This window comes from Eleginops maclovinus, chromosome 14 (genome assembly GCF_036324505.1).
Source record: "Eleginops maclovinus isolate JMC-PN-2008 ecotype Puerto Natales chromosome 14, JC_Emac_rtc_rv5, whole genome shotgun sequence".
Classification (NCBI taxonomy): domain Eukaryota; kingdom Metazoa; phylum Chordata; class Actinopteri; order Perciformes; family Eleginopidae; genus Eleginops; species Eleginops maclovinus.
Window position 1 is genome coordinate 14,059,151 of NC_086362.1, and position 72,089 is coordinate 14,131,239.

The 72,089-nt window shown below is 42.5% G+C and overlaps 2 protein-coding genes across 2 annotated transcripts; one reads left to right on the forward strand and one right to left on the reverse strand.

Annotated features, from left to right (window-relative positions):
• Positions 1-1,303: 1,303 nt before the first annotated feature.
• Positions 1,304-4,183, forward strand: LOC134875678 (protein FAM200A-like). Its single transcript, XM_063900274.1, has 2 exons — positions 1,304-3,612; positions 3,751-4,183. Exon 1 carries the CDS (start codon positions 1,528-1,530, stop codon positions 3,607-3,609), a length of 2,082 nt encoding a protein of 693 aa, XP_063756344.1. The 5' UTR covers positions 1,304-1,527; the 3' UTR covers positions 3,610-3,612; positions 3,751-4,183.
• A 10,791-nt stretch (positions 4,184-14,974) lies between these two features.
• On the reverse strand, positions 14,975-31,524 carry arsj (arylsulfatase family, member J). Its single transcript, XM_063900276.1, has 2 exons — positions 30,686-31,524; positions 14,975-17,232 (listed from the first exon to the last, which is right to left on the reverse strand). Exons 1-2 carry the CDS (start codon positions 30,994-30,996, stop codon positions 15,834-15,836), a joined length of 1,710 nt encoding a protein of 569 aa, XP_063756346.1. The 5' UTR covers positions 30,997-31,524; the 3' UTR covers positions 14,975-15,833.
• Positions 31,525-72,089: the final 40,565 nt, after the last annotated feature.

The window sequence follows — 72,089 nt, forward strand, 5'->3', positions numbered from 1 at the left end:
GAATGCAAAATGTTAACTAGTTGAAGCCAATTTATGTCTTACTAGTTAACTAGTGAGACTCAAAGTGCGCAATAGTTAACTAGTAAGGTCCAAAATGTCCACTAGATACACTAGTGCAATTGTTCATGCCTTACTAATTAACTAGTGACACACACTTTATCTCACTGATCAAATATTGAAGCCTTAGAGGAGTCACTAGTAAACTAGTGACACAGATGTTTTTCTTACCAGTTAACTAGCGGAGGGCATTTTTTCTCACTAGTCGGGTTCTTTAAAGAACATGTTAGACTTTGACTGTACATGTTACACATTCTTTTTACATGTAAGGCCTTTCCTTCAGCTAGTCTGGCTTTTCGTTGCACTAGTGAGCATCTGTATGCAACGTGTTGGATATTGATTCAACATGTATGGCTTCTTCTTAAACTAGTTGATATTTTCAGTCGACCAGTTGTTTGATCTAGACTTACTATTTGACATATACGCGCAATTAGTTTACTAGTGAATTGTCAAAAATTCACTAGTCAACATGTCTGACTGTTGAAGCAATTCACTAGTAAACTAGTAGACATTTTGAACATCACTAGTTAACTAATAAGGTCAAAAGAGCCATCAACTAGTTAACTAGTGAACCTTTTGCCTTTACTAGTTAACTAGTTAGTGATTTAGGGTGTGACTAGTTAACTAGTTCAGAAAAATGTAGGCCACTAGTTAACTAGTTTGATACATTTTTGCTTCTTTTTCGTAACTAGTTAACATGTCAGAGCTTTTGCAGCAATCAAGTTAACTAGTAAGACTTTTAGCATCACTAGTAGCGGCCACTAGTTCGTCAAAAAGCGTACACGTTGGGACTTTAGTGCTACTAGTGCAGCTCCTGGTGTCACTTCTTGTAAGGGTTGTGTCGGAACTAGTTGGACAAAAGTGCCACTAGTTGCTGAAAAATATTGACTGGTAAAATGTTTTATTCAACTAGTAAAACAGCCAAAGTGCCAAACTGTTGTGACCAAATATCTAACAAGTGCTGCCAAAGAGCTAACTAGTGTAGGCAACTGCTGCTGATATCAAGGATATTGAATAAATACTGAAACAGCTTGCCATACATAACTGGACAATCCAACGATTACATGCATATCACACTTAATCACAACACACTCACAACACTAGTTTATAACCCTTATACTGGGACTATTGTGTTATTGAAAGACTTAATACCCACCTGTATAAGGATAACACATGAGGCAGAAACGTTAGCTTCTGATAGCTCCTCTGCAGGATTGAAGCTGCAGTTTCTGCCTCTAGCAGGGGTTTTCAACCGGTGGTCCGCGGACCCCTGGTGGTCCGCGGCGGCATTGCATGTGGTCCGTGACAAGAGCCTATGTTGATCAGTTCACCATTGTTTTTTTTTAATATAAATTCGCTTTGATATTTCAACACATTTCCAGAATACCGTTACATATCGTGAAAAATATGTTTAAAATAATATAAAGGAAATTCAAGCTGACAGAATGTAGCCTTGCGCCTATCCAGTCTATGGTAGCCTGTGATTCGCTAATGGTAATGAGTTGCGTCGCTAACCTCACTTATTATTCATTACGTACAGTCTTGCGAGCAAAGTTGACACACATTTATAAGCATAGCCGACGAGAGTATTTTAAGATAGGTTGTAGTACAGCAAACATTTGTTACATATGTACTAGTCTAGCTATATATCTAGCACCAATGGATCGTTTTGTAGTGAGGAAAGTGCCAGAGGGACAGGCTGCCATGACAGAGGGTCAGGCTGCCACGACAGAGGGACAGGCCGCCACGATAGGGCAAGGACAGGCTTCCGAAGCGTCAACTTCGCAAAAAAGACGAAAAAGAAAATACAATGAGGAATATGTTAAATATGGATTCACAGTGACGACAGACAGAGCAGGAGAGGAGGTACCACTGTGTTTCGTATGTTCAACAATTCTCTGTAATGAAGCTATGAAGCCGTCGAAACTTACGCGGCATATGGAGACGCATCACGTCCACTTGAAGGCCAAACCCGTTGAGTACATGCAACAGATGTTGCGTGATTTCAAAGGACAGCAGGCTACCATGAGGAAGAGTGCAAAAATAAATGAAAACGCACTGAAAGCATCGTATCTGGTCGCTCTCAGGGTTGCAAAAAGTAAGAAGCCCCATACCATTGCAGAGCAGCTTATATTGCCAGCAGCCATAGATATGTGCAGAGCTATGGTAAGCGAAGAATGTGCCAACAAATTAAAAACTATTCCGTTGTCAGACAACACAATCGGAAGACGAATTGGGGAAATGGCAAATGATGTCAAAGACCAGCTGATGGCAAAACTTCAGACAGTTCTGTTTTCCCTTCAAATCGACGAGACGACAGATGTTACTAATGATGCGCAACTGTTAACATTTGTGCGATACGAGGACAGTGGCACTATGTGCGAGGAATTTCTTTTTTGCAAACCACTGCCCGGGCGAACTACCGGTGTAGAAATATTTAAAGCACTGGACGATTTTTTCACGGAGCACAATATCTCGTGGCAGAGGTGCGTTGCATTATGCAGCGATGGGGCCCGAGCCATGAGTGGCAGCAAGACTGGACTGTTTGCGCATGTAAGGAGGGTGGCTCCGGGGGTAATTTGGACACACTGCCTGATTCATAGAGAGGCTCTCGCCTCCAAAGATCTCAGTGTTGAGCTCAGTGGTGTGTTTGATGTCGTTGTCAAGACGGTCAACTTCATAAAACGAAACGCATTGAATACACGCCTGTTTTCATCCCTATGCCATGACTTGGGAAGTGAACACAGCTCTCTCCTTTATCATTCAGAGGTGCGTTGGCTGTCTCGCGGCGCTGTGCTCGCCCGTGTGTTTGAACTACGCGGAGCTATCTACGAGTTCTTGTGCGAGAAGCATTCTGATCTGGCTTCCAATTTCAACGATAGTTACTGGTTAACTAAGCTGGCGTACCTCACAGATGTTTTTGCAGAGCTGAACAAGTTGAACAGCTCCATGCAAGGGAGAGATGCAAACGTCATGCAGCTCTACGAGAAGCTCGACGCATTTGTGAAAAAAATGTCAAAGTGGATCGAACGAGTGGAGAGCAATAACTTGGCGATGTTTCCTTCAGTTGAGGAATACCCTGACAGCACTGACATCAACGACACTATATGTGAGCATTTGAGGAAGCTTGTGCGTCAATTCGCAAAGTACTTCACTGATTCGGAAGAGTGGCGCCGTGACAGCAAGTGGATCCTGCTCCCATTCAGTGACGATGCATCAGTAGGGTCAAGTCTGACGGCTGTGGAAGAGGATAAGCTGATTGAGATGTCCACAGACTCTGTCAGGAGGCATATGTACGACACACAGCCCCTTGTTAAATTCTGGATAAGTTGCCAGACAGAATTTCCACAGCTTGCTGCAAAAGCAATGAGGTGTCTTTTGCCCTTTCCAACCACATACCTGTGTGAGAGTGGTTTTTCTACACTGGCGTACTTAAAGAATAAGTACAGGGCTAGGCTTGATCCAGAGAATGACATGAGACTGTCTCTGTCTACCATTTCGCCACGAATAGACAGGCTGTGTGGACTTCACCACGCCCAGATATCACACTGACAGGTAGGCCTAATTCTCCCATGTTTTCACTGTTACGACCCTGGCGGGTTTAGGCCCCGCCCTGTGTTAATGGTAAGCCTGTTCTCTCTCCCTGCTTTTCTCAATCTCTCTCTGCTTTTCTCAATCTCTCTGTCTCTACAGCAGGTGATTGGTGACAGGTCTGTCCTGGCTGGGTTATAAAAGCCCTGACCAGCCAGCAGTTGAGGCTGCCTTGGTCTTCATTTGTTGGATTTTGGTTCTCCGGTGTTGTTGGATTTTTGTTCTCCGTTGTTGTTTTGTCACACACCTAGACTGACTTTGCATGACATTTTTAGTTACTTTTCCCAATACTGAATTGCACAACACTTTATTATTCTTTATTCTTTCTTTAAAATAATCTTTAATTTAATTTAATTTAATAAATCTACTTTTATTATTATAAAATCTGCGTGGCCTCTCTTTCATGTTTCATGCATTGAGCTATGCATGTAACACCAAATACACACGCGCACGCGCAGGCACATCAGTGGGCCGCGGATTGCTTTCTAGTCCGAATGGTGGTCCCTGGGACAAAACCAGTTGAAAACCCCTGCTCTACAGGGTTTCAGATCCTCCCGAGTGGGGTCGCCCTCTAGTGGTCAGTTTGCCACACAGTTACAATTAAATGACTTAATGATATAGACACATCAAAATGAAAAATAAGTGGGCGACACACTTTTTAACTTAACTTATTTTTAACACTGAACTGGTTTAACCCTTTACATAGTCATCAGCCAATGCGGCAACATCCGCAGAATTCTTCACCTCACGCTCACTGATGCAAACCGCAATGTGGCTGGGTGCAGAATTTTATAATTGTTCCAACAAATCATATCACTTAAAGCAGCGTAAGTGTTCACATTGAGGGCGTTGCACCACCTACTAAAAAAAGTGACCCGATCTGTGGCAAACTCTACATGGGTCTGTTTGCTAGACTCCCAGGACCGGACCCTCTGGCGATATGCCTCAGGGACTCACTTGTAGGCCTTCAACACAGCAGAATAAACAGTTAAGTTGACTTGCTCTCTGCCACCGTCAGAGCAGAGTAAGCTACGTTAATACACACTGTAACATTGAGGTCCTATCAGCATCAGACCAATCTCTGCTCTCACATGCTTGAACTGTGAAAAATCTGGGTATCTGGGTCTCGTTCACTGCACTGAGGCCCTATCTGCAGATTACTGGCAATGTCAAATTAAGTTTTAGATCTACCAGAGAAGTCATAGCGCCTCCAGCAGATAAACTCAACCTCTGCTCCTCAAGTCTTTTAATTTCAAGTCTGCATCAGCAACAGCTTCTTTCTCTGCTCAAAGGTCCGACCTGCATCCCAGCAGCTGTGTCCACGTCTGTCACACAACTGGCCTCGGTGATCAGACCTGTGTATCTGTCCCATGTTAGCCCCGTTTTGCTCTTGTAATGTTACCAAGGGATTCATTTTTGTGAATGAAAGTCGCTCTTTCGCAATACAGTAGGCCATTCTGAATGATGCTTCTGTTTCGTGAAAATTGCGCATCAACTATAATGTTTGGGAGTACGTCTGTTTTTCTCTTTTCTGTTATTTCTTCAGCTTGCCTTTGCGCAACACTGTCTCTGTGTCTGTAGATTTTAACAGGCATCAGTTTCGCAAGGTCAGAACTTACAGTCGCATTAATCCACTCAGTAGACAGATGCACTCCCTTCTCAGCTCCAAGCAGGTGCTTTGCCTCCTTACAAACAGAACAGCCAACATGCCCTTCTCGACAATAAATCCAAGGATATCACTCCTGCCACTCTTTGAATTGGTTGGCTGTCCATACTTTAGGAATGTCTTGGGTTGGTTCCGCATTCTGCACTTCACCACAGCAGGGCTTACAGATAGGATTTTGATCATGTTGAATCACGCTAGCCTGTGCCTCGGCTAACTCTGCTCGGACTTCTGGTGGGCTTTTACGCTGTCTTTCAGCGGTGAAACCAAACATGATCAAATCTATGTCTTTTAGTTGACATTTTAATATAGGCTATTAATGAACTTCTGTAACCAATTAATAAATAAATTCTACATTCCTTTCTACTTTCTACTACAGAGAAGGGTAATCACAAGACAAGATACAGCTGGGGAGGGGAGGAGAAACACAGGGGCAACAGGTGAACACAGTCAGACAATCAGACAGGAGGGAAACTAAGGACAGGAAGTAAAACTAGGGAAGACACAAAGTAAAACTGCTAAATAAACAGATCATACCACTTAAGTACATCCCAATCGTACTTAATTACTTTGACTTAATTACATTTTGAATACAAATACAATACTTTTACTTGAGTATTTTTACAGTGGTATTATACATAATATATTATAAATGATAACCACTGCTCCAGAAGGTGTGTGTTAGAGCTTTTACCCTGGGTTTTGCCTTTCAGGTTACATACAGGCAGCCTTACTTGCAACTTCAGTTGTTTGGACTTGCAGTAAATCTAAATATCCTTGACTGTTTGAAAGCTTATGCGTTATAAAAAAAAGAGCATACATTTAGAAATGTTACAGTGACTTTATCACCACTGTATTTTGTATAGTTCCATGTAGTCTAGGCAGACATGTTATTTAGTTATTAGTAATATTATGGATCATTCAATGAGGGACAGGGAGGAGAGAGATGCAATTTTAAGAATTTTTAAGTAGTTGAATTTTTTGTAAAAACATAAAGTGGTTTTGTTTCTTCAAACATGTCTAGAGGATCTTTGGTCTTCTGTTGTAATATTTTTTCCAGAGCTTTTTTCTAAAATCAATCCGGCGTGCTCTATAAGTCACTTTATAAACTCAGATTTGAGATAAACACTGGATAAATAAACCTGATTATAGCTGCCACTGAACTGAATGTCTGAGTTTACTGTATATTGTTCTTTTCCTGAACACATATCCTATGTGAGGGATTCCATTTATAGCTACAGTTCACGCATCCATCAATCTGGCTCCGGTGACCTGACCCTCGGTGGAAAGCAGCTGGAGAAGAGGTGAAGGTCCAGCTGTGAAACCTCAAGTCCAACTGGATCTGACATGCAGGCCTCAACCAGTCCTAACAGCTTGAAGGAAAAGTTCAATACAGCAGAGACCCTTTTCCCCCAGAGTAAGACCAAAAGTTCATGGGGATATAGAGCCAGGATACAGTAAGCCAAGCTTAGCATAAATACTAGGAACAGGTGGAAGGAGCTAGAAGTACCCAGTTACCAACACCTGGAAAGCACACTGAACCATGTTCTCTGTGCACAAAACTGAAATATAAGATTATGTATATTCAAGGAAAATGCTAGGACGTCTTCCTAACTTATAACAGATTAATCCGCCCAGTATTTCTGTGAAGTGCCTCCAGACGTAATGTGGCATCCGCTGAGCGAACACATGTTTTCTTTGGCAGGCATGACGCTATCAAAGCTAACACATGTCACTGCGCCCGGCTGGGCACTACAAGCTCCTCCCTCTGGTCTCTGCCTCTTGCCCCATCAGACTCTTGTTGGTATAAAAAGGAATTATCAAAACATACTATCTCAAAATAATGGGATAGTAATTCATAATTATGAGTGTAATTCATAATAATTGTGTAGTAAGCTGTATTAATGAGATAAATAAGTCATGATCTTATTAATAATAATATAATAATAATAATAATAATAATAATAATAATAATAATAATAATAATAATAATAATAATAATAATAATAATAATTAGAATTTATAAAGCACCTTTCTAGGTACCCAAGGCCGCTTTCCATTTTGTGAGGACAGACAGAAAACAAATAAACAAACAAAAAACTAAGGCAAATAGATCATGATCATGATTTACAGGATACATTTGGTCTTTTCTGTGGCAAAAATTGGCTTCCATAACATGGAAAAATGGAAGCAAACAAACTAACAAATATTTTTAAAGATAATATATTCAATCTTAAGGAAGACAAGGTGTAGGCCAAACAAATGAAACTGCTTGACACAAAACTGACAGAATTAGACCTACTTAAGTAAAGTAATAGTCTTATTAAGTCTAATAGGTTAATAACTTGTTTAAGGATGATGAAGAACAATGAATAAGGAAAGAGCTTAAAGATTGATTTTACAAAATGTAAGGCAAGGCCAGTTTATTCACATAGCACCTTTCAACATAAGGCAATTCAAAGTGCTTTATAAAAATGAAACACATTGAGAGCATTAAGAAATAGTGAAGCGGGAAACACAGCTTATCATTAATGCTGTCATTGGTGCCCATCACCTCCTTTAAATGACGTCATTGATTAATATGTTTGGAAATTCAATACAACGTAATCCACTCCGCAGGTAGTGTGTGACCTCACGTTTCCACTCTAATGCTTCTTGTATAAGCATTTATCAAACCAGCCTGTGATTGTGTGTGTTTTAATTGAAAGGATGAGATGGCCTGAACATTACATCAGCAGTAGATGTGGCCTTCGTCCTCAGACAGCACACTACTCAAGTGCTGAGTATTGGTGTAAGGTGGTCAAAAATGTGTTGTTTACCATGTAAAATACATGGCATCAAAACATCAAATAACACTAACCTCCTACTACCCTGCGTCCGCATAAGAGGACATTACATTTGGGCTTTGCTACACCTTCTACTTTAATTCTGCTTGACTTTGACCTGTCTTCATTCCCTAACACTCAATGTGCCATCTCATGGCAGCAAAAGCACAACACACAAATCAAGGAAAACACCAGATGGCAGCCATCTCAGCAAAGGAGTTAATAATAAATACACTTTATTTCAAAGTCCACTTTATTGTCAAAGTTTCCACATGTGTTATACATACAGGAAATTGAAATACCGTTTCTGGCAGTCCCACAGTGCAAATATAAAAGAACATATAACATACAAAGATAAGAGCGCCTTTCTCGGCACTCAAGGACACCGTACATGATACACACACAAAGACAATAAAAGGAATCAATAATGCAAGTAAAAAATAAAAACAATAGACGGTGACAGAGGAATTGATATCAAGTGGAATAAGCAGTTTTGAACAGATGTGTTTTGAGCTGTGTTTTGAAATGGTGATGTGCTGAGCAGTTTTCACCACCCTCTGTAGAGTCTTACGGTTGAGGGCGGTGCAACTGCCATACCAGGCGGTGATGCAGCCAGTCAGGATACTCTCGATGGTGCACCTGTAGAAGTTGCAGAGTACCCTGGAGTCCATGTTGGACCTCCTGCAGCCAGCGGAGGAAGAAGAGCTGCTGTCGAGCCGTCTTGGATATGACCCTGGTGTGATGTGTCCATGTCAGGTCCTCACTGATGTTTACACCGAGGAACCTGAAGTTGCTGACTCTCTCCACAGGAGTCCCGTTGATGGTGATGGGTGTGTGTGCCTCTCTCTGCCTCTTCCTGTAGTCCACAATCAGCTCCTTTGTTTTGCTGACGTTGAGATGGAGGTTGTTGTCCTGGCACCAAGATGTCAGGGCTCTGACCTCCTCTCTGTACGCCGTCTCGTCGCCGTCTGTGATCAGGCCGATGACGGTCGTGTCGTCAGCAAACTTGATGATGGTGTTGGAGCTGTGTGTGGCCACGCAGTCGTGCGTGAACAGGGAGTAGAGGAGAGGGCTGAGCACACAACCCTGAGGGGCTCCGGTGTTGAGGGTCAAGGTGGAGGATGTGATGTTCCCCATCTGCACTGCATGGGATCTGCCCGTTAGGAAGCTCATGTTTCTGAGTTGGGGTGGTAATGAGTTCCAGAGACAGGGAGCAAAGTGGCTGAATGCTCTGCTCCCCATGGTGATGAGACGGGCGGAGGGGACAGACAGGTGTATGGAGGAAGAAGATCTGAGGGAGCGGGAGGGAGTGGGAACATGGAGGAGGTCCGACAGATATGGGGGGGCGAGGTTGTGGATGGCCTTGAATGTTAACAGGAGGACTTTGAATTGAATACGGAACTGAACCGGGAGCCAGTGGAGCTGTTGGAGGACAGGAGTGATGTGGTGGGGTCCGAGCTATGATGCGGGCAGCTGAATTCTGGACTAATTGAAGTTTATGGAGGGTTTTTTGAGGGAGGCCGAAGAAGAGAGAGTTGCAGTAATCCAGACGGGAGGTGACGAGGCTGTGGACAAGGATGGCGGCAGTGTGGGGGGTAAGGGAGGGGCGGAGACGATTGATGTTTCGTAGGTGGAAGTAGGCAGACCAGGTGATGTTCTTGATGTGGGATTGAAAGGATAGTGTGCTGTCAAGGATGACATACATACATACAATCCCGACATAATATTGGACAAGGTACAAAACCTCATCAAATGTTATGGTTGAAACTGCAATAGTGACGGCAGTGGCTTAGTCTTTAAGGGCTTGGGCTTGGAACCAAAGGTCGCCAGGTTCACATCCAGATTGGACCAAAAACAAAAAAATTCGGAGTGAGCCGGTAGCTGGAGAGGTGCCAGTTCTCCTCCTGGGCCACTGCCGAGGCACCGAACCCCAAAACTAATCCCTGGCGCCGGGTAACTGGCTGCATGTGTGGTTGTGTTTGTGCATGTACATCTTCCTTGTGTGTGTAATATGTGTTAACACAACAGAGTGGGGAAAGACATTTCCCTGTAAGGCAGGGGTGTCCAAACTTTTTTCACAGAGGGCCAAATACTGAAAAATGTAGGGGGAGCTGGGCCACTTATAGAGGTGAATATTGTCTCAAAAGTTAAGTTTACAAAACAAATCAAATGTAGGTGAATAATCCGCGATACTTGAAAACGCTTTCAGAAAAGAACAGCCTACATCCCATCTGTCTTAAGGGTTTCATTTATTTGGTTGGTAGCTCATTCCTTAAAACAGAAGCCTCAGATAATAACAGTAAATATGAAGGTTACATTTCAAGCTTGTTATAGAAATAAGTTATTGGTCTTTTTTTTTAATCAACTAAGATGTGTTAGAATTTTTTTTATTTGTTTTAAATGACTACCTTTATTTGAAAATTGGGCTCATTCATATATTTGAACATATATATTTGAGAAGTAAAATATAAGACAAGCAAAAGTTGTATTATACTTTTAGAATTTGCAGAGGGCCGATTCAAAATGGCCTGCGGGACGCATTTGGCCCCCAGGCTGTAGTTTGGACACCCCTGCTGTAAGGGATTAATAAAGTATATCTTCTTCTAGTAACAAGCTAGGACACTGCTAATCAGGAAGTACTTGTTTGAGGACATTGGAACTTTATTATCATCCATGCGTAGTGAAGGTGCGTTATGATCCACATTAGTTTTCCCTGTTTTATTTTTTGCCATTTCAAGATCTCTCTTAGTTTTCCCATTTCATTTGAAAAGTGTTCACCCCCGTGTTTTGTCTGCTGTTGCTTCCTGTCTGTATTCCCTCCTGTTTGATTACCTGATTGTGTTCACCTGCTGCCCCTGAGTTTCTCTTCCCTCCCCACCTGTGTCTTGTTCTTGTGATTAGTCTTGTGGGCATTGACAATGTGGATTGTACGTTCTTGTGCTGAGAGAGTTCATGTCTTCGCTTGTTTCCCTTGTTTTGCCTGGCCCAGCTCTGACAATAAAGGGTTCTGAATTCCAAAAACCGGTCTTCTGCATTTGGGTCCTAACTGCTCTGCTCTCAAACCCTGACAAGTTGTCAAACTAAATTCAAATGTATACCAAACAAAAGCTTACGTCTTAGGAGGTCAATCCTTTTGATTATTCGTCAAAAACGTTTGAAACAAAGCAATAGCAGCGGTTGACAAAAACAATTCTAATTCTAACATTTTGAAAAAGGATAAAAAGACTAGGTGTAATATGAGAGAGGCCGTTCATTGTGATGACCCAGCATAAAGCAGAATTGAGCCTTTCTAAGCTAATCGCTTAGGTTTTGTTTATACAGTCTAATGAGATGTTTGCAGCAAAACAAATCTCTGAATACCTCAGAGGACACTGCTCAGCATCAAATGGCAGGCAGACACAGTCAGGCTGGTAAAAAGGCTAACCTACTTTTATAACATGATGATAGCCTGGCAGAACTTCCTGTTTTTGCTTTTACACAAGAAATTATACAAACTATGTTTCAATTAGATTAACCAAGACAGATTTTTCATGTTGGACCAAGGTCTGGCGGTTTCAGAACTGTAATGTTGGGATGGATCAAGCTGAAAAGTCACAAAGTCAAGAACAAATGAGGCAGAAAAGGCCTTAAGAGCAGGATAAAAAGAGACCAAATAGAGAATGTTAGAATTAATATTACTTTACCATAATCCAGAAACATGACCCCAGAGGAATGTTAATGATACTCCATGATAGCTGGATGTGTAACATGGTTCATTGATTGCTAACAACATGGCATTGTTGTGCAGGTTCCGCTGACCTAAAATGCCAGCAAATCAATTAAGTGCTAATTAAAAAGTGTTGATGAAATACTTTTAAACTTTACTTCCAGAGGGTATTCTTTCTAAGATAGCTGCCCGGTATGACAATCTGTAATTCTGCTTCGATCAGTTTGGCAGGTGCTAGGTAAACTGATTTTAATATCTACAAATTTAGTTGTGATCAAAAGTCTTAATGTCAAAAGCTTCAGTGGCTGCACATGAGCAACCTGCACAATTATTGTTTTCCATTAGCACCTTCAATCTGTTAGCATTAGCTTTACAGGTCTCTGTCCCCTAAGTTCACAAAAAAACTAAAAACAATGCTATGCCACATGCCTGCATTAAAAAAGCCTTAGATCCTGACAGGGAGTAATAATGGACCATACATAATGGACATATACCTCATATCCATTCCTCATAGGCTGGATATATGTTTTATTTACCTGCAATCTACAGATTGCTTAGATATACAGTTACTGTTGTAAATGAAAGCATAATGCTGTAAGACTTATATTGCTGAATTTGATGACTGACCTCAAATTATTTATTCAATAACGTCTATATTTATTCTGTGGGGAGTGTCTGTATTGTGATTTATAGTGTTTTCCAATTTCTATATTGTGGTTAAATAATGTTTATCCCTCCTCACAATGTTCATACTGTAAATGTATTCAGTTTGTTTATATCCGTCAGACGTATATATATATATATATATATATATATATATATATATTTATATTATACTTGAACAACTCTGCACTTTCTGTTGTTTTACTCTTCTGGTTAGATGCTAAGTACATTTCGTTGTCTTAAGTACTTGTGCTCTGAGCAATGACAATACAGATGAATGTAGTCTAATCCGTATTACAGCAAAGATTATCCTCTGCAGCTGATTAACTCTGAGCAAAGGAAAAGGAAAATTGTCGGGTCTTGTCTTTGCAGAGAAATCAGGAGGACGTGTGTTTAGAGCTGGCCTGGGGCTCACTACTGCTGAGAGAGGGAGGCATTGTGTTTGTGTTTGGGATCCAACACATCAATCCACAGGCCAGGACATGAGCTAAACCTTTGGAGGACTTCCGCTGAGCTAAGCAGGGAGCAAAGGAAGAAAGACGGCGGATCAGAGGACATGAAAAGTGTATCACAAGATTAATGACAGAGAGAAAAAGAAAAAGGAAGCGGTCTAAATGGCTGATACAAAAAGATAAATATGGGCAATTATCTAACAAGATTAATGAAAGGGAAGAAGAAATTAAGATATTAAGGGAGGAAGCACAACACTTGGCCATAAGGTATAAAGTTGGAGGGCTGGAACTTTGTTAAAGGGGGAAATTGCTCATTACAGGAAATCCCGTCTGGAGAGAGACAGCAGCCAGGAGACTGTCTATCACGCTAACTCACTTTTGTCACACACTTAATCTTCATATGGGTTGCAATACATGTCCGAGTGGCTCAAACTTATGTACCTTGTAATTACAAAAGTACAGTATGCTCAGTCTTTGTCCAGCAGGTACACTATGTAATGTACATGTGAACTCCAACATGCTTCCTGCAGGAAAAAAGAATATCAACTTTATCATTTTGCAGACTTTTCACTTCCCAGGCAGGATTTCCTATGATGTCAGTCAAACTTGAGAGCATCATCTAATGCTCGTACAACCACATGAAAAAACTCAACGACGTCTGATGATCGGAATGTCCCACTTTTGCCAAGTAGCTGGAAAGCGAAGCCCCGCCATGTGTCACGCTCTGACTGTAGGCTCTGCAGGCGTTACATTTGTTTTGGCTTTTGGTGGGGGGGTGTTCACAAGATGTTTCATGGATTCTGAATTAAATCTGATTCGTTTGGGCAACAGCTGATTTGTCTTGTTTTTCATCGCTTGTCTTTGGGAAAGATACTTTAGAGCCACAGCCTAGCTGAGTCATGGTGTTTCACATGTAGCTCTTGGAAGGGAGGCGGTCCTCTCTTTCCAGTTGGCTACACATAATTCGGCTTATTTGCACCTTGATCATGCAAGGACTTAAACGATATGTTTCACACGGAGCCATAGCTGAGGAAAAAAAAGGAAAATCCAGAAAAATGTGCACTGCTGCACTTCACTTTGATCAAAGCTTACATGCAATATGTCAGGCTTATTTTCCATATCATTCCCAATGAGCACAAATGGGCATTTTTAATGTGAGGGGGCAGGATGGAAGCAGGGGGGGTGGTTGATGTATTGCCTTACAGCATGGTTAAAGGAAAAAATACCCTTGTTTTTCCCACAAGAAGAAAGATGGTAATGCCCTTAAGTGAAAGCAAATGTGAATTCCCAGAGAATCCAGGGTTTAACTGTTCCTAAGGCCCATGGGAAAGGAGGCTCAGCACAATGAAACAAGAATCTGATCTTCAATATTCTCAGCTGTGGGTCATGATACTGAGTGCATCCCTAGTGTTATACGGTCAGGAGTGAAGACCAGCTCAGTCAGGTTAATTCTTGTTCCTACAGTCTTGCCTGTAGAAACTTATCAATGTAAAGGAGCTTTTGAAAAACTACTATACCTCACCTTCTTTGGATTTGAAAGGCCAATCTTCATATCAGCATAAACTGTTATCACAAGGGCTGTTGGAAAGTGAAGTCGGAGCCCGAACGGGCTGAGGTCATCACTTAGCTCTGAGGCTGGGGTTAGACTGAATGGGAGGGATGTGCAGGAAAAGCCCCTCTCTCTGGAGCTCCTGTTGATTCATGTGTTCCAAATCATTTCAAGATCTCAGATTGTAACAGGGCCAAAGCCTTGTATTGTTTTTGAAAGACAAATAGAAGCTAACAACAACAGCACAGAACATGAACTATAAATCTTTTCTGGTACAGTACATTTAGTAGTCATTCAGTGTCATTAAAATGGCTAATTGGCCTGTAACGTACACCAAAGCCTTGCACAACTCATGTAGAGCTCAGGACAGACATCAACATTTTGAGCTTTGTGTATTTTACATGGGTGCCAAGCAGCAGATTCCTATGAGAAATATATTTATACAGATTGTTAATTTCACTCCACGTGAATAGTTCCATTTATTTTTTATTTAGAACACAACTCTTTGTACAGCACATCATGCCAGGGACTGCAATACAGCATTTAGGTGTTTATCTCCTCTCATATGACAATTGTGTGTATTTCCCATGAATACATGTACTAAGTGGAAGTGTGTCAGCTTCATAAAAGGAAAGATTCCAGTTACCACATTACTCATTGTCATCAGAATAAAGTAAATCTTTCTGTCATGAAATGCAAACCAGACAGCTTGAAAGATTGCTGGAAACAAAGAGCTTTGTTTCCGGGGCTTTTATTTTGTTAGCTTGTCTTACATTCGGGCTGGCCTTATGCCAGAACAGACATCATCTCCAAAAGGGAACAAAATGTATTATTCTAAAGTTTTAGACAAACTGTGCTTATAAAACCAACATACATAAATTCAAACCCACATAAATCTGTTTTCACGGAACTGTATCATTCCTATCAACAACATAATAGAACTATGTCGACTCGATTTTTCTGTCACCAAAATTTATGGCAACTGTCTAAGAACATTTAATGGGACATAAATCTACAGAACAATCAAAAGGTGACAACAGTTCAAACATGCAAATCAATCCAGAAGAAGGGAACATTCTTTAGATGCTCCTGACATCAACATGAGGTCGAAGTTGTGTCTGGACATGACACCAGTGTTTCAATGAGAGGATCTTTTTCTTAATCTCTCGACACATTTCAAAAGGTCCATTCGCATTGTTTTTCATACATTATATAGTGGAATCAAGTGTTAACTAGCTAGAGTAAGATCATCCGAAGAGGACAATCCTGAGACAGGAGGTGTCAATCCCTGAGAAAGGCAACTGAAGTTTTGTTTCACAACCGTAGGCTACTCTTCTACCTTCCTTTTCAACTTTCTGTTTTTGGATTTCTTTTTCCACCTTCTTTTTCCAAGGTGGTTGGTGAGCAAGTTATTGTATCTCTCATCTTCCTCTGGATCCTCCCTCTCCTCTTTGTACCAGGGGCCCCACACCCCCCCATTGTACTGAGGATTAGAGCGCAGGTCTTTAGCCGGGTAGCGTACCGGCACTGCAGTCTTGTTGTACTGCGCTAGCCGTAGCAGCATCTTCTTCACTAAGTGGGGGTAGCGCTGGGACAGGTCCACTCTCTCGTAAGGGTCGGCTGTGATGTTGAACAGCCAGATGGACTTACCCCGGTCCCAACGGACGCGCTCATTGTGCCAGCGGTTTGTTAGCCGCTGGTTGGAGAAGGTCTGCGGGGGCACCCAGTCGCTGTAACCGGGGACCCCCGTCAGTAGCTTCCAGTGGCCCACCCGCAGCGCTGCTCGGATGGCAGTGTTCCATAAACCATACCCGGCCTTCCAGGAACCATTTTTAGCTTTTACGTAGATTGGGTCAATGTTGTGAAGAATGTCATGGCGAGGAGATGGACGGCCTTCACTGATGGCCTCCCAGACATCGTACCCGTCCAGATTTAGATCTTCGTCTAAAGTCCCTTCTCCCAGAGTCACCAGTGTAGGGAACCAGTCAGTGATGTGGACCAAAGACCGACATTTTGTCCCTTTGTTTACCAACAGTGGACTATGAACGAAGCCCACTGCCCGGATCCCCCCTTCCCAGTAGGTGGCTTTACTTCCCCTCAAGGGCCAATTGCTTCCACCTGCTAAAGGCTGGCCTCCATTATCTGAGGAGTAAACTATAACTGTGTTGTCATAATAACCGTAGCGTTTTAGCGCTAGCGTGAGGTTGTGGATGGATTCGTCCAGGCACGACACCATGGCGGCATATTTACGACGGTGCAAGTTTGGAATACCCTTGTAGCGCTCGAGGTATTGGGCCGGAACCTGCAGCGGCGAATGAACCGCCTGATAGGCTAAATAGAGAAACAAGGGTTGTCTGCGAGGATCGTGATTGGCTAAGATGTTGATAGCCTTTCGGGTAAACATCACAGTTGAATACAATCCTCGGTCCTGTTCCCAAGCTGCCTCTTCCCCTTCATACAAATCATAGCCACACATTCCAGGTCCTTCACATTTATAGTGACTGTAGTAGTCCCCACTTCCAAGAAGGGAACCGAAGAAAGTATCGAAGCCACGCTGTGTGGGCAGACAGCCACGCTTGTAGAAGCCCAGGTGCCACTTACCCACCATGTGGGTGGAGTAGCCTGCTTGCTTTAGCTTCTGGGGCAGGGTGACATTTTCCAGGGGCAGGCAGTTTGGTTGTGTAGCTCGGATGATGGAGTGCTGAAGGCCTGTGTGGATCTGATACCTACAAAATAAAAACAGATATCTGCCGTCAACAACAGTTTGAAAGCAAAATGCAACTTCCATAAAAGCTTGGCGTGTAGTAGAAGAAAATACAAGTATCTACTATTTTATTTGTCGGTTAAAAAAAAAACGGAAAACCCGTCACTCAAGAACAGAATGGAAACAGAGTTGTGACCTGGAGATGAAGAAGCAGCCATATTGGCAGCAAGCCAACACCCTGGATTGAGAACCGTTAAAAACAAGTATTGACTAATTTCTCTGCCAATGTTAACTCTCAAGTGCTTTTGGCACAAATGTCAGACCAACATTTGGGGTTTATTGACTTTATTACGACACAAAGCGACTACATTACAGTTGATCTACCATTGTAGAACAGAATTGTTGATTCATTTCATCTCAGAACAAACCCTCTCCAACCATTGGAATTTCAAGACTCTCCCATTCCCACACCACCACATCATCAATAACTCAGCAGCTGCTTCAGATACAACGCTCTAGAATGACTTAAAGCTCCCTTGATAAGCCTGACAAAAGCCACTGCTGCACAAAATGTGTAGGGTTGAGTATTGAACATCAATGCTTAAAGCTTATATATCAGATTTAAAAACAAAATTACATTAATAAACATTGCCTTTCTGGTTCAAGTACGACATTCATATATTTTGGATCCAATAATGGACCCATGAAGGCCTCTCATAAGCCCTGAAATGAGGCAAAGGGACCACCTGCATCAACTTTAAACTACTACTACTTTTTCTAATTGTTGAATAAAAAATCTAAACACTGCACAGTCACTGTAAACATTATAAATCTGAAGGTTTATTTCTATTCTGGTCCCATTGTGAAACACCACAAGAGGAAGCAACACAACAACACGACAGCAAGTGCAGACAATACAATCATCTTATAATAGCAGGCATCATGGTAGCTATAGCAACATGCTCCTGTTGTCAGCATGTTTTTAAGCCACTTTAAATTTGCTCTGTGAAATACTCTGATTAGATTTTAGCTTTTGCACAATAGGCTTTAGAATTGAAAAGATATGAAGAATGTCAAACTCCCTCTTGTACAGTAGCTATGATTGTCCCTTAGAAATAACTCTGTAACTACTGTATGTGTTTAGGTTGATATTTCATGCACAATGGAATATAATATCCATAAATGAGTATTTGTTATAATCCCCTGAAACTAAATTGTGTTTTCTTACCCTATCGAGCTCCTGTAGCATACAGTTCAGTGTGTTAACCATCATCTTCTCCAGTAGTTCAAAACGGTCAAACCGCACAGCGGCTCCATACGGTGCCTTAAACGTATTTACGTTACCTAAAGGCTTCTAAATTTATCCAACACATAAAACTGTCAGCTGCTGCCTGAATTTGTTGCTCCTAAAGCAGTGTCATGGTAAGGATGACCTCTGAAGTTACCACAGTCTTGCAAAGGAAGTGGTGTTTAGCTTACAATGCTAAATGCCGCCAATCATACACACAGTAAATACACAGTATGTACTCAATCAGAACTATGAGTTGTAGGATTAGTGGTATGACTTAAGATATGGCTAGTCATCTTTGTCATCATTGGGTAGATCTCACTCCTCTTAAGTTGCATCCCTGCGTCCCTCACTTGCATGTTTTCCTTGTGCAAGGAAACCACACGAAGAGAGATGAAGAAAGGAAATGAGTTTTAAGAGCAATGGGACGTCCTTTCCTCGGAGCGCCACGTGAAGCGACGTCCGTTTGTGATGACGCCGGTACAGCGGGATCGTCTGACAGCAGCCAGCTCTGTCCCCATTTTATTCACACACAAACTACCCCCCCATCCATCCCCCACCTCTGTTAGTACACATGTGTATCAATTGGTGTAGACCCAAATACATAATGCAATAAGAATTTTAATAAATAATAGTCTTTTAATAAAAATGAATTGGAGTTTGTGAAAAATGTTTCCAATTTTTTCCACTTTGTTGTTCAGATATGATACATTAATTGAAAACACTCTATAAACTGAGGAGTGATTCCCTTGAGTTTAATGTCTTCACTCCACTGTAAAACTGCTCTCGGCTAAGAAGCATCAGATCAATGACGCGCTGCAGCGTCCAATCAGTGACGGAGACACAGTAAGGGGGCAGGGCGAGTGGCTGAGGATTTCACCGGAGGATGGCCTGGTGGTTCCTCGGTTATCGATCCTCGATCCTCCGGCACAAATAAGCACCACGGAACTTAAGATGGCGCACAGAAATCAACTTCCGGTGAGAGCGAGGAGCGAGTTCTGACTTCCTTTCTCTCTGCTGTGAGTGAAAGCAATACGACCCAGACCCAAGGAACTGAAAAAGCTGGATGGCTTTTCTCCTTCTTTTAACCCTCTAATGCTATTCCTTGAGGTTAGTGGTGTGCAGTCAAGCTGTAACCAGGGAGAGGGAGTGAAATAAAGTGTCTAGTTTTGGTTTCCAGAGAGGAAGATTCAGTCTGAGGAGAAGCTAGAATGTGGTCAGGCCCAGAAAGCCTCCATTGCCCCTTGAGAATGAAAAGTCACTATCCAGTGTTATGTGCAACATTCCAAACATCCCAATAATAGGAGTGATTTTTAATTCAAATCCTACTCCAACAAAAACAATACAGTAAAACATATCCACATAACAGCAGACTGTAACTGCAACACATACACAAGTTAGCTCGACCATCAACTCGTGCTTTACTTTGGTGAAGTGTCTTTTTCCTAGACATAATGTACAGAGATCTTTGACTGAATAATGTTTACATCAACTTTGAAATCCTCTGCCAAAGAGATTTTGTTATTCACACTTTTTCAATCCAGAAAGAACTAGTGTCTGCTTCCTGGTACAACATTTAAAAATAAATGTTTAATGAATAATAAGGAACACTGCACACTTAATACGTTTGGCCGTACAGTCATTTGCCTTTAGCCTGTCAGGAGGATCAGTTATGCACATGTGGGAGTTGTAATTACGTACAACCATATTAAGTAACAGGTTATGATGTCAGGCTGGCACTGCTTCTGGTACAGCACGTTTTTAAACGGTCAATATGCACAAACAGCCAACTGAACAGATGTCAGCTGTAGCCTTGTAGCTTTGCACTTGGTTTTGTGTCTGTGTATGCAATTATGTCACAACTCTGCTCTGACCACCACCACAGACCAGTTTCTGTTGGGAAACCCTGACCACTGACCCTACTCATCACCACTGGGTTTCAGACTTTCTGCAGGACCCTGGGAGCAGAGCTGTTAGTTCTCTAAAGAGGAGTGATCCTGTCAGTACTCTGTTCTCAATGACAACTATTCCATTATTTGTTTCATTAATCAAGTAGTAAATCTGATTTTAAAAAAAGCACTTATCCTACTGTAAAGTGTCTTTTAAATTAAATAAATCGGGTATGCCATGCAACGAGAAAAAAACATGTTACAAATCTATACGTTTTACCAATTCTCTTCTTTTTATTATTCTTGGGGTTTCTGCTTAAGCTCTGTTTTTGCTCCTTCCACTCAAATCGCACACCAACCGCTTAGTAAATGGCTTCTTTCCACAAGGTTGCTAAACAGTGGATACAAACAGACCTGTATTTTGGGGCAATTGAGCACAAGCATTTCAATGTATTTAAATGCACCTGACAGTAGACTTGATGGCCTATTATAATTGAGAATATACAGTACTGTCTTTTTAGTGATATTGCTAAGTTTTCTGCTCGATTGAAATTCAGAAAGTCTCTGTCCAATGATATGAAATATTCAAACAAAGCCATGGCATTATGTTGTAAATTCAAAATATCTTTAACAGGGGTCTATTTATATCCTTTATTTAACCAGGTAAGTCTCCAAGAGAGACCTGGCCAAGAAAAGCAGCAACAACAGTGTTACAAACAATACAGGCAGACGAATACAACACAAAAAACTGAAGAAATGGTAAAAACCAGTCAGTATGAAAATATAAGATACTGTTAAAAGTATAAAAACTGGCACAATTTTAAGACAACTTCATTGAAGGGATAAAAGAGCAATCACAACCAAAAAGAGTATTTTGTTCCTTTTCCTTTAAAATGGACTTGAAACCCCCATGGTTATAATATCTGACAATTTCAGCTCCTTCTGTATATTATTCCAAGCAGAACGGGCTGCAAATTTAAAAGCTTTTTTCCATAATTCAGTTCTTACTTTTGGAACTAACATCTGTATGAAGTCATCAGAGCGTAGGCCATATATATTATATTTTTTACACATATGTGCAAAGAAAAAAGGGACCAGCCCAAGAAGCGATTTATATATGAAACCCAACCAATGGGTAAGTCTGCGTGCATACAGCGATGGACATTTAGCAGCAATGAACAAAGTACAATGGTGTACACGATATCCACAGCCAGTGATAAATCGTAGTGTGTATCGTAGTACACAGTATCCAAAGTCCTTGGGCACTGGTCTGTGGCGTGCATGTAATCACCAGTCACCATAGTAAAAACGTAGCAGAGATCAAACGTTTCCTAACCTGAAGGGAGAAGCAGGATTCGTTTCTGTAAAAGAAACCTCATTTTATTTTTAGCTTGAAAACTACTTTTTCAATGTGTGATTTAAAAGAGGTTCTGATCAATAATAATATCTAGATATGTATACGTGGTGACCATTTCAATGTCCGTCCCTTGAGTTGCCGAGATCTTGGGGAGAGTAGAGGTTAACCTTTTTTCCATTTGAGAAAATCATGAATTTTGATTCCTCAGCATTTAATACCAACTTTAGTTAAATGGGATTGAACAACATCAAAGGCAGATTGGAGGAAGTTAAGAATGTGTACTATGCAAGGGGATGAACAATAAGTAACAGTGTAATCTGCATAGAAATGGTAAGCAGCATTTGATAAGTTATTACAGAGATTATTGACATATATGGTGAACAGCAGAGGGCCTAAAATGGAACCCTGGGGCACACCCTTTGATATAGGAAGGAAGGAGGAAGATGAACCAGCAAACTGGAGGCATTGGGTTCTTTTTAGCCTATAAATATTAACAGATGAGGGATCCCCTGCTTTCAGCAAAGGAAGAACATATGCAGATTTCCATATGTTAGGGATCTCATTGTTGGAAATAGTCGGATTAAAAAGATTACTTAGCGGTTCTGCTATAAAGTCTGCAGCTAACTTAAGAAAATAAGGATCAATCTTGTCAGGACCTGCTGATTTGTGTGTATCCAGATTCTGTAAGGCATGGACCTCTAAAACCAATAAACGTGACATTAAATGGATGAACCATGGAATGGGATGGGGGTGGTGAGGATTCAACCTTCTGTTTTGGGTCTTGGTGTAAGGACTCAAACAAAAGACCCGGAAGAAATGAAATGTCCATTAAAACAGTTTAGAATGGCCGATTTGTCAGTGATAGAACGTGAATCATTAACAATGCAGGCTGGTAATTCATTTTTAGTTTCGGTTCCAAATGAATGTTTTATTACCTTCCAGAAATGTTTTGGATCATTTAAGTTGCTAGTAATTTTAGAGATGTAGAACTCAGATTTAGCCTTTGTGACGAGAAGGGTAAAACGATTTCGGAGCTGCCTAAAAACAACCCAATATGGCTGGGATTTGGATTTTTTCTGGACCTAGCCCAGGCAATTTCCTTTTCCGTTAGAAGGCTGGTCAGTTGAGGGGTAAACCAAAGATTTGTTTGGCCTTCCACCCTATATTTGCAGAAAGGAGCATGTTAATTTATAATTTTAATAAAAGCCTCATGAAAGTAGTTCCATGCCAGTTCAACATCAACAATGAGAGAGCTTTTTTCCCACTCAAAATTCCAGAGATCATGAAAAAAAGCTTGTTCGCAGAAGTGTTTAAGATCACGTTTAAAAACAATTTGTGATCTTGCTTTTGGAAGCTTAGCTTTCCTGATTGTAGGTATAGCACAATGGTCACTCATATCATTTGCAAAAATACCAATATCCAAAAATGTATGAGGCGCATTTGTTAAAAATAAGTCAATGAGAGAGGATTTATCTGCGTGTTTAAGATTAGGGCGAGTTGGACTATTGATTAGTTGCATTTAGTCACATTTAGATTTAAAACTGTCCGAGACAGAGGACAACCAGTCCCAGTTAAAATCTCCGGCAAGTAAAATCTCATTGAAATCCAAGCAAGATTACTCAGTGATGGTAAAGCCTCACTATTTGCTAAATTGATCTATCACAAATGGAAAGAAAAGACGGAAGGTATTTTGGTCCATTAAGTTCTTTAATAAACTGTAACCGTGCAATTAAGATAAGATCAGAAGATAAGAAGTACTTTATTAATCCCAAACTGGGAAAAAATGTTGTAAGAGCAGCATAAAACCAAACAAGGTATTGCACATAATTAGAAATTAAAAAGTTCAAATCAAAAATTGCGTACGACTTGATCTCTGCTGTTTTGCTTTCATTTCCGAATTTTCCACTTTTCAATTGAAGAGACACAAGCAACAAATGCCATTTTCTCTAATAATTGGTTGTCTTTCTGCTCATACCTAACATAGCCTGAGTGCAGGCTGTGTATCCAAAACAGTGGGGACATTTGTTTTAAATTGATAAGTTGTAACAGTCCTAGTCTGTTTTGCTCAATGCTTTGCTTAAACAAAATCGCATCTGGGTTAGACACCTCCAAACATTTTTGAGATCAAGTTAGGAAACAATAATTTGGTAACAATAATTCCCACAGATTTCAACTGAACTCCTCAGCATAATAACAAAGCACAATTCCGAATTTGATACCTCTATTCATCGTAAACTTTTGAGGTCAGGTCGATGGATCCATATGAGACCACACTGGGCACAGAGGGAGCCAAAAGGGAGTATGGTTACATATGGCGATGAGAAGGATGTCTTGGTGGTCTAGGCAGGGAGTTTTGAAACCCAACTACAGACATGTACACTGGGGGATCGGGAGGCTTTGTTGATGTGTCATTAGGCGATGAGAAATGAACGCAATGCAATAAGAACGGGATGGGAATGAAGGGAAGAAATGAATGCAACATGTGTTTGTGGGTAAGACATAAACGTAAACAACAAGTCAATCAAGCTTGGCATGGGAAAGTGTTTCTTTCTAAAAGAATAGACGCAACACAAGCTGTTGGAAACAAAAACTGCATTATTTATAGTTAACTAGATGAACAGTGGTTACTTGTAAAATCTTTTTCTTCGTAATCTTTCCAGACTATTCACAAGCATAGGGCATTGTAAACCTAATCTTGCTACTTGCCCATAAATGTCTATAAAACCACTTTTGGATGTAACATACTGCATTATCTTCAATCCCTTTTGTATTCCTTCCATGTAGAAGTATTTTTCCATGTCTGCCTTTCACTTCATTTATTTTTAAAAGAGCTTTTACATCAGTGCCAGAGCAATGGAACTGAGAAAGAACGGCCTTGTAAAATCTGAAGTGAATATAATGGATGGTAAGACCCAAGAAGGGAAGAGAATGGAAAAAACATACATGTGAAAATGTATTAAGACGTGTATGTTAGAGTGTGTGTCTGTGTGTGTGTGTTAAAGTTTGACCCCTTAAGTGCCCCCACCCCCAGCTCCTGCAGGTTTGGTGGTGTTCACATACCGAAAGGTTACAGCCGTGTAATGAGAATGTCATGCTAAGTGCAGCCTGTGATTCCTCCTAACATCAGTCATCAGCCCCAGGTCTCCACACAGCGCTTTCAGGTGAAGCGCAAAGACTTTCAAAGTGTACCTGTGTAGTTTCTCTCTGACATACAAGGGGATTCTCAAAGGAACTGGGTCTTGACATTGCAAGGCTTGGGGCACCTGAAGGACAGTTCTAGATCTTTAGTATTTACGAGGCCTTAAAATAATGACTGCAGTAAGTGCTGCCCTCTGGGGGTCCCTTCCTGCCCAGCAGTCCTTCCACATGTCCACTGCAACTGATTAATGGCTTCTTTAAAAATAAAACAGGTTATCAAGAGCTGGGAGAAGTACTCAGATCTTGTACTTGAGTAAAAGTAGAAGTACTCAGACCTACACTTGAGTAAAAGTAGAAGTATTCAGACCTTATACTTGAGTAAAAGTAGAAGTACTCAGGTCTTGTACTTGAGTAAAAGTAGAAGTACTCAGATCTTGTACTTGAGTAAAGTGGAAGTACCAGAGTGTAGGAATACTCTGTCACAGTAAAAGTATTCTAAATGTTCCTCCAGTAAAAGTAGAAAGTACTCTCATCTAAATGTACTTAAAGTAGTGACAGTAAAAGTAGGCATTGTTTGATTGGTCCATTTCAGAATAATATCTCTGATATGTTTTATAATGATTGATCATTAAAGTGTTCTCAGAGCTGGTAAAGGTGCAGCTAGTTTGAATGGCTTTGTATACTGCAGGGTAGCTGCTGGATTTACTCCAGGTGAACTAAAGTCTGATTTAAGGGCTGATTATATTTACCATCATTAATCCAGATCTGTAAAGTAACTAAAGGGATTAAATACATGTAGTGGAGTAAAAGTACGAAGTAGCATAAAATGGAAATACTCAAGGAAAGTACAAGTATCTAAAAATTGTACTAAAGTACAGTACTTGAGTACTAGGTTACTGGATCCTTTATCTACCCTGGATTAAAGCCGTATACGGGCAGGGAAGTGTTATCACTGCGAGGGTGCTGTACATTCCTCAAGTAAAAGCTGAGTTATGTTCTTGAATGCTGCTGTAATCACGCTATCTTTCTGGTTTATTTACACAGGCGCTGAACCACAAGCCCAACAAATCACACACGTCATTAAAGTTGAATCACCAAACGCTGGCAATCACTCAAGTCCCACAAGACAAGTGCATTGGCCACCGCTCCAGCCACTGAGGCTGTAGAGCTTCCCGAGCAGATCTGCTGCCCGGCTGGGCCTTCTCCTGTGTTCCTGCTCCACGTTTGCTCACATATGGTTTAAATAAGCAGCCCGAACTCAGCGCTCTGTATTTAATCAAAGTCAGCCCTGGGGTAGTTCTTCTTACTTAGCTCTTCCTTTAAGCAGGGTCTTCGTTTATGTTTTGCTATCTCTGAAAATCTTCTTTTTTGCTCCTGCAAAAATATGGGGGATCTTTCTTTTAAGGACGTACTTTCAGAATCCAAACTCGAAGCGTCTATAGAAGCAATGCTTAATCGTCACCCCAAAACATTCCCTTTGCTCTGGTCATCAATCCAGATTTCTAGGACTGGTGTGGGGGGAGACATGGGGGGGAAATGCTGACAGATCACTGAAACAACAAGAAAAAGGTGAATGGACGGCTAAGAAGAGTTTGAGATAAGTGTGTGTATAAGTAGGAGAGGCACTTTTATCCGGTGAGGAGCAGAGAGAAAAAACTGCTTTGAGCAAATAAACGCCCCCTTACTCCTCGTGGTTCAGCCCAGATTTACGTTTAGTGGGCTAAAGTATAAGACAAAAGAGCTTTTGGAACCAAGCCACCATGCTGGAGCCTCCTTTACTGCGCAGGGACCCTAGAGCCCATTCTTCTTCTTGTGTTTGTTGATGGAGGGTAGATTTCTCAGTGATGTACGAGGCTAATAATTACATTTGCATGACATTTTTATATTAATGCAGCTCAACAACTCTCGCCAATGGAGAAGGTGGGCAGGGGTGACTATGAAGACAAGATTAAAACCATCTGTACAGTTCAGGTTTCTTGTCAGCAATGTAAATGGAACCTTAAACCGGCTAAACTGTGAGGCTATTTACTGGACTCTTGCCTGTAGGTGTGTAACTGACCAAGAAAATAAATGAAAAGGTCAGAGATTCAGCATCTGATAGTCGAGTTGAAGCTGTGGTTCCTGTATGATGTATGGAACATGCCAGAGAGAGTGGATTTGTCCGGACAGGTACGGGAACATGCTCTGGAACATTCATCTTTGACACTCCTGAAGTGTGTATTGGGTACTAAATTACAAAGGAAGCAAAATAAGTGGTATGGCTTTAGTAATATTGGTAAACCATTTCATGTACATTCCTCGAACATATCTAACATTTCTCAATTTGAGGGGCTGCCAAGAGCAGCGCCCTTTGTCCTGGCCTTTGGCAATCCACTTAAGATCAGTGGGAGTGTGATGGGGTTGAAGAGCGTAACAACTGCGGACTTGAAGCGAGAGCTCTGACTTTAGGCCTCTAATCTCATCAGTGCAGCTTGAAGGAAAGCAGACAGGTTGAAATGGTTCTGATGCTTTGAGTTTCCCAGGGGACGGACAGCGTAGAGGTCTTTTCTCCAGCCCCTATTGCTGGTTAAAATGCTTTCCTGACGTAGCTACATGGAAAACCTACATAGTGAAGTACTAAACAGCCTATTAAGCTTTCATTGGCTGATGTGCAGGTCAATACAACTTGACAACAACCAGGATACATTTGTATATATAAAACATATTAATAATATATTGCCTGCAGCACTATCTGATTGGTTACAAGTCAAATGTACAGTAATAGTGTGTCTATACCAGTGTTGGAAGAAGCGCCCCGATACTTGAGTTAAGTAAGTACAAATACTTAAATGACTCCATTACAAGTCAAAGTTCAGATTTAAAAATGTTTCTTTTCTCAAAATATACTTTAAGTACCAAAAGTAATTACTTATTCTGCACAACGGCCCATTTCAGAATAATATATACAGAAGTATTATAAGCTTAATGTACTTTGAGTATCACAAATAAAGTACTCGCTGTGCAGAATGGATCTGTATACAGTATTATATAATCATGGTCAGTATATGATCCTGTTTTTGTACATATGCATTTTAGTACTGTAATTTGACAATGTGGACGAAATGTAGACACGTGAACTACTGTGGAGAGTACAGTGCTGTATTATGCCTGATCAGCATAAAGTACCAGGTATTTTAGATGGACAAAGTAACTCGTAAATATGACTGATAAAATAAATGGAGTGGGTTACAAAGTACAACATTTGCCTCTGAAATGTAGCTTAAAGAAGCAACAAGTGAAAATACCTAAATAAAATACAAATGTGTCAAAAAGTACTTTAGTACAATACTTGAGTAAATGTACTTTCCATCACTAGTCAACACTAAACGCTACTGTTCAACACTTGGAGAAGAACAAAGACGGACTGGAGCTGCTCAGATGAACGTGCGTGCTGAAGCCAGCATCAGATAATGCTGAGGTTGCAGAAACCACAGCATTAATATTCAAAAGAATGTCTTTGTGCTTTTAGTTAACCTGTGGCAAACTTTTTAAAGCCATTATAGTATCCTGTGTTCACTCTGTAAGGGCTTACCATTTGGTTTGGACCCTGCTGAATATTGAGCATTAAAGTCATTTATGTGGCAAGATATGAATCTGTCCATTTGGGTGACAGTTATAAAAACAGCATGAAAAGCGAGTAGAGACAGATCCTCAACAAGAATTAAAAATATAAAGACATGATACAAGCTGGTCACTTTCAGTGAGCAGGCACCTGTAAAAACGTAATCTAGTGAGGCGCTTATGTTTTGGATCCAATTCTTAACTTGAACTGATATTTCCCTGGACAAGTCTGTTCAGTACGACAAAACGGTCGGACTGTGTTCTTTCACTCAAACTCAACCCCTCTGCACCCATCAGGAATACAGGCATGTAAACATTACTGTATCTGTCCACAGGGATATCAGCCTCATGCTCCACATACTGGAGAAGCGAACAGAGCAGTGGAACCCGGAGGTGGCTGCAATTTTCTCATTATTTTCTCGGACACCTGCCAAAAAAAGCCTGCGCGCAGCAAGCCTTCTCCTTTTTTGTCAAGGAGTGGAACAGATGTTGGGTGGGGGGTGCAGGAGAAACCCTGCAGATCTAGGAAACTGCTGATGTGAAACATACTGTCATCAAACTACAAAGCTGGACCACAGTTCGACCTCCATGATTCTGTGTACGTTAACCGCGCCACCCTCTAACATCTCCTTCCAGCTTCCTGCTTCCACCACTAAATCCCTAAGTGGTTGCTAAGGCAACAATACTAGTCCTTCATTTGGAAACACTTAAAAATTAATTTGTCCTTACAAAATCTTACCTCAAGGCCCACTTACTAACTTTTTTATGTAGGAGGGGGATTTCCATGTCCGTCATGTGAGCCCCCACCGACAGGAACAAGACGGAACCCAGAATCATGCTCTGAGTTTTGGGACTAGTTCTAATAATGTATACGGCTGCTGTAGACGCAGAGCACCATGGATTCATTGTGTAATACTACTTGTTACATATTGAGCCACATTTCTCTGCCTATATTTGTACACTTGGTCAAATTTCCACCAGTAATGAAGTGGAATCATCTGTATCGGCTTTAGCTCAGCTTTTCAAGTGCTGGGATCTTGGCAAGCAGTGACATCACTAAAGACTAATGCAACTGAGCACTTAGACAGGTTGTTAACAAGCAGCAGTTAAACAGGATTATTTACACCAATTAAGATGTTCAACTGAAACTGAGCATGCATGTAAAGCACTGTTAATGTTTGTCTGCAGAACTGTGTAAATACTACCAGGATGACTATGATTAACTTTTAACAACCATTGTTAATATTACCTCTGTCTAACTCTGTCTCACCTGGCTTCTGTTATACTATTAAGCAAGTTCGCTACATCCCAGTACCTTGGCATTAATGCAGTGTTTTAGTGTAGAGGAAAAACAGAATGAAATGTTATATTGGGTTTACCAAGCTTTAGGGAGAACAAGTTTTTTTTAACACAGAGCAAAGGCCACATTTCTAATGAGTGAAGCTGAATCATGTTCCTCTGCACGGGGCAGCTGTGGGTCAGGAGGCGGTCCACTTGTCGGAAGAAACCCCCTCGTCCAGTTTACATTTCGTTGCTACAGCAGCAACAGAGCCAAAGACAGCTTTACAAAAAAAAATATGCATTTCAAAAATGTATTAAGATAAAGAAAAACACACAATTTACAAAATACACATCCTGAAGGAGATATAGCGGCAGTTTATATTGCACAGTTATTGATAATGACATATTTAAGTTTATATATCACACACAAATTGTTATTGCACAACTAGTCGTTTGTTGTTGTTGTTGTTGTTGTTGTTGTTGTTGTTGTTGTTGTTGTTGTTGTATGTATGTATGTATGTATGAGGGGTCTACCAGGGGCCATGATGGTTGTGCAGTCTGACCGCTGCAGGACATATGAACGCTCCACGTCGGAGAAACGATGAAGCTGAGGAACAAGGTGAAGGGGACCTGTACTTATTTCCAAATGTAAATCCTGCTCCTGCTCAATTGTTATCATGCCCAAACAACTGACGACAGAAAAACTATTCTAAGATATTTGGAATTCATTGTTTATTCCTGATTGTCACATAAGACTTCAGGGCTTTAGCAAACTCAGATGAAGAAGGATGAAACTAGACCTTCTGTCATACTGTACGCTTGGCAGACTTCATGTACCATCATTTTCTTAGATAAAATATCAGCTTATATTCGTATACGTTTTAGGACCTATTGTATGTTAGGGAACCATAATGCACTCTACCTGCCGGTCATGAGCTGGCTCCTGGACGGGCTGCAGAGCGGCTGCACGTAGTAATTCTCCAGTTTGACCCCCTGCGCTGCCAGCCGGTCCAGAGTCGGGGTTTTGATCTCAGAGCCGTGGTACCCCACATCCCGGAAGCCCTGATCATCCACCAGGATGAAGATGATGTGTGGCTGCGAGCTTGACTTCTCAAACTCCTTCTCCTGGTTGCGTAGGTCGGCATTCCAGTTATCCCACGACATCTGAACGCTCCACGTCTGAGAAACGATGAAGCCGAGGAACAAGGTCACGGGGACCCACAGGAGGAACATGGTTCAGCTAGATCCAGATCCGGATCCACACCTCCAGGCGCGGTTACTATCGGGCAGTGGGACTGTGTGTGCGAGTAGGAACCTGTTGCATATTTAGAGGGGGGGCAGCACCGCTTGGTAATCGGGTCTGCATCGTGTTCAGTGCTCAGTCCTCCTCTCCAAACCACAGACTAAGGCTCCAAACAGTCACTGACAGCTCCGCGGTGTGGGGGGGAAATTAGGGGCTACAGCTCTGTGGATGAACCCACAGGGAGCCGAACAGTTTGCATGGTGCAAACAAGTTCCACAATAATATGCACGGAGGATGGGATATCGCCCCTCCGACTCATTAAGTTGTTGTCAAAAGACGCGCAGAACTTCCAAAGAACGAGCAGACCATGAAGCGGCTGAAGCGGTGCGTTCACGGCAGATCATGTCCTCCATCCCGTCCCTGCTGAGCGGAGAGTGGAGACCCTGTGAGGAGTGCAGGCTCACTCTGGATGTCTTTTCAGGAGGCAGGTCCATGTGGACGCCCTGCACTAGGCTACACTCTGTTGCGTTCATGAGCCGCTCAGAAAGCTCGACACCCACGGTTTAGTGGGAGGTGACGATGCACACAGCTGTAGTGTCATTTTTAATGTGTCTTTTGTTATTGTCTTAGAATATTTTGGTTTCTAGCTTTAGTAATGACATTAATTCTGGCTACATTAGATACCCGTGATGAAGTGCCCTCTCTGTCTGCAATGGATTTATTCAGGTAGGACACTACTGAAGGGTGAGGAATGCAGTCAAAGAAAATGAATTGTATGATAAACACACCATAAAGTAAAACAATTATAAAAATTTAAAAATAACATAAACATTTTGACAAATATATACAGGAAAAAAGATATACCAGAAGAACAAAATAGGTAAAGTATAATAAGATAAATTACTTATAGATTTAAATAAACGAAAAGTGGAAAACTGTGCAGTTGTAAAAAGATGTAGCTTTGTGTACAAATAAATAAAAGCAAGTTATTGTTCTCATAGTGTGCATTAATTTAAGGGGTCAGCAGATGGGAAGAGACAGTTCTTTGGTCGAGCAGTTTTGGTCTTGATGGACCATAAAGCACAGCAATTCTTCTGTTGTAAATGCAACAGTGTTAGTTAACATTTCAACTGCAGTCCTATGGTGAGACTTTTTGAAACCAGCGATGTTAGTTGATTTACAGACAGAAGACAATAGCACCACACAGACAGCAAAAAAAGCATTCTCAAGACAGAAGTCATGCAGAGACGCAGGAAACAGATTAGCATTTGTATGACATTAACATTGTTCACTACGCAGTACATGTAGCCATGCAATCCAAACCAACAGAAAAACTGCCAGGTAATATAGATTTCTTTGCACATGCAGAGCAGAAATAGGAAATGTATACATGTAGCAATCCTGTTGGAGATCTTGTTCAAAAATGTTAAAAGATGCAGTTACAAGGTAGTAAAATCCTGAATTGTCACAATGAACACATGAGCAGCACAGACCTGAAATACTCAGTAATAAAAGATGCGAGTCAGTACTCATGAGGGAACAAGATACAGAAACATGCTGCTAATTAAAAAAACTAACCACAACATTAGCCAGAGGTGGGACATATTTTCTTCAGTAAAAGTATAAGTACTCAGATCTTGTACTTGAGTAAAGTAGAAGTACTCAGATCTTGTACTTGAGTAAAAGTAGAAGTACTCAGATCTTGTACTTGAGTAAAAGTAGAAGTACTCAGATCTTGTACTTGAGTAAAAGTAGAAGTACTCAGATCTTGTACTTGAGTAAAAGTAGAAGTACTCAGATCTTGTACTTGAGTAAAAGTAGAAGTACTCAGATCTTGTACTTGAGTAAAGTGGAAGTACCATAGTGTAGGAATACTCTGTCACAGTAAAAGTCCTGCATTCTAAATGTTCCTCCAGTGAAAGTAGAAAGTATTCTCATCTAAATGTACTTAAAGTAGCGACAGTAAAAGTAGTCATTGTTTGATTGGTCCATTTCAGAATAATATCTCTGATATGTTCATTAATTATTGATCACCGCTGCTCCTTTGCGTTGAAAGGAGCCAGTTGAGGTGGTTCGGGCACCTAGTGAGGATGCCACCTGGCGCCTCCCTAGGGAGGTGTTCCAGGCACGTCCAGCTGGGAAGAGACCGAGGGGTAGACCTAGGACCAGGTGGAGGGATTATACCTCTTCGCTGGCCTGGGAGCGCCTTGGAATCCCCCAGTCAGACTTGGTTGATGTGGCCAGGGAAAGGAAAGTATGGGGCTCTCTGCTGGAGCTGTTACCTCCGCGACCCTGACAGAAAAGCGGGAGAAGATGGATGGATCATTAAAGTGTTCTCAAAGCTGGTAAAGGTGCAGCTAGTTTGAATGGACACTTGCCATGTTTTTTGGCTCATGAGTAAAGTTGTTTTTGTCATTATTGTTGGAAAATAACTTATATGTAGTTTATTTGTTGGTTTACTCACACATTGTGATCACATTGATTAACATATTATTGAAGATATCTATTGTTAACCTGGCGTTAGGCTTTTGATTATAACTCTCCTGCCAATTTAGATAATCAGACTAAACGCACACAATTTTAAAAAAAGTTTTATGTAATATGGTTATTATTCCTTCAGATTTTTCACCAAGTTATGTTGGTAATAATTTGCTTTTTTTTTCATCGATCTTTCATGCGACCAGAACCTACATTAGAAGAAGAAAAAGGAATGGACGATTGGGTAACCTAGAGGTTATAAACTATGAGTAGTCTTTCAGGAAACAGAATCAGAATCAGAATCATAAACCCTTTATTGGTCCCACAGAGGGGACATTTAAATTTACTACAGCAGCAACAGAGCCAAAGACAGCTTTACAAAAGAAAATAGGATTTAAAAAAAAAATCAAGATAAAGAAAAACACACAATTTACAAAATACACATCCTGAAGGAGATATAGCAGCCAGGTTATATTGCACAGTTATTGATGTATAGGGGGTCTACCGGGGGTGGTTGTAAAGTCTGACGGCTGCAGGAGGAAGGACCTGCGGTATCTCTCCATGAGACACTGCAGGTGCAGCAGCCTGTCACTGAAGGAGCTGCACAGTGCGGACAGGGTGTCCTGGATGGGGTGTGACAGCTGACATGTTTACAGGTACGCATGTAATTTGTGTACAAATATTGAAAAATCTTAAAAAGTAAATGCAGCCTCACAGCATGAACGGGCCTCAGGTAAACAGGCTGGGAAAAAGCTTGATCATATTACAGATGTTTGTTGTTCTACAGCTGATCCAACAGCAGCCTCTACCTGCTGCTCCATAACTGCCAGTATCAGTATAATGATGCTGGGCAGCCATAAAGAGGCCTGCTATGAGCCACTGAATTGGGCAGGAGGTGTCCGGGGCCCGTACAGTGTACCTCTGAAAGACCCCTCACATGCTAGGAATATGAAGTTTCTGGAAGTGCATGCTTGCACAACACACTCATGCGCAAACACCCATAAAACAAGTGGTATTGAGACATGAATAAATGTTCCGTTTGAAAAACAAAGTTGACAGATCAGAGCGTCCAGAGCAAACAGCAAGCAGAGAGTCTCCAGCATGTCTACGCATGTCACCAGAATGAGCACACATTTATGAATCACTGCAGAGTTTGTTGGAATGAAATGTGCTCAGTTCCTCCTACTTTAAAGTGACAGTAATGGATTTAAATCCAATTCACAAAATGGCAAGGAGACATAAAAGCCCTTCGTCATGCTGTGTCAGGTTGGAAGATATTTTCCAGAAACAATGCTGCTCACTACAAAAAGTGACCTCAAGTTCTTTGATATCCTCAAGGAGCAGCATGATCTCATCTGAGTCACCACTCACTGGCCCGGCCGCTATGTTACCCTGCAGCGGGACAGGATATGAGGAGCAGGGCAGGGATGTGTGTGAGTGTTTGCCGTCAAGCATTAAAATGTGTGTAGGCGCTCAGGCTAAACGGATGCCAGGCCCTATGTTTCCAAGAAATCCTTTATTGGATAGTTGCATAAAACATCGGGAAAGTGCCCACACAGACTGCTGCCAAACCCCCCACCCCCACCACACTCCCCTCCACCCCCCACTCCTGACAAATACTGGCAAGAGACTTTTCCGAGGAAATATTCTGGCCTCTACCTGATACATAATGTGCAGTGTTGTACTTTATTGTTGGAAAGCTTTGAGTAGGGTTGCTGTAGGAAACCCACATTATGGATAGTCTTATTAAATTCCAGACATAATTGTTTAGAAGGAATGTCTGTAAGTCTATGTCTTAGGTTATTCCAGATGGATGACAAAGACTGCAAAGACTTGGTCAGTTCTGCAGGGGATTTTTGGAAATGATGCATAAATCAATTCACTATGAATTATTTGTAAATATTAGTTTACTCCACAGGCAATCCAGTGTGGCTGACATTGAGCAGCCACGTTATTTTATAATCTGGATGACTCCAAAGGAAGAAACACTGCTGTAGGAGGAACAGAGGTGCAGAGATCATGTATTTGTGTAGGTCAACCAGAAAGTTAGCATAGCAACGGCTATCTCAAATAAAAGCAACATGATTTTTTTGAGGATTTTGGAATATTGTCATGTCTCGAAATATAATTTAAGATGTCTTATTTAAATTAGTTTTTGTCCTGTCTTTTTGTTGTCTTGTGCGTTCCTGTTTTATTTTGAAAAGTAATTCTCCGTCTCGTTTCAGGTCCGCGTTATTGTTTATTAGTCTCCTCAAAAGAGTGATTTGGTTTTACAACTAGTTTAGTTACGTTTTCTCCTCAGAAGGGTTATTTTGTTTTTGAAACCTTTGGTGTTAGAGTCGTGCGTTTGGGTTCATGCCATAGAGTTTGGCCTTGACAAATATTCCAAAAATATATCTTTCTCAAACACCCCTTTTATGATTTTTGAAGCATAAATGCAATCACCAGAAGTAAATTGGCCAGCCACAGCGTTATGGGTGGGCCTCCTGGGCCTAGACCAGTCATTCTGGCACTGTGTCAGCAGGGGGTAAATTGGACCCAAGTGCAGTAAAAAAAAAAAAAACGATCAAAAGGTTTCAACAAAAAGCGAGCTTTAATTAACCGAAGCCGATGACCATGAAAAAACAAGAAAAAAACTTACATAAACTAGGGAGCACGGGGAAGCATCCAGACAAAAAACCAACAGGGACAAACAAGGAGGCAACAAGATACCAGGAACAAAGTCTGGGGAAGGAACGACGACGAACCGATAAGGAACACAAGGGAAAGCAGGACTAAATACAAAGGGATTAATCACAAGACAAGACACAGCTGGACAGGGGAGGAAGAAACATGAGAGCAACAGGTGACAACAATGAGACAATCAGACAGGAGGGAAACCAACGACAGGAAGTAAAGCTAGACCAGACACACGGAGTAAAAACATTTCAAAATAAAACAGGAAACTATAAACACAAAACAAGGATCATGACACACTGGGCCCACAAACTCATCAATCCCAAAAAAAAAGCTAAATGAATTAAAGTAATCAGGCTTCTGTTGTGTGAGATGTTCTGTCCAATCACAACACACTCGGACAGCAGCTTGACCGAGATGACACTAAAACTGAATGATGCTGGGAAGCGCTTCCATATCAGTCTGACATCTCTGTGTTTCACCAGCATGCCACAAGGAAGAGGGCAAGAGGGGAGATGTTAAAACCCCTGTTGGATCTTTTGGGGAAGTCTTCCCTCGTGTTGATGGCTTCTTAAACGCTCTGATCACTCTGCCCATGACATCGTGTACAGCTGAGAGTGTTTTCTCCAGCGTTCACAGAATAAAATTGGCCAGTAGAAGCACTATGCTCGCCACTCGCCTGCAGTCTGTTCACCTTTGAGAGAGATCTTGCAGTCACTCTGGACTATGAGGAAGTTATTATTATGTTTAAAAGCAAACCCCGCTGTCTACTCCGGTCGATCAGAGATAGGCAGAGATGCGAAACAGTTGAGACGTGTTAGTTTTAAACAATGTTTTTTCGATTGCAGTCCTTGCTACATTAGCTATTTACTGTTGTTGTTGTTGTTGTTGTTGTTGTTGTAGTTTTTTGTTCAGAAATTTGAACGTTTTTCCCTCATCTTTCCAGGCTAATTTCATACCTGCTGCGCATATTGAGACGAGAATATCTAGAAACGCTTAAGACACATAGAGCTAACATTTTCAGGGCTGTTGTGCCATTTGCAACTACCGGAGCGCACCCTAATGCAGGCATTCTCCAGCCCGAATCAGCAAAGCTTAGTGATGCAACAGTATCTGCTGCCCACAGCTGCTTTAGTATGAATTGCTCCTTCAGCTCAGGAAATCTCTGCGGCATCAGAAGGAAGTAGCCTAATGATAAATCTGAGAAGTGAGCCCAGTGCCCAGTGCCGTTTGCACACGGCCGCTCACTTTGTTAGATCCGCTAAAAGCTATAGCAGGCTGCAGTCTAACCACACAGAACTCTACACACACTAGGTGCTCGGAAATGACTCCATATTCTGCTTTTCTGTGCTTTTTGCGTCTGTAAAATGTAACAATGTATTGTGAACCAAACAAAATTGGCCCACCCAAAATTGAAATCCTGGTTTCGCGGCTGCCAACAGCTATAAGCAAAATGACATCACAGTTGCATTGGTTCACATCACTAATTGCCTATTTTATTTTGAAGAACAAAACATGAACATCTCTTACTCTAGTGTTTACCCCAGAACTTTCTTCTGACCCCAAAATGCAGTTTTAAAAAAACTGTGACTTCAAGATGAGGGTACTACCGCAAGTGGAAAATGCTAAGTAGTTTCCGGGTTTTAGGACTCTGTATGGGTTAGATAGTTCCTGAAAGCCAACACTTGGATTTGCTGAAGAGTTGGAAGCCATGTATTGATATTTGGAGAGTCTACAAATGTGCAGAATGTGATGGTTGGCAGGCAGTAGCAGACCACGTAAGTTGACAATGCTTCCCATTTTCCGTTGTCAGTCAAAAGCTTCCATGAGGAATGCGCATGCTGAGACTTAAAGCTTACACCACTTTCCAACAAACGCTATATGTCCAATATACATAAAATTAAGAGACCACTCTAAATATTTCTTAAATCTTTATCTCTACATCTGTGGCAGCCATTCCAGTGTCTGTTGAATTCCAACACAGAGAAAAAATGTCAGTAGTTTATAGAATACAATTTTTAAAAAATCATGTAACTCAAAGACATACCTATAAATAATAAAACAAGAGAAAATGATAATGCTGGAGTGGTGTCTTTCTGTGCCAAGTATGAACTGCTGAAACATTTCCACCCATTCATAAAAACCTCTTGCCAGTGTAAGAGCTGTAACTCTTTTGGCAGCATTGGATTGAGAACATGTCAACATTTCCAAACACTCCTAAAGTTAAAACCAGTGCAGTGGAATGAGCCCAGAGTGTAATGAAGTCAGTGCTGCGGTGTTGACATGAAGATTACAGATCAGCCTCATGATCTGTGGCACTCACCCGGGCTGTTATTGTCTCTGACATTCCTGAGCCAGTGATGGGGGGGGGATAGGTGGAGTCTGCAGAGCTGCAGTACAGTCCCCTGCCTGTCAGTGAAGATACACTTTGATCTGTGATAGAAAGGGAATGTCAGCTTTGTCTAGGATTGATTGTTGAGATGAATTAGTCCAAATACAAAATGCCCCTCATTCATTTGAATTTGTGATTTTAAAAGTACAAGAAGACCCACTACAAGAGATCGAATTCCCTAGGAGGGACCTTATAGAACTTGCATCTGATTCAGCATTGGCCCTCTGTTTATCAGTTTGATTTTCCATCTCATGATGTTCAGAACGAAAGGAGCTATCTTTACTCTAACAGAGCGTTCGGATCGTGGAGTTTCCTACCATGACTGTACATGGCGGAAGAACTAAAGTGTTCAGTATGCTTTAAACATGTGTCTCCAAAAACATTTAATTGACACAACATTGACCAAACTGTTTCCCAAATCACCTCAGCTAGCAAACCTATGCTGACTCACTGTGCTGCATCAATGGAAGATGAGTTCTAGTCAATGAAATTGAGAGCCATAAAACCAGAACTGTGTGCTGAAAGGTGCTAAAAAGCTCAGACAGTCAGGTTTCTGTGGGTTTGACACCGACAGAAACTCCACAATATTTTTGTTGATATAAAATCATTGTCAGGGGAAGATATTACAGAGCTGTGCTGAACTTGGCTAGTGAATCATAGCTACATGCTGCTTGCCAGATACCTAGTGTGGAGAATATTCTTTGTTTGAGGACCAAGAGTTGGTCTTAAATAGACCAAGAAACTTCTCTGTAAAGCATAACAATATTTATTTACGTAACGTCACGATAAGGCTACAAAGGCCCTCCCATGCCACGGATCCAAAGTCCACGTTTAAGCAGTTAGCTGTCTACCAGCAGCGTGGAGAAAAGGCCTCGATCTTCTGTTTACATCACGCATTTCTACTCTCTGCTCCTTCCCGTCTCGTCTTCTCTCATTGGTTGGCAGCGGGGGACAGATCCTATTGGCCCCTTGTCTTCACATGGGTATATCCCCGTCTCTTATTTAGTCTTCTTCCGATGGTAATAGGATGAGTTCTAAGAACAGCCAAGAACAGCCATGTATTTGTTTCGTTTTTATCGTGATAACGACTTATTATCTCGTTATCTCGATATAACAAAGATTGATTTCTCGTGATAACTACTTATTATCTCGTTATCTCGATATAACAAAGATTGCTTTCTGAATACATTTATTTTGTTATCTCGACATAACAGCGATCATTTTCTCGAGATAACGAAGTAATTATTTCGTTATCTCGATATAACACCTTAGCTGAAGCAGCCGGATAGATAAGAGTTTGTCAGCCTCTCATCTGCTAACCGGTAGCCCCTAAACAAACCCAGTCAAGTAAACAAACTAACATAAAGTGTAACTTACTGGTATACCGCCAGTGGCTACAGAAGCCGTTCGTGGCAGCTCTTGCAGGTTGAAATCAGGTTGAAATCAGGTGGAAAAGGTTGAAATGGTTGAAATGGTTGAAATGAAGTCGAGCATATTATAAATTAATTCGTTATCACGAGAAAACGATCCTTTGTTGTATCGAGATAACGAGATAATAAGTCGTTATCATGACATAACAGTGCATAAAAAAAATCCATGGCCGTTCTCAGCTTCCGTACTAATCACTGTATTCGCGAATATTCTTGTGAGCCTCTCACCGCCAAGGGGGGCACCCTATAAAGAGGCAGAGGCTTCTACCTGTCTGCCTCTTGTTTGTTGGTGCCTTTCCGAAAACCAGCACCTTATCGTGGTGGACAGTTTTGTATGCCCCGATGAACCTGGGGGCTGTGTTGTCTGGAACCTTGTGTTCCTGGTAGGGTCTCCCATGGCAAATTGGTCTCAGGTAAGGGGCCAAACTAAGATTGGTTCAAAAGACCTCATGAAAAACACACATGAAAGCGAGGATACCCGGCCCGGAGGAAGCCCGGGGTCCCCTTCTGGAGTCAGGCCCAGAAGGAGGACTCGTCGGCGAGCGTCTGGTGGCCGGGCTTGCCATGGAGCCCGGCCGGGCACAGCCCGAAAAAGCAACGTGGGCAACACCTCCGTTTCTCCGTCCCGCGTGCCCACCACCTACGGGAAACAGTGATGGGGTCGGGTGCGCTGCCAGAAGGGTGGCAGTGAAAGCAGAGGGTCTCGACGGACCAGACTCAGGTGGCAGAACCTCTCTGGGGGGGAAGGAGCCGGAGCTTGTGTGGGAGGTGGAGCGTTACCAGTTGGATCTGGTGGGGCTCACCTCTACGCACAGCGTCGGCTCTGGAACCTTCCTTCTTGATAGGGGTTGGACTCTATTCTTCTCCAGAGTTGCCCAAGGTGTGAGGCGCCGAGTGGGTGTGGGGATACTCACAAGCCCCCGGTTGAGTGCCGCTCTGTTGGAGTTTACCCCAGTGGACGAGAGGGTCGCCTCCCTACGCCTGCGGGTCATGGGGGGGAAAACTCTGACTGTTGTGTGTGCTTATGCACCAAACAGCAGTTCAGAGTATTTGGCCTTCTTGGAGACCCTGAAAGAAGTCCTGTATGGGGCTCCTGAAGGGGACTCCTTAGTCTTGCTGGGAGACTTCAAAGCACACATGGGCAATGATGGAGACACTTTGAGGGGCGTGATTGGGAGGAACGGCCCCCCTGATCTGAACCGGAGTGGTGGTTTATTACTGGACTTCTGTGCTAGTCATGGATTGGCCATATCAAACACCATGTTCGAACATAAGGATGCTCATAAGTGTACGTGGTACCAGAGCACCCTAGGCAGAAGGTCCATGATCGATTTTGTTATCGTATCATCGGACCTGAGGCTGCATGTTTTGGACACTCGGGTGAAGAGAGGGGCGGAGTTGTCAACTGATCAATATCTGGTGGTGAGTTTGGTCGAGTGGCAGGGGAAGCCTCTGAACAGACCTGGTAAGCCCAAACATGTAGTGTGGGTGAACTGGGAACGTCTGGAGGAATCCCAAGTCCGGGAGGCCTTCAACTCACACCTCCAGCGGAGCTTTTCAGGCATCTCTGTGGAGGCTGGGGACATTGAACCAGAGTGGGCAGTGTTCAAAGCCGAAGCTGCGGCAGGGAGCTGTGGTCTCAAGGTCTTAGGTGCCTCAAGGGGCGGTAACCCTCGAACCTCCTGATGGACACCGGTGGTCAGGGAAGCCGTCCGACTGAAGAAGGAGGCCTTTCGGGATATGTTATCCCTGGGTACTCCTGACGCAGTTGCAAGGTATCGACAGGCCCGAAGGGCAGCAGCCTCAGCCGTGGCCGAGACAAAGCAGCAGGTGTGGGAGAAGTTCGGAGAAGCCATGGAGAAGGACTTTCGGTCGGCACCAAAGTTGTTCTGGAAAACCGTCTGACACCTCAGGAGGGGGAAGCAGGGAACCATCCAAGCTGTGTACAGTAAGGATGGGACGCTGTTGACCTCAACTGATAGTGTGTTAGGGCGGTGGAAGGAGCACTTTGATTTGATTTTGACTATGTTAGAGGTGGAGCTGGAGTATGAAGGGGGATCAATTCCAATCTCACGGGGGGAAGTCACTGAGGTAGTTAAACAGCTCCACAGTGGCAAAGCCCCGGGGGTGGATGAGATCTGCCCAGAAATGCTGAAGGCTCTGGGTGTTGAGGGACTGTCATGGTTGACACGTCTCATCAACATTGCGTGGAAGTCGGAAACAGTACCGAAGGAGTGGCAGACCGGGGTGGTGGTTCCCCTTTTTAAAAAGGGGGATCAGAGGGCGTGTGCCAATTACAGATGCATCACATTACTCAGCCTCCCCGGGAAAGTTTAATCTAAGGTGCTGGAAAGGAGGGTCCGGCCGATTGTCGAACCTCAGATTGAAGAGGAACAATGCGGTTTTCGTCCTGGTCGTGGAATGACGGAGCAGCTTTTCACTCTCGCAAGGATCCTGGAGGGGGTCTGGGAGTACGCTCATCCGGTCTACATGTGCTTTGTGGATTTGAAAAAGGTGTATGACCGGGTTCCCAGGGAGATACTGTGGGAGGTGCTGCGGGAGTATGGGGTGAGGGGGTCTCTACTCAAGGTCATCCAATCTCTGTACTCCCAAAGCGAGAGCTGTGTCCGGGTCCTCGGCAGCACGTCGGACCGATTTCCGGTGAGGGTTGGCCTCCGCCAGGGCTGCGCTTTGTCACCAATCCTGTTTGTGATATTCATGGACAGGATTTCGAGGCGTAGTCGTGGGGGAGCGGGTCTGCAGTTCGGTGGGCAAAGGATTGCACAACCACTTTTTGCAGATGATGTGGTCCTAATGGCTTCATCGGTCTGTGACTTTCAGTGCTCACTGGATCGGTTCGCCCAAGTGTGAAGCAGCTGGGATGAGGATCAGCACCTCCAAATCTGAGGCCATGGATCTCAGCAGGAAATCGATGGACTGTCCACTCCAGGTAGGGAATGAAGCCTTACCCCAAGTGAAGGAGTTCAAGTATCTCGGGGTCTTGTTCTCGAGTGATGGAACAAAGGAGCGTGAGATGGGCCGGAGAATCGGAGCAGCGGGAGCGGTACTGCAGTCGCTTTACCGCACCGTTGTGACGAAAAGAGAGCTGAGCCAGAAGGCAAAGCTCTCTGTCTACCGGGCCATTTTCGTTAACTACCCTCACCTATGGTCATGAAGGATGGGTCATGACCATAAGAACGAGATTGCGGATGCAAGCGGCCGAAATGGGATTTTTCCGCAGGGTGGCTGGCATCTCCCTTAGGGATAAGGTGAGAAGTTCAGTCATCCGGGAGGGACTCGGAGTAGAACCGCTGCTCCTTTGCGTTGAAATGAGCCAGTTGAGGTGGTTCGGGCACCTAGTGAGGATGCCACCGGGGCGCCTCCCTAGGGAGGTGTTCCAGGCACGTCCAGCTAGGAAGAGACCGAGGGGTAGACCTAGGACCAGGTGGAGGGATTATATCTCTTCGCTGGCCTGGGAGTGCCTTGGAATCCCCCAGTCAGAGCTGGTTGATGTGGCCAGGGAAAGAGAAGTTTGGGGCTCTCTGCTGGAGCTGTTACCTCCGCGACCCTGACGGAAAAGCAGGAGAAGATGGATGGAGGAGAAGATTCTACCTGTCTGCCTCTTGTTTGTTGGTGCCCAGACCTGCCCTCTTCCTGTTTCTGCGTGTTTTGTTTCCACCACCGGCGTAGGTATGTTGTAGAAGAATAGCTGGCTTCAGCTAAAGTGCCGCAAATTCTCCATCATACTAAAATGTAGTTACGTTTTGTCTTGCTTAGCGGAGGGTCTTCCTGTGATGCCTGTCAAACAGCCGTAAACATAAGGATCATGAAACTCCCCTCTCAGCCTGATCGGTATGTGCACCCTACGGCGATTTATTCGTGAGCTGAGTGAGTTAGAGATGGTGTGTTTAGTATGTAACTCCACGCGTCCTTCTCCTTGTACTCATATCTACACAATATGATATTAGCTACATGCTACCTGAGGCTAAACCAATAACATCCGGTCCATTGGGAAACAGTGAATTATGTCATTTAATGTTCTGTGTCAATATATTGATTATTCTTACACTAGCATGCTACAATAATCACTTATAAGCAGGTAAACACAATTATCTTCTCCCCGTATTGGAGTTTTATAACTCCTGTTTTACTAAACACCAGAATGATATCCTGTTCATTTTGAAGAATCTATATCTTGGTAAGAAGAGTCATCTATAAACACAATCTCCTCCAGGAACACTTCCATTCAAGCCGACCATCTGGAAACAACTTATTCGCCTCTGACCCACCTAGGGAGTCAGCTGATCCCCCCCCCCCATGTGATCATTTGACCTTTCAGCAGATCTGCTCCAGATAAAATGTCTGGTGGGTGTTAAAAGTAATAGTGAGCAGCAGGCACTCCCAATGAAGAGCGATTAGGAAAAACATTGGTGGAGCGCCTTGCAACAAATTAGCAGCAGCTCCTGGTTTTATTGGCCTGACTGGGCAAAAACAAGCAGTTCTGCTAACACTTCACGTCTACCACTCATTTTAATTCAACAATAACTTAAAACTGTAAGACAAAGCAAAGCATTGTTCAGGAGTTAACTCTTCTGAGCATTTCTGGGATATAGTATGTTTACTTGATCGAGTAACATCAGCATCTGAGAGGCCTGCTTGGATGGTTGTAACATGAGCTTGCAATGATATAGGATTTATCTTCTCCATCACTGGCCCACAATCCTAACTCACTGCTCAGAGTGCTTTGTCTGCATGTCAGACATGTCCCGGCACAGAGACTTCGCCAGCTCAGAGAAAAGGCCCTTTTTGTTTGTGCTCGGCTGAGTCCAAGCACGATGTTCTTTGCAGATAGAATCTCTGTCTGCTGGGCTCTGAGTATGCTGCTGAGGTTCTCACCTGTCACCACAGAGCAGATGCTTAACAGAAAGCACGGTGTGACCTCCAATATGTTCAGATACAGTTTAAATAGCTTTCAGGAAGCAAAGTGGGAGTATTAAGGGCCGTGTGAAAATGATTACAGGGTCAAATGGAGGAGATGTGTTTAATTTGACTTTTGCTGAGAGTAGTCAAGATATGTGGATATATTTTATCAGTTATTCATCTGTTATTGTCCGAAAGACATTTTTCCATTTTTTTCATTTCTTTAGATGTGATGTAAAGACTCTCAGCATACCTTTAGATGATCCCTTGGCCTAGTTTGCTCTTTTAAGGAGTGATTATACCTTTGAGTATTTGCTATCACAATTTGGCATTTGTGTATTTAACTTCTTCTATTGAAATTTGGTTTCTAGGTCAAATCTATAAATGTATTGAAGCTGAAAGGGACACAATGCAGGATTTGGCGGCTTGTAGTGTTGCAGTTGCAGAATGAAACAACTGAATACCCTTCTGCTAACCCTTTTCTTTACAAGACTGCGGAAAACAATGGTTTTGCAAAACCGTTGCAGCACTGTGGTATCTTTCAGTATATTGACCTCCCTCAGAGGCCAGCCTTAGCTTAACACTACCTTAGCAACATTGAAATCCAAGCATTGTTTGACGTTTTGTTTAACAAGCATGGCAAACTACAGTGTCTCAATTTGAATGCGCACTGTCAACACATAGATGTAGTTCATACGTAGTGCGGGAATTTCCAATGTGTAGTGTTGTTTCAAATTGCAGTGGTTGCTGTGCCCCCTCCGGAAGTGACGTGTGCTGCTGTTAGCTAGCTAGATAGCAACAATGCTTCACTGTTCCAAATCATAAAATATAATGTGTTTCACACAAACTGGTTCTAAGATAAGGAAATCATAGCTTGGAATTGTTTCATACGAAGATGCACAAATCTAGATAAATATTATACGTTAAGGTCTTCAGATTTTAATAGCCAGGGCGTAGTATTTAGAGGAATGTATTCAGAAATGTAACAGAATATTTATTATTATTATTATTTATTTTTTTGATTGTACATAATCATCTTAAACTACTAATAGGTATATATAGTTAGGTTTAGATTTATTTATTATTGGAAACAACGCATTTTTCCATTCAGTATTCCAATAGAAGTGTTTTATTTAAAAATGTAAATGATGACTGATGTTCAGTGTCCGTCCTCATGGCAATAACGTTCATACACTCCCTTAGTTCAATCAGTGCTATCATATTTAGGCTTAAAGATATATGGCCTTTACTACCTGCAGCCTTGTGCCTTTCAAAAATCTCAAAATGAAGATAAATTCCAAGCCACAGGAGCAGCCACAAAGATGAACATGGGGATAACTTAGTGGCAGCATTCACACCCTGAGAGAGTGCAGATCAGGGGGAGATAAGGACCGAGTGTTGAAAAAAGCAATATCCAGATAAACGGGTTGCCCCTTCAAACAGCAAGTGTTGAAACAATGGTATGCATGCTAGATACTTTAGTTTCAGAGTTAACTTTCCAATATACAACACAGCTGGTGAGAGAGACCCTGAAACACAAGCCAATGAGTCCAAAGAACACACACTAACCCGCAGCACCTCCAGGAGTAGTTGCTATCTGTCCCTGTCTTTGTCGTAACTGTTAAAAACAAGGTTGGTTGATTTTAAGAGGAACCGAGAAGGACAAAGTGATAGCAATAAAAGATAGATAGCAACATGGCTCTGACTCAGGAACCAACCTTAATCTGACATTTGACCCAGATCTGTCTGCCCAGACATTCACAGAGAATAGTCCTCTTGTGTCAAAGAAAAACACAGGTGAGCTAACATTCATACTAATCAACTTTTCATGGCTATATTATGTCATAGTGTCAAGTTATAACCAACCCCAGACTGAACTACTGACCTAGCATAGTACTAATTATTTGATCCAAAATGGCTGGATAATGAATATGTTGGTGCCTCTGTCAGGTAAATCACTTCCACATAGGCGATGTAATATCTATTAGTGTTGGCTTCTGTTGTTATTCCTGTGGTTTCAGTTGGCCACGTGCACAGCTGGTCCCCCGAGCAGCCCAGCTAGCGCCGCCGCTGCTTAATGTGTTCTCCAGCCGCTCGGATGACTGTATCAACAAGACCTGTTTTTGCTTGGCGCACTTTCAGTGAGGGTGACCTCCTTTCACCAAAACAAGTCCAGCACACGGTAAAGCCATCTGAGAGGGTCCCCACGCTGGGGCCCCGAGTCCTCATCAGTGGATGGTTCATGTCCTTAAGGGATTATACAATTTAAACGTCCACCAGCAGAATAAAAGTATGACATGCAATTTCAGTAAATGTTCCCTTTTGAGGCTTGAGTGATGATTCTGGCACCAGGTCAGTGTTTTCCTTTGGTTTAGAGCCAGATTCTGATGGCCTCTTCAGCAGATCTGAAGCTTTATGTCTTTTTGTGATTCAACTCTCCCTGCTGCCATTAAAGAACCATAAACATGAGAGGAATCACCTGCTAAAGGACAAAACAGAAGCATGGCGCTAAGTGAAGCTCAACGTGTGTGGAGACCTGGAATATGTTCAGTTTAACATTGCTTGATTGCTGTCCTCATGCCTGCATGGCAGTTAATGGTTACATGGTTACAAGCATGTCAGGGATTTGAGAAATTTCAGACGATGCCGGCTTCGGTCCTTACCAAGTTAGACTAGTTTTTTTTAGTTTGTTAGTTTTGAGGTTTTTGTTTGTGTTTTTTGTGTCAATTCTTCTTCATCTTGGAATGTTTGCTTTCTTCCAGTTGTGCACCAGCGACATGGAAACGCCATCAAGCTAATCAAGATCTTGAAAGGTCAGATAGCTGTCTTTGCCTGTCAGCTCTTTGTGGTAATATATTTTACACAAACCAACCAAATTGGGGGCTATGATTCTTCCTTTTACTGTACCTGAACTTCAAGAAGCTACTAGGCTTTTATTGCTAACATGCTAGAAGCCAGATTAACCTTCTTTAAATAAATGTAAAGAATTACAGACCTGTTTCTCTTTTTCTATTACTTTCTAAAGCCCTTGCTCTTGCTTTTTCTACTCCTTCTTCCCTCACACCAGTCTGCTTTGGAGGCAGATCACTCAACTGAGACAGCCCTCCTTGTTTTCACAGAGGCTCTTCACCCTGCTGGAGCAGCCTCCCTGTCCTTCATTGTCATCCTGCTGGACCTTTCAGTAGAATTGGGCGCACCGGACCTCTCCACACACCTTAAGCTCATCCTGAACAACACAGAGCTGCTCTTTCTTCCAGTGAGAGCGTCTTCTGTCCATAACTCTTTATCTTTCTTCTATTGTTTTTAATTTAAGGACTTAAAGAAGTTTAGAAGTTGATTAGTTATCAAGTATTGGGTCATACCAACATTGTGAACAAATGTACTGTATGTGGCTTTGTATAGAAGCCTGAGCTAAATGCATGAATTGTAATTTAGTCAGGACTGTGTGGCTGTGGTTCAATCACATCTGATTGACACTACTTCCATCACAAGCAAACAACCCCACAATTATCAAACCAGAGAGAAAATCACATGACACATACATACATGAACCTCTTAAATAGGTGTGCTACAAGCAGACACAATGGGAGAGTCTGGAACTGTTATCCTTAAAATAATCCTAAAATAAATATTTTGGATTAGATGACACAAGAACACCATGGGGAACATTTTAGACATACAGTAGAGATCTGTAGGACACATTACCACCTCACTTATGCTTTAAATCAAGAGTTTGTCTTATCAAGAAAATTAAAAGCATGTTCATCTCACTTTTACGATTTGGTCAGGAATTTACAACAGTCAGAATACTTGCCTCAAGATGTGTTTGGATGACACTTTGTACAAATCAGCAAATTTAAGCTCTCAGTCACTCTCAAGTTGCATCAAGTAAAAAACCAAATAATATTGTCTTCTCTTCAAGCAGGTGGTTTTGCCCTCTGCCTTCACATGATACGCAATTCTGTCTTTGCTCACCGTGACATTGGGCGCAGAGCCTTAAGGTGAAGTTACCTCCCCTGCTAGCTCTCGCCACCCTATATGTACATCTGATTGGATGTGCGTTGAACAACGTCAAACATGAAATAATTTGAACTTTGAGCACAGAACTTTCAACAAATTCGAGCAGTATGCGACCCCAAGGGTAAATGGACTTCTATAGCGCTCTATCCAGTCTTTTCGACCCCTCAAAGCGCTTTACATACTACATGTCATTCGCCCCATTCACACCCATTCATACAGAGCAGTACACTTTTTGCTCTATGTAACTACATTTCACACACATTCATACACCGTTGGCCATGCCATCAGGAGCAAATTGGGTTTAGGTATCTTACCCAAGGATTCATCGACCTGACATGACTGCTAGGGCTTGGATCGAACCCACAACCTTCTGGTTGAAAGACAACCGCACTACCTCGCAGCCACAGTCAGAGCTTTTGCTGCATAGAAGCACAACGACAATGTCAGCCCAGAACCATTCCTCTACTGGTCCTGTTGGGGCAGCTTGAGAGTGTTTGTTTGAGCAAAAGCCTGAGCGGGGCCCTCATCCCCAACCTTGTATATAATTGAGGCACATTGGTGCTTGCTCATGTAAACACTGTCACCACTCCATACATTTTTATAATTCCTGTGGCCAGGACAGAAGTTGCTACACTGTGCTGCTCCAGTGTAACGCATGGCTGCAAACATACTGTCATCAAATGCCACTTCATTATATCTTCCCTCTTTCGCTCTCTGTTTTCTTCGACATTTTCTTTTCATGCTTAGGATTATTCACTTATTTTGCGGTGGATAACACACACATGTCTGTCACATGTTTGTACATGCTCACAAATACAGGTGTGTAGTTTCCACTGCACTGTTGACCTCTACGCACTTCCTGTTAGTGACCCACGGTTCCTTCTAGAGGTTAAAGATCACACCCCTGGACAGATGTCGATCAGCCAGACACACAAATGCCTTCTACGTTTTTTTCATCCAGCTCTTCCCATCCCCCGGCTGTCAGTCAGTTTAAAGCTTCTCTCGGCCTCACAGCAGCGCACTAGATCCTGCTGCAGATGGAAAACTTGCATTAAAGAAAACAGTGTATGTTACGGTTACCAAAAAAAAACTCAGGCCTGCATGAGACAGTAGTAAACAGTTTGTGCGCCGCTAGCTAAAATGTCTTTCAGCGTGATATATTGTCGGTCAGAACGTTGTCTAAGCTTCTTGGACCACAGAGATGTTGGACGAAAACAGTTTTCCTTGCACAATTGAAATATTTTAGGTGAAAATATAGGAATGTCAATCTTGGTTAGGACCACAAACTGACTGATGAAGAGGAAGTAAGCTAGGTAGCCAATATAAGACTTAGTCATCTTGCCACATAGTGAGCCTGTGTTGATTTATGAAAACTATGTTAGAACTGGTTTGTAAATGGTTCTTAAAGATTAATAAAGTGTTTAGCTAATTAATAACCTAATTATTAACCCTTTATGAATCCTTTTGTAAGAGTAGTCTTATTGTAAAGTGGTACCCTTCTTGGTCAAATATGGTTGTCTACTTCTAGCTTCTTAAGACTTTACCTGTAAGACTGAATTTGTTTCTGAATGCCAAAAATACTTATTTTACTTTAGCATACAAAACAAGCAAAACTTTAACAACAATTAACAATGCATGTCATATCTTAAATAACTATTTGCTGCAGTTTTTATTTTGCAACAATAAAAAATATATGACGCTTTTCTGTTGTAAAAGCTGCTTCGATGTTTCAAGGTTAGGCTTATTATAACTGCACTGTCGTGTTCATGCTGTATTGGTAGAAACAGTTGACCTGCTTGATTCAGCACTGGCTGGCTGGGGTTGCGGGGTGGGGGTGATCAGCTTAGTGAATCTCACCACTTGACACACAGAGATCATGGTGTCTGGAGCAGTGGCTGGTTCCCCGGGGAAGCATCCATTTTCACCTCCTCCACTCCTGCCAGCGCTGCACAGAGACTCTGTTGTGCCGATCCAAAACAAGTCGTCCAGCTGCAGTGGAGAGAGCTGAGAGTCCCGCTGCTCAGAGGTCTGTGAAGAGAGACGTAAAGCCGGCTTTTTAAACTGGAACTTTGAGAAGGAGAATTGCACTCTCATTTCACAGATAAAAAGATGCATAGATAACATATACAGCCACAGAGAAAATTAAGAGACCACTTCAGCATTATCATATTCTCATGTTTTAATGTTTATAGGTATATCTTTGAGTTAAATTGTCATTATTTATGTTTTGTATTCTATAAACTACTGACATTGTTTCTGTTTGTTGAAATTCAGCTGGAGTGATCTCAGTTCAACATACAGTATTTCAGTATTTTGTGCTGCTGAGGTTCTGGTCCGGCATGAACAGTATCTTGTGATGTGGCAATAACTCGGGGATCATTGGTTCAATTCCCATGACTGTAGACTTGTAACTGGAGAGGTTCCACTCGATCTTCTTGGGCACAAACTGTAACTGACATCACTGATTCAGTTTGCAGACTTTATTCCTTTTCTACGCTTTATTTCAGGATCTACTATAATCCCATTGTGACCATTGTCTAGCAAAAGTTCACTGAGTAGTGGAACACAAAGATTTCATTGATGCATGATGCACAAAGCACAAAAAAAGACCTTCCAAATGATCAAAATGTGTTTAAAATATGCAATGTTTGCAAGCGTGATAGAATACATTATGAAAAGATAGAAATTGGGGAAAAATATCAATGTTTCTATGTCCCTATCTGGATTAAGGATGTAATTGTTATGTGTGTTTTAGTGCTTAAAAGATAATCTGGTGGTGTAGCTGTTTGGCTGACTGACAGTCATAGAGTGGGGGTTGGAGGGGTGATTATACCTCCCCTCTTTTTAATAACGTCCCAACCCGCATCACACAAAGAAAGCCCACAGTGGACCCCCTGAGCTATTTTTAGTCACTCCAGTTGCATGCTGGTCCAGTTTGGAGGTGTGTGAGGTGGGTTTTCAGGCTGCAGTCAGTGTGTAGGTGTGTGTTTGCTTGTGTGTGTCTGCCAGGTTGCTCTGACACAAATAAATGAGCAGTGTTTCTGCGGCACACTGACTCTCTTTCACCATACATGAAGTGTGTTGAAAAGAGCTTTTTCACCGACACACACTCCCTCACTGAGACCCAACGCTGCAATGATAACGTGTGTGTGTGTGTGTGTGTGTTTGTGTGTGTGTGTGTGTGTGTGTACTGCACTGGACTGGACTTAGGCCAACAGTCAGCCGCTGTTTGTCTGTGAAGAGTCTCCTTAATTATGTTTCTTGCAGTTTAAAAAACCTCTGAATACTGTAGAGCCTTCCGAGAACCAGCACCTTATCGTGGTGGAGAGGTTTGTGTGCCCCGATGAACCTGGGGGCTGTGTTGTCTGGAACCTTGTGTTCCTGGTAGGGTCTCCCATGGCAAATTGGTCTCAGGTAAGGGGCCAGACTAAGATTGGTTCAAAAAGACTTCATGAATGAACATCATTGGAAGCGAGGATACCCGGCCCGGAGGAAGCCCGGGGTCCCCTTCTGGAGCCAGACCCAGAAGGAGGACTCGTCAGCGAGCGTCTGGTGGCCGGGCTTGCCACGGAGCCCGGCCGGGCACAGCCCGAAAAAGCAACGTGGGCAACACCTCCGCTTCTCCGTCCCGCGGGCCCACCACCTACGGGAAACAACGATGGGGTCGGGTGCGCTGCCAGAAGGGTGGCAGTGAAAGCAGAGGGTCTCGACGGACCAGACTCAGGCGACAGAAGTTGGCTTTGGGGACGTGGAATGTCACCTCTCTGTGGGGGAAGGAGCCGGAGCTTGTGCGGGAGGTGGAGCGTTACCAGTTGGATCTGGTGGGGCTCACTTCTACGCACAGCGTCGGCTCTGGAACCTTACTTCTGGATAAGGGTTGGACTCTATTCTTCTCCGGAGTTGCCCAAGGTGTGAGGCGCCGAGCGGGTGTGGGGATACTCACAAGCCCCCGGTTGAGTGCCGCTTTGTTGGAGTTTACCCCAGTGGACGAGAGGGTCGCCTCCCTACGCCTGCGGGTCGTGGGGGGGAAAACTCTGACTGTGGTGTGTGCTTATGCACCAAACAGCAGTTCAGAGTATTCGGCCTTCTTGGAGACCCTGAAAGAAGTCCTGTATGGGGCTCCTGAAGGGGACTCCTTAGTCTTGCTGGGAGACTTCAACGCACACGTGGGCAATGATGGAGACACTTGGAGGGGCGTGATTGGGAGGAACGGCCCCCCTGATTTGAACCGGAGTGGTGGTTTGTTACTGGACTTCTGTGCTAGTCATGGATTGGCCATAACAAACACCATGTTCGAACATAAGGATGCTCATAAGTGTACGTGGTACCAGAGCACCCTAGGCAGAAGGTCCATGATCGATTTTATAATCGTATCATCGGATCTGAGGCCGCATGTTTTGGACACTCGGGTGAAGAGAGGGGCGGAGTTGTCAACTGATCACCATCTGGTGGTGAGTTGGGTCGAGTGGCGGGGGAAGCCTCTGGACAGACCTGGTAAGCCCAAACGTGTAGTGCGGGTGAACTGGGAACGTCTGGAAGAGTCCCATGTCCAGGAAGCCTTCAACTCACACCTCCGGCGGAGCTTTTCAGGCATCCCTGTGGAGGCTGGGGACATTGAACCAGAGTGGGCGGTGTTCAAAGCTTCTATTGCCGAAGCTGCGGCGGGGAGCTGTGGTCTCAAGGTCTTAGGTGCCTCAAGGGGCGGTAACCCTCGAACCTCGTGGTGGACACCGGTGGTTAGGGAAGCCGTCCGACTGAAGAAGGAGGCCTTCCGGGATATGTTATCCCTGGGTACTCCTGACGCAGTTGCAAGGTATCGACAGGCCCGAAGGGCAGCAGCCTCAGCCGTGGCCGACGCAAAGCAGCGGGTGTGGGAGAAGTTCGGAGAAGCCATGGAGAAGGACTTTCGGTCGGCACCAAAGTTGTTCTGGAAAACCGTCCGGCACCTCAGGAGGGGGAAGCAGGGTACCATCCAAGCTGTGTACAGTAAGGATGGGGCGTTGTTGACCTCAACTGATAGTGTGTTAGGGCGGTGGAAGGAACACTTTGAGGAACTCCTGAATCCAACAACTCCGCACTCTATGTTAGAGGCAGAGCTGGAGTATGAAGGGGGATCAATTCCAATCTCACGGGGGGAAGTCACTGAGGTAGTTAAACAGCTCCACAGTGGCAAAGCCCCGGGGGTGGATGAGATCCGCCCAGAAATGCTGAAGGCTCTGGGTGTTGAGGGACTGTCATAGGTTGACACGTCTCGTCAACATTGCGTGGAAGTCGGAAACAGTACCGAAGGAGTGGCAGACCGGGGTGGTGGTTCCTCTCTTTAAAAAGGGGGATCAGAGGGTGTGTGCCAATTACAGAGGCATCACATTACTCAGCCTCCCCGGGAAAGTTTACTCTAAGGTGCTGGAAAGGAGGGTCCGGCCGATTGTCGAACCTCAGATTGAAGAGGAACAATGCAGGTTTTCGTCCTGGTCGTGGAACGACGGACCAGCTTTTCACTCTCGCAAGGATCCTGGAGGGGGCCTGGGAGTACGCTCATCCGGTCTACATGTGCTTTGTGGATTTGGAGAAGGCGTATGACCGGGTTCCCAGGGAGATACTGTGGGAGGTGCTGCGGGAGTATGGGGTGAGGGGGTCTTTGCTCAGGGCCATCCAATCTCTGTACTCCCAAAGCGAGAGCTGTGTCCGGGTCCTCGGCAGCACGTCGGACCGTTTTCCGGTGAGGGTTGGCCTCCGCCAGGGCTGCGCTTTGTCACCAATCCTGTTTGTGATATTCATGGACAGGATTTCGAGGCGTAGTCGTGGGGGAGGGGGTTTGCAGTTCGGTGGGCTAAGGATTGCACCACTGCTTTTTGCAGATGATGTGGTCCTAATGGCTTCATCGGTCTGTGACCTTCAGCACTCACTGGATCGGTTCGCGGCCGAGTGTGAAGCGGCTGGGATGAGGATCAGCACCTCCAAATCTGAGGCCATGGTTCTCAGCAGGAAACCGATGGATTGTCCACTCCAGGTAGGGAATGAAGCCTTACCCCAAGTGAAGGAGTTCAAGTATCTCGGGGTCTTGTTCTCGAGTGAGGGAACAATGGAGCGTGAGATGGGCCGGAGAATCGGAGCAGCGGGAGCGGTACTGCAGTCGCTTTGCCGCACCGTTGTGACGAAAAGAGAGCTGAGCCAGAAGGCAAAGCTCTCTGTCTACCGGGCCATCTTCGTTCCTACCCTCACCTATGGTCATGAAGGATGGGTCATGACCGAAAGAACGAGATCGCGGATACAAGCGGCCGAAATGGGATTTCTCCGCAGGGTGGCTGGCATCTCCCTTAGGGATAAGGTGAGAAGTTCAGTCATCCGGGAGGGACTCGGAGTAGAACCGCTGCTCCTTCGCGTTGAAAGGAGCCAGTTGAGGTGGTTCGGGCACCTAGTGAGGATGCCACCTGGGCGCCTCCCTAGGGAGGTGTTCCAGGCACGTCCAGCTGGGAAGAGACCGAGGGGTAGACCTAGGACCAGGTGGAGGGATTATATCTCTTCACTGGCCTGGGAGCGCCTTGGAATCCCCCAGTCAGAGCTGGTTGATGTGGCCAGGGAAAGGAAAGTTTGGGGCTCTCTGCTGGAGCTGTTACCTCCGCGACCCTGACGGAAAAGCGGGAGAAGATGGATGGATGGATGGATGAATACTGTAGACATTTTTTTATCTAATTTATTTATTTAACTGAGTTCAACAAACAAATTTGCATATTTGATCAACATTGTCGTCCTGATTTTTCACCTTCCAAAATATCTGCTAGAATTAAACAGCCCAGCCCCAGGTAAAATAGGTTGAAATGTAAAACTGTAGGAATCTTGGAGTTCCTTGATACTATTTTCCAAGTCACTACAGTGTGTCCATGGTTAGTCAAAGTATACTGCATGGTTCACTGGCATTAACACACGCACAAACAAACCACACAGAATCTCTACGACAGAGGTGGTGAGAGCAAGTAAGCACAGCCACATTTATGAGAAATACACTATACACTGAAATAAACAGGACTTCATTTCAGCACACAATGTTTGAAAGCTCTTCTTCTCTCTTGAAGATGTGAAAATCAGTTCTTGGTTATTAAGTCTATCTGTGATAACTGGTTAGATGTATCCTGCACTGGAGCAGGATCAGCAGGTTTGAAGTTTATCTATATCAGACCTTCTTTAGTGGTACGTATGGTGGCCGGTAGGTGCAAAAGGGACACAACAGTCCAGAATATTTCCATGACGAGAAATGCACTGTAGCTCTAAAAAAAAATATGCAAATATAAAAACACAAATGTACCAAAACACATGCAAATGAAGAAACATCCTCCCCAACTTGATGAAACAACTAAAAACTAAAAGCACTGCTAAAACAAAACGCTGCAAGACGCTCAAACCCCAACGGAACCAGGGGACACTAAAAAGTGACGCATGCAGCTGGCGACGGAGTGCTTGGTGATGTTCGGGGTGATAAAACTGTCTCTGTTGTGAATTTTGAATTTGCAGCATTTTGTTTTCACAGCGCTTTTATTAAATGTTGTGCATGTTATGAAATATAGTGAATGTTTTCCAAATGTGACTTGTGTTATGAAGTTACCGAAGATATTTCTTCATGTGCTTTGGAACATTTGTGTTTGTTACAGCTTGAGAGCAGAGGAAGCAAGTGCAGCACCTTGTTTTTGCAGAAAAATGGTTTTATTGCAGGCAGAAGCAAGGCCAACAAATCAAATCCAAAACTAAAGAACTGTCTTTCTCTCAACTTGGCACTCAACTTCATCAAGGATCTGACAACAACTGAAAGATGAACAGAACTCAAATACCAGCAAGACACAAGACACAGCTGGGGAGGGAGGATAAACACAGGGGCACCAGAGGCCTGTACCACGAAGCAGGATTTGGGGTTAGCGAGGTAACTTCAGGGTTAACTCTGGGTTTTCGGTCCTACGACGCTGGTTCACTTCTTAACATCTCCATGGTAACTTATGCTGAACACATAAGCTGCACAGGAGGGAAACACTGAGACCGGAGGTGAAAGCAGACATAAATAGGGGGGTGTGCACTTTTTCAAAATAAAACAGGAAATAAAGCCAGATCTCAACATTACAAAGTAAAACACAGGAACATATAGACCCATCGTGTTTTTATATCTGCATCATTTCTGAAGGCTGCAGCACATTTCTCCTATTGGAAATGTTCTGGGACCTTGTCGTGCGTTTGCACCTGTTGGCCACAGTAAAGTTCCTTTAGATGTAATGAATCCCTAATATTATTTACATATAGTTTATACTATTAAAAGTTAGGTACTATATGTATGTATTCAATAGTAGTTGATACATACAGTATACAAACGCCAGTGGTGAACCGTCAGGGAATTCAGGGTATTCAGAGAATACCCTGAAACCCTCAGATAAAAACAGGTGAAGATGATGTTGCAAAATTGTTGTTAGTACCAGGCTTGGAATTTCGTCATTTTAGGGGCAAGGCCATTTGGCCTTTGGTGTCACACATTTTTTAGGGCACAAAGGCCACATGCCAGGGCACAAAGGCCATTGAGGGAAAAAATAGGATTTGGAGCTTACAAATAAACAACTTCAGTTTCTGATAAGAAAAACACACAAATGACATGGAAAACAAATCACTATTTTAATATCAATAATGTCAAACATTATATCATATAGGCCTATGCCTCCTTTTAGAGTATTACCCTATATAAATTGAAATATGGTACTTTGAATAATTAGTGTTTGGTATGTTTTCTATCTACTACTCAAAATCAAATCAAATCAAAAATTCTATTAATATGTAACACATATATTTAATTTCAGAGCAGAAGAAACAGCCTTCAAGGGTCAAACTCTGTACATCAATCATTCAGCAGTGCACAGTGAAGGTCAAACATGCAACTGTATGAACAAGCAATACTTTGACATGCAAATGTGTGTGTGTGTGTGTGTGACTCATCATCACTTGAGGATGGACATAGGGAGGTAAGTGGAGTAGGGCTAGCTTCCTGTGGGTCAGGGTTGAAGTTCAGTCTTGGCCCATATGGTTGAATGCTTGGTCTCTTTCTCAAGAGGCCAGCTACCCACCATCTTGCCATTGCCTCCTCGCTTTCGTATGCAACAGGGTCACAACCCTGGGATTTGATTAAAAGGGGATCCTTGATGGTCAAAGTCTTCAGCCTTAAGCGCCAGTCTCCATGCATACGCTTCATTGTGGAAAACTGGCGCTCCACTTGAGATGTGGAAACAGGGGAATTAAACAGCCTGAAAGGCTGCTCGCAGTAGGCCAAAGTATATGCTATATCAAATAGTTTGCATAAGTTTTTCTTGACTTGCGTTCAAAGGACACTTTCCCTGACTACTTTCATAGTAGTAGTCCCTACATATGCTACACCAGATTTTGGTAACGACACCGCTTTCTTTTTCATAGCAGAGCCAGTCATATCCCCAGGAGTCCACAGTATGGGCTGTTGTGGTCCTGGTTTTCAGTTGGCCTGCCTGGGTTCCTGTCTGTGCTTCTCCCTGTGCTGTTTGTTGTGTCTCCATACTTTCCAACTGTGCCTCTCGTTGTGTCTCTCCCTGTACATCTACTGTCTCTCCTTGTGGCTCTTGTTGTCTTTTTCCCTGTATGTCTCTCTTTGCCTCTCCTTCTGTCCCCTGTTGTCTCAGTCCTTGTGCACATCCTTGAGCCTGACTGGCCTTACTGCAAAGCATTAAGACATATACACAAAGGTGTTTATTTTATTTAGCCTAGCCTTACTCATTGAAAAACGATAGAAATACCTGTCAGTACAACGCAATATACAACTCACCTTCTCGCTCTCACACTCACTCACCCAATCCCACTCTGAGAGGGAATTTAGCTAAGCTAACCGTAGTTGAATCATGGAAATGGCAACTTTAAAAACTCACAGTTTGACGAAGTCATCCAGTCGCATGCACTTCTCGTAAACGTTTTTCGTTCAGTTGCTGCAACGTCTTCAGTCGTGGCATTGTTCTGAAAAGGCGATGGTGCAGTGTTAGAAAGCCAGATGGCTAGCTAGCTAGCTACGTGATAGCTAATTAGCTTAGGCAATATTAAAGCACGAACTAGACAAGTGTAACGTTAGCTAATACGTTTCTAACTACCAAGCTAGTCAGCTTACGTTAGTCAGCTTCCTGTCTTACGTTAACGTTAAGTGGTACTTAAGACAGAGATGTTTGATTCAGTTAAGCACTAAATAAGTCAGCTATATATCTATGGATATCTAGCTAGCTTTTAGCTTGCTTACCTGAGTATTCGTTGTCGGTTGTTCTCGGTTGTTCTCAGTTGCGCTCCCGTTTTCAAGTTCAATGTCGTCTGATGCAGATGGATTTGAATGATGTGACTTATGACGTGCGACATGCACGCAACCAATCCAAGCTACGATGACTAATGCAGTTCAGAGACCAGACCACTGCACTAACACTTAAAGCAACTTTGAGATTTTAACAGTATCACAAAGGCCATGATGGCCGTAGGACGTACAATTATTTTCGGGGCATCACGGCCAGACCAAGGGGCATTGACGGCCGTGCAATTCCCACCCTGGTTAGTACCCTTTTCAAGACGATCATTCAGTGAAAAGATGGACATTAAAAAAAAAAGGCCATCCAACGCCAGAAAAATCATAAGCTGAATCAAGTCGCTGAGTGGAGTAGGCCCTAATGGTGTGTAACGATGTAGCGAGCACAGTACCAGTAATTCAAGTAACTGACCGCCTCTGTGACGTCCGTCTGACTAGCACTATGCGCCACTAATGTTCAAATCTGGGGGGTGGTAGCTGTGGATGATAGCATCACTGTAGTATTAGTTTGAATACATCACTTCATTGATTGCCGTAAAGGGCCCTGTTTGAGTCTCTAAAGCTTGGACACATGAACATCACTTCATATTGCCCCAAAGCTGTAATAAGGCAGCACATGCAGTAATCCACATGCATGCAGCGTGGCTAAACAGAGCTAGCTGAGTGTGTTTTCCTGAGTGTGTGTGTGTGTGTGTGTGTGTGTGTGTGTGTGTGTGTGTGTGTGTGTGTGTGTGTGTGTGTGTGTGTGTGTGTGTGTGTGTGTGTGTGTGTGTGTGTGTGTGTGTGTGTGCCCCTGTGATTGCGTCAGCACTGCAGGGACGGAAGAAGGACAGATGTACCAGATGTCTGAACCTCACCGGTGACCCATTCACTGTTTGCAGAACAAAGTAAACTAGAATACATCATAACTACATCATACAGCTTATAATAATAGAAGCTCTGCCTTAAGGATTAACATAAATAAAGCAAACAATTTCTTCTGTGCTGATTTACTCATTTATTTTAATACATCATACCTTCTCATACAACAAAACATCAGTCAGTTCATATTTACTCATAACATACGTTCTACTATTGAATGGTACTGGGTGGTATGCAGTGTAATCAGGTAGTGATTCTAAATTTGTAAACTCTGTTGCCTGTGCAGCATTTGGCACAGCAATTTCATATGATTGTAAATCTGTATCCCATTTCAATGTGTCAAACACTTGATATTCACAGCAAAATAAAGATGAATCAATAACATAAATATTACTTATTAGTCCAAAAATAGGGAGCCCATCATTTGAGTCTGTGATTATTAAAGTCTTTCCACTAATGTACTTGTTGCCATTAAGAGACACCCATTTCACAGAGATTACATGATGGAAACTGTCAATATTCAAAAAATCTCTAATCTTTGAACTGACATATGCCTCTGAGGCCTCTGATACCGCTGATGTGGGGCCTAATTCTTTTTCATGAGCAAATATATTGTTTGTTTGATAGGTACTTTCGACAATTTTGCTATGATTTACAAGAGATTTGCAGACATTTTTATAATTTAATTTAGAGGACCACTGTTTAAAAAAACAATGCTTAGACTCAAACCTCATGCACATGTGTCTCGTCAAAGGACCCAGTGCTTCAATTTGTGAAGGTAAATGTAGCATATAATGTTGCTTAGGGGTTATGTTGTTGTCCGGGAAAAGTTGCCTAAATTGTTTCAGATGCTGCTCTATCATTACTCTCAGTTTTTGTAAGGTTTCCTTCATCACAATAGGAGCAAAAAGGATGTGAGTTATTTCAATTAATTCTATGATAAACTGTACATAGACATTGTCCTTGATGCTGTTCATAATAAAAGGGAATATCTTCAGAAATATCAGCATCTGTCCAGAAGACTGTTTTATTTTGTTATCATCAGATGCCATTGTACTGACACTGATTGGACATGGCTTGTCACGTATATCCCTGGTTGAATATGGAAAACCTTGTATACCTGAATTTATAGAGTCTAGATCAATATGCCCTGACAAAATAATGTGCTTCAATGCACATTTTATTTCCTGTTGAACAACACCCTCAAGCATGATGTGCATTATATCTTGAGGGGTTTGTTGAATAAGATCATAGCCTGGAAAATCTATAAGTTTACTCCTTCTATTTATACCATAGGTAGTCATGAGGGCATTTTTAAGAGAGGTACTGGCCCTCTCTATTTCTCTGCACTGTCTGATGTGACTTTGTAATGTTCTTAGGGTAAAACTATTTTCATCAAATTGGTTTTGCATTGTCTCAAAGTCACACTCACAATGCCTACACTTACTGAAAGCAAACCCAACTCCGACTTTAAACCCAGCCAGGTCATGCTGAGCAAGGGTATCACCACATATTGATATTACTGCACCATATAATATAGTCTCACTATTTCCAACTTGAATGTTGACACCATTGTACAGTTCCTTCAAATCCTGTTCAATTCTTGTTAATATAACATCAGCACCAGCCTCTGAGATATCCTTAGCTTTTGCAATGGCAAGAAGTCTTATGGCAGCAAGCTTAGACCTAAACTTGGGGTTAATGTTTCCTACAGTATAATAAAACATGAGTAATTTGTTCATAGAGGTATGGGGTCCAAGAGGGTTGCAAATCTCTATTTCGTCTGAATACAAAATTAACTGTAAAGCAGTTGGCTTAACAGAAAACAATGGATGAGTTCTGAAAAGGCTGCCATTCACAATGTCACGGAGATATCCATTTTTGTTACAATTTTCTGGTGGATTACTGACCATGCTAAAAATTCTAGGGTTGGATAGCAGTTGCTGTAGACTCTTGATAAGAGGAACATAGAAAAAAACTTTGTTTCTAATGGTAAGAACCCTTGAAGAGCCTCGCTTAACTCTACACAGTCTTGTGAAATTATAACCTCCTCTGGTTCCACTGGTTTAAAAAGTTCCTCAATGGTTTGGTCCTGCATGTAAGTTGTAGTCAAGTTGGCAAATGGATCTGGAAAACCCTCAACGTTGCCAAAACCTCATTTTGGAGCTGGTCAATGCTGACTGAAGGATCATGTCTATCAAAGACATCCATCACTCTGTCCTGCAAGGTTCCTACAACAGCCATTTGTAACTGCTGTGTTTTCCCTATAATCCTGTTGGTATTACCCTGTAGTGAGAAGAGGCAGAAAAGCATGCTATTACGGCATTACAAAGACTATGAATGACAGGATATGGGTGAAAACATAAAAGGTGTCACTCAGAAGAATTTAAAGTAGTATTCACATCTTTTATTGCAAAAAAATGAAAGTAAAAATGAGATCTGTCCTCGGTAAAAACCATAAAATCACAAAAAAGCATATCCTACCCGAGAAAGACAGCATGTTTCACGAACATCCACGGTAAAGGCAGCTGCATGTGTGGTCAATTCCTGTTAAAGAAGCAGATTAAGCTTGTTAAGTGACTGTTGTCAAAGTTGTTTTTGCCAGTGCCATTTGCATTACAGACAATGATGAATTCTGAATTTGCTCAAATTCACAACTAAGTTTACACCGGCTTACTCAGAATTCTATAAAATGACAATAACAAACGAACCATTGATCAAATTCTGAAGCTTAACATTCAAGATTCTATATAGGCCTACTGTGTTTTCATGTATGCTACTATCAAATAGGGACGTGTTAAAATTAGAGGTTCTTCTTTGCTTTCAACACATTAAGACCATTATGATGACCATTCCTAAGAGACTGGGTTAGGGTTAGAGTGGGGAGGTCCCAGAACCAGACCTAGGAGAAAATGTTCCTCAGCTGGCGAGCCCTCATGTCTGAGCAAGTGGAGACATTGAAGCACCTCATTGACCCATTTATCTGACTACTGTGCAGCATGTTGAGAATTTGCTGGAGGAATGTTAAGGTAATGGTATACCTGTATGTATGATATCTGCCGCATTCCCTCATGTGTGCAGGACTTTGCGTTTGTGTAGTAACCATGGCAACGAGCAATCTTAGTTCAGTTGCCCCACGGCCTATTCGTGGATATCACTCACGTCATTAATTTCAGTTCTTGCAGTAGTTGTTGTATTTAGAGCTAGACTAACAACTAGCCTAGAACTACTGCAAGAACTGAAATTCACGCATATTGATTTGACACCTCTTTTTATGATGACGCCACTCAATTGTTGACGCACCGCTACTGCAAATGGTTGAAGCAACATTTGATCAATGTTTGTATGCCTACCTTTTCCTTGTTAGGTTGCAGTGGTTGAATCCCCCCGCTCTCTTGGCAAGCGTCATCTTGTCTAAAGTCAACCTGCGTTGTGTTCTGCCTCATATTGGTAGTTGGAGTAGAATCTTGAACTTGGTGGGTAGCTGGAGTAATGCAGTTGGAAAAAATAGGTAGGCCCATGTCGAATCGTTCACCTCCATGGCACCTTGAGCTAACTGGAATGCAATCCCTGGGCGGACGACCATTGGCGAGGTACGCTGCATGCCTACGCTTGATGTGATAATAGAACGAATTGAATACCCGGTATTCTTCTTTGCACCCATCGATTCCACAAATCACACGGAAGTTTCTACTACGTCCATGCGCCGTGTTAATATGGCTAAAAATACTTTTAAAGTCAGTGCAATAAATGCAAAGCAAATCACACATCGCCAACCAGCCATCTTCACAAACTGTTCCTAACATGCATTGCCATTGATTGAAAACCGCTGCGTTTTGCATTTTGCAGGCTACTTCGCTTTCGCGCGTTGGACAATTCCATACAAAACCTCGGGGGGGTGGGGTGACTGACCTAATGTGAATTGTGTGATTGCACCCAGCCTCTTTTATCCAAATATTCAATTTCCTTTTCAAAACTGTAGACGAATCTTTTATTGACTGCTATAATTGACTACTTCATAACTCTTCGATTTTATTTCACAATTCCATGCACTCCCAATTCAGGCTGACTTGGATTCGCCTAACGACTTTGTTCCCGCTCAAAAATATATGCACGTTCTTTTACCCTGGCTGCTGCAAGGACAAGAAGACGAGAAGGAAATAAGAAGATAAATATACGCTATAAGGTGTGTATGAAACTTTCAGACAATAGAGGGTTGAAGATTATTTCAGTCAAAGATCATTTGAGTACATTTTTAACGGAGTCGAGGTTCCGGTAAATTAAAAAAAAAACTATTGGAAAAGGGGGCTAAAACTTGGTGCACCTTGCACAATCTCCAGATGGCTAATGCGTTTTAACATGGCGGAGCCCCAGGACTGTTACCGGCAAATATATTATGTGAATAAAGGTTATCTACACGACTTTTATTAGTCTAATTGACTCTGTTTGTTGTTTATATGCTAGACGAGTGCTGTGAAGTCAAACAGAATATTGTAGGTCATGACTGAAGCACAAAAACGTTTCAGCCTTATAGTTAGCTTGCCGCTAACACTTAAAACCAAACCCATTAGAATACATAGTAGCTAGCGATTAGCTAATTAGCTGCTAATAAGTTATAACGTTTAATTTATTGCTGTTTACTTTGCAGGTGAGCATATTTAGAGAGAATAACCCACCCCAAGAGTAGCGATTTCAGTTACTACGTGGAATTTCAGTATTCAATGATTGCTTTATTAGCAGCTAATCTGTGCCATTAGCGCTGCACTTGAACGTGACAAAAGGGACAAGTGATTACATTTGGTGGTGCTCCGGATCAGCGTGTAGATGTTATGGCATCAGTAACCCAATGGTTTTGGCGGAGGTTTGCGCTCTCTGAGTGCTTCTAGTTACATACCAGTATGTTTTCTGCATTTTATTTTTTTCCTATTAGTCCTTTTTTTTTAGTCGTTTTCTCGTCAAATACATAAGTGCACTTAATGTCCAAAATGGCCGCCACTTTCACAATACGTCAAACTCACGTGTCTGTAAAGGGTCAATACTTAACCTAAACAATTCTGCCTGGTTTTAAAGGCTGGTTCTGCACGATTTTCTGTCTAATGTATAGCTTGGATGTTATGACAGTATGTTGTTTTTATTCACAGTTAACCGAGTGAGTTGGATCCAGCTGCTTTACTCAACGGATGGACGGCAATATGGAAAAGTTAGACCGTGTGGCCAAAGACATCTTAACAGGTAAGTGATAACGTGATACAGTGATGATGGTGCTCATGTTTGAATGTAAATGAAGATAATGTGTCAATTTTATCATTTGTGTATGCTAATTCATTTCAAATTATAGTTCATTACAATAGGCTAGTTGTATGAGCTTGCTGAATGGGATTTTTAGACAAATGGAATCAAAAGTATTTGGATCAACAAACTGGATCAGATCAGAAGATAATGTGAATGTTGCTGTAAATAACAAAAGTGAAAGTGACCTTATGGGTCAATCTTGGTGTCAGCTGTGCATTCACTATACAGTTTTGTTCTGTCTAAGGCATTCAGCAAGCTCATACAGTAGAGCCACAATAAATCCCTAAACTAAAAATGACATTAAATCAGAGATACTTTTCACTTACTCGTCAATAGAATCTCCCACACACTAAAATAATGTTAAATGACAGTCACTGGGGCTTCAGTGAACCTCATCTGTTGATTAATCTGATTCAGCTGATGTTCTGTACCTTTTGTCTCTTGTTTGTGACACAGCTGCCAATATCGATATGGAGGCACTGAAGACGCTTTCGAGAGAAGAGCTTCGTGACCTCTTCCCAGGGCCTGACCATTTTTTACGTAGAAAATGTATATGGGATCTGTGTCACCCTGTGGTAAGCAACGTTTTTTAAACCTCATGTACAACCAGTGGTTAACTCATTCATGCCAGATGCTTTTGTGTCATATCCATTGATGGCAGTGGATAGAGAAAAAAGCACAGTTTGCACACATACAGTAGCCTACATGCACAGAGACTACGGTGGAAAAGTACTTGACTGGACTGGAGTTTTGTTAAATGTCTGTTGGGGAGTTTGAGCCCAAGTTTGGTATCTAGGCGATTGGATTCAGTTTTGTTCATGCTCATATTTAGTGTGCCACCCACTAACCATGTCCCATTATACAAACACTATAATCCATCTACAATGGTTTATCGTCTTCGTTTTTGCTAAGAGTTAGGTTTATTATAGGCCTATAAATAGGCTATTCAATATCATGGGGTATGGTATTGTCACTCTTTTCCCACCTCTCTCTCTCTCTCTCTCTCTTTCTCTCTCTCATACCAAGTTGCCTCATCTTATGTGTTCAATCAATTGTCCTCTGTGTTGGTATGTTCTGAAATTTTATTTGTTAAATCAATTAAGCATTGGTTTTCTGACTAGTTTTTGCTGATTCCTTTACAGGAGAAGGCCTCATGCAGCTCTTCTGCCGCCTCCATTGAGGTCAGCGACGGAAAAGAGTGTGCAGCCACTGGAACCAGTAGTGGGGGAAGTGACAGCAAAGAGGAGGAGAAGGGGGGGTGGACTACATACAGAACACTTACACTGCCAAGCCCCCAATACGTCATATACACTGATACTGAATTGGAGAATGTGAAATCATACTTTTTTCAGTTGAAAAGACTTGGGAGAGCAGGAGAGTGTGAGCTCTCCAAAGAGCTAACATGTAGACTGATCCGCAATACAATAACCAACATGGTGTCAGCAGTGAGGGCATTGCACTGTGAAGAGAAGCAGTATCCATCGAAGGAGGACCTCGTAGCCATGGCCAAACGCCTGGTGATCTACTATCCCATGCTCTCTGATAAGCTTGACATACAGCGTCCATGGGTAAGTATTGCTTTCAATGTAATAAAGTACCTCAAATCGCACACTTGTTTACAGAGGCCTTTGGTTGTTCATTCCACCGTCTCCCATACATGCACCCATTACATTAGGTAACATACTTGTATGGTAACATACCTAAACCTATTATTGCTATTATTATTATTTAATGATACACGTTGTAGAAGGGTACGGTAAAAAGGCTTTATTATTCTGATTTGGGTAATGTTTGACACAGAATGGAGTAGATTTTAAAGTTGTTTTTTTTTTTTGTTTTTTTTTTCCTTAGCAAATGTGGATATTTGACAATGTCTTGGTCTTTGTATTTTCTGCCTAGATTGAAGTCTACAAACGGCTGCAAAAGAGAATCCACAATGTTCGATCACCGAAGAAAAGCCAGGGTGGCACTCCTGCAAGGGGGAAGAGAAAACTGAAATATATGGATGCCGATGACACTGATGATTCCACCACATCTACCATTCTTCTTTCGGCAAGCCCCAACAGCAGCACCCCTAGCACCCCTGAGGTCCTCACTCCGCCCTCCACACTCCCTGAGGTCCACACCCCATCAACAAGCACTCCAGTGAAAGAGGCAGCTGTTGGTAAGTGTATTGGATTTCACATTTTCATTTAGCCTTACAAGCAAATTGTATTTACTCTATTTCGGATTAGTAAAACCAGACCCTCTCGAAATGAATGGGGAAACATGACTAATAGACTTATAGATAATTATCAGTTGCGAGAAGTTGATTATACTGATGTGTATAACCGGATGCAAACCCTTTTATCAATAGGCCTTATGTCTTCTTTTAGGTATGTCTCCTCAATTATACAAATGGTCTGATGGATGGATGAATTGAAAGGGACTCTATTGGTAATTAGTCATTTGGTATTTTTCTACTACTACTCAAAAATCAAACAATCAAAAATTCTATAATATGTAAACATATATTTATTTCAGCAAAGAACGCCTTCAGGGTAAACTCTGTACAAATCATCAGCAGTGCACAGGAAGTAACATTCAACTGTATGACCGCCACTGATTGAGATGATAAATGTAATGGATGTGAGTTTTAATCCCTATTTAAATTAGGACGAGTAGGTGCTCGGCAAGGTACAGACTCTGGCCAATGGTTGAATGTGGTCTCTGTTCTCAAGACAGCTACCCACACTTGCCGATTGCCTCCTAGCTTCGAGCACGGTCAACCTGAATATTAAAAGGGGATCCTTGATGTCAAAGTCTTCAGCCTTAAGCGCCAGTCTCCATGCATACGCTTCATTGTGGAAAACTGGCGCTCCACTTGAGATGTGGAAACAGGGGAATTAAACAGCCTGAAAGGCTGCTCGCAGTAGGCCAAAGTATATGCTATATCAAATAGTTTGCATAAGTTTTTCTTGACTTGCGTTCAAAGGACACTTTCCCTGACTACTTTCATAGTAGTAGTCCCTACATATGCTACACCAGATTTTGGTAACGACACCGCTTTCTTTTTCATAGCAGAGCCAGTCATATCCCCAGGAGTCCACAGTATGGGCTGTTGTGGTCCTGGTTTTCAGTTGGCCTGCCTGGGTTCCTGTCTGTGCTTCTCCTGTGCTGTTTGTTGTGTCTCCATACTTTCCAACTGTGCCTCTCGTTGTGTCTCTCCCTGTACATCTACTGTCTCTCCTTGTGGCTGTTGTTGTCTTTTTCCCTGTATGTCTCTCTTTGCCTCTCCTTCTGTCCCCTGTTGTCTCAGTCCTTGTGCACATCCTTGAGCCTGACTGGCCTTACTGCAAAGCATTAAGACATATACACAAATGTGTTTATTTTATTTAGCCTAGCCTTACTCATTGAAAAACGATAGAAATACCTGTCAGTACAACGCAATATACAACTCACCTTCTCGCTCTCACACTCACTCACCCAATCCCACTCTGAGAGGGAATTTAGCTAAGCTAACCGTAGTTGAACCATGGAAATGGCAACTTTAAAAACTCACAGTTTGACGAAGTCATCCAGTCGCATGCACTTCTCGTAAACATTTTTCGTTCAGTTGCTGCAACGTCTTCAGTCGTGGCATTGTTCTGAAAAGGCGATGGTGCAGTGTTAGAAAGCCAGATGGCTAGCTAGCTAGCTACGTGATAGCTAATTAGCTTAGGCAATATTAAAGCACGAACTAGACAAGTGTAACGTTAGCTAATAAGTTTCTAACTACCAAGCTAGTCAGCTTACGTTAGTCAGCTTCCTGTCTTACCTTAACGTTAAGTGGTACTTAAGACAGAGATGTTTGATTCAGTTAAGCACTAAATAAGTCAGCTATATATCTATGGATATCTAGCTAGCTTTCTAGCTTGCTTACCTGAGTATTCGTTGTCGGTTGTTCTCGGTTGTTCTCAGTTGCGCTCCCGTTTTCAAGTTCAATGTCGTCTGATGCAGATGGATTTGAATGATGTGACTTATGACGTGCGACATGCACGCAAACCAATCCAAGCTACGATGACTAATGCAGTTCAGAGACCAGACCACTGCACTAACACTTAAAGCAACTTTTTAACAGTATCACAAAGGCCATGATGGCCGTAGGACGTACAATTATTTTCGGGGCATCACGGCCAGACCAAGGGGCATTGACGGCCGTGAAATTCCCACCCTGGTTAGTACCCTTTTCAAGACGATCATTCAGTGAAAAGATGGACATTAAAAAAAAAAGGCCATCCAACGCCAGAAAAATCATAAGCTGAATCAAGTCGCTGAGTGGAGTAGGCCCTAATGGTGTGTAACGATGTAGCGAGCACAGTACCAGTAATTCAAGTAACTGACCGCCTCTGTGACGTCCGTCTGACTAGCACTATGCGCCACTAATGTTCAAATCTGGGGGGTGGTAGCTGTGGATGATAGCATCACTGTAGTATTAGTTTGAATACATCACTTCATTGATTGCCGTAAAGGGCCCTGTTTGAGTCTCTAAAGCTTGGACACATGAACATCACTTCATATTGCCCCAAAGCTGTAATAAGGCAGCACATGCAGTAATCCACATGCATGCAGCGTGGCTAAACAGAGCTAGCTGAGTGTGTTTTCCTGAGTGTGTGTGTGTGTGTGTGTGTGTGTGTGTGTGTGTGTGTGTGTGTGTGTGTGTGTGTGTGTGTGTGCCCCTGTGATTGCGTCAGCACTGCAGGGACGGAAGAAGGACAGATGTACCAGAAGCACTGAGAAACTCCGGACTCCAAAGTCTCAAGGCCCCCCACCCCCCTCTGTCTATCAGTTTTTCTCCTCTTGTCCTCCAGACCCTCAGGGTTAGCAGATGTGATTGTAATGAAACATTTAGCGTGGTCGTCAACAGAAACGGACGCTGGATAAATCAGTTTTGTTAGCCCCAGGAAGGAGCACATATAAAAGTATGAGCATGCATGGGAAATATGACTGTAAGGGCTGGTGGAAAAGTCTCTTAGCCAAGATGTACAAATGTATAGCTCCATTTAGAAGACAGAGAGAGAACGGAGGAGAAAAAAACAAGACAGAATATTTATCCAAGCCGATTCTCTTGCAAGAGAAAGACATGGAAGGAAAAAAGACTATAGGGAGCAAGTGTTTTGTTATATTTGTAAATGTTTTGGGATTTTCAAGCATTTCCACAATTGAAGATTGCACCTCATGCAAGGTGGATGGTGTGTGTTCATTCCGAATATTTGAAATGACTTTTCACTTTAAGATGTGGTCGGATTACATTCCATATAATAAGACCCTTAACCCCTAACCCTTACTGCTAAATATCTAAGCTTAACCTTTAACCAAATCTAAATCTGAAGTATCTAAACTCAACCTAAAGATCTAAATCTTGTCTGTCATGTCATATTATACTCAAGTCCTTGTTTGGTTGCATCACACTGTAAAATGATAGGTACCCAAACTAGTCTGAGTATGAGTGCCATCTTGATTTTCAGCCATTCCTGGACATCGGGTCCTTTGTTAAAAAAGTAGTGCGCACACACTCCTACACACACAAAAAGATTTAATGACAGCTGTCCGATGAATCTGCAAGGTCTTGGCTTTCTGTTGCCAAAAGAAATGCAGGCGGACAAGAAAGGCGAGGTCGAAACACAACACTGCTGAGGATGGTTCAGCTCAGGAAGGATCATGTTGCAGGGGGGGAGACCGTTAGGGGCTAAGGTGGGGGAGACGGTGCCGAAGTGGAACAGAAAAGTCTTTGCAAAATCGTTTAATAGACAAATAGTGTAAGCTGCACATATACTGAATATTGTTGTTCTCACATCTTTACATGCTTTTCTATACCCTCTTCTCTCCACCTCATTGGGAAACTATTTATGACACAAATGATGGCCAGCTGACATCCATTGTGTAGGCTGTAAAATGGCATCCTTCATATCACACTGAGATGGACCAAAGAGTGGCAAAATGTGTTTCACAGAAAGGAGAACAAATACAAGAATATTTCTTTCCAATCTGAAACTCCATGGCATCATCTTGACTTGTGTAAATAACATACAGAATAAAGATAGGACCCTGTTGACTTTAATTACATGTATTATGGCAACAGATTTCACACAGTTGCATTAGGTTAGTTGAAATAAATAATATTAAGTAATAATTAGGTTCTACTTAATATTATTGATTTCAGCTAACCTAATAAAACTGTGAAATCTGTTGACATAAAAAATATAATTAAAGTTAACGTTTGGGTCCTTTGTAATAGCTGTGTGTGTGTGTGTGTGTGTGTGTGTGTGTGTGTGTGTGTGTGTGTGTGTGTGTGTGTGTGTGTGTGTGTGTGTGTGTGTGTGTGTGTGTGTGTGTGTGTGTGTGTGTGTGTGTGTGTTTTCAGTGTAATGTGGGGAAAAAACTTAAACAGAGACTTAAATAAATGTATTATGCCAACAAATTACACATAATTGTATTAGGTTAGTTGAAAGCAATAATATTACGTTTAAATAAAAAATAATAGGTTAAATTTAATATTATTGCTTTCGACAAACCTAATACAGTTATGTGGAATCTATTGACTTAATACTAATTTAATTAAAGTCCATGTTACATTTTTTCAGTGTAATGTAAACATTTCACATTTTCTTGCACTGTATCCCTTACACCTGCACATCGAGGGAGGAGGCGCTTCGACTACAATCA

Coding starts and splice junctions, on each gene's coding strand:
- LOC134875678 (XM_063900274.1), top strand. CDS start 1,528: ATGGTAGCCTGTGATTCGCTAATGGTAATGAGTTGCGTCGCTAACCTC.
- arsj (XM_063900276.1), bottom strand. CDS start 30,996: ATGTTCCTCCTGTGGGTCCCCGTGACCTTGTTCCTCGGCTTCATCGTT. Junction 17,233..30,685: donor AGCCAGCTCATGACCGGCAG/GTAGAGTGCATT, acceptor TTTATTTTGTAG/GTATCAGATCCACACAGGCC.